The 62261-nt window shown below is 32.8% G+C and overlaps 1 protein-coding gene across 1 annotated transcript; it reads right to left on the reverse strand.

Moving 5' to 3' along the window:
- Positions 1-269: 269 nt before the first annotated feature.
- On the reverse strand, positions 270-45909 carry LOC124370267 (xenotropic and polytropic retrovirus receptor 1). The gene is made up of 11 exons (XM_046828558.1): positions 45705-45909; positions 31483-31605; positions 23287-23440; positions 21803-22026; positions 20650-20911; positions 17712-18082; positions 12564-12717; positions 7397-7597; positions 5183-5352; positions 2314-2447; positions 270-1268 (listed from the first exon to the last, which is right to left on the reverse strand). Exons 2-11 carry the CDS (start codon positions 31549-31551, stop codon positions 1004-1006), a joined length of 2004 nt encoding a protein of 667 aa, XP_046684514.1. The 5' UTR covers positions 31552-31605; positions 45705-45909; the 3' UTR covers positions 270-1003.
- Between the last annotated feature and the right edge of the window lie 16352 nt (positions 45910-62261).

The following is a 62261-nucleotide window of genomic DNA, read 5'->3' on the forward strand; positions in this document are numbered from 1 at the left end:
AAAAATATCAACAATTTTAATAATATACTTAAAATAAACATTGTTATAAAATTGTAAATTAAATTATTATAATTGGAACTAATACTTTAACATATTACAGTTACAATAAAGGCTGGAACAAGTTTGGTGATCCTATACCATTATTGGAGTAGTTTATTGGAATAAAGCTGAAAAATGTTTTTAATTTAGTTGTCTGGTACTTTTCTTAATGGTGAATTCTTTTGTCATTTCACTTAAGCCTTTATTCTGACTCCAATTTTTAATGGCACTTTGGAAAGTAACAATAATCCACAAGCCATTACCAAAATAACCACTCAGGTGAAAGCAGGATTAAAATATTTCACAAACAAAACAAAATTATGTACAAGTTAACAGTTGACTAGTACAATCATTTAATATTGGCTAATACAGAATTGCCATAGAGTCTGGAATATCTAGAACCCATATGACTGTTATTTTAATTATAAGATTTAGAACTATCTTATGAAACTCAAGTAGTAATTAACAGTCATAACAATCATTAATAGTAGATTGTATGGTGAACTGTTTAGCGCATATGTGTCTCATATAGTAGTAACTTCAACCAGAACTAAGTGTATTTATTATATCAGCATCTTTCAAAATTTCCAAACTCAAGGCCACCCTGTATTTAGATCACAGAGAATTGCTGAAGGTTTGTTCTTTTTAATTTATAACGGTATTTATAAATAACAAATATCAACTGAAAATATGCAACTTCTCTGGATTGGACACATTTTTGATGCCCTGTTGTAGGTTTTAAGTATTCAAATTTTTCTTTTCAATATACATTTTTAGGAATGTAAACAAGAAATTGTAATAACTGTTCTTAACAGACGGTTTGCTACCCAGCATCTAATGAAAGCCCTGTAATGTAGTGCTAATTCACACCTAATCTCTTGTTGTGATAGAGTTCATTCTGATTACTCAGTTAGTTCTCCTTCAAGTTGTCTGGCATGTACCAATGTTTCAGATTCTCACTTTTTTATTTTGTCAGAGGTGAAGTGTTCCCCATTTCGCTCACATTATCCTTGGCCAACAACGGTTTCTTGTCTTCTTTCACAGATTTCTTGACGGTCTTGCGTTGCGGTTTTCTGTTGGTGACACCGTTCTCATCATCCATCATGCGGATGATCTGGGTATGGTCGCTGGAGTCAAGTGGAGCCACTGAGATATCTCTCACAGCTCGGAACTTACCGCAGTTGTTCAGGTGTTCGTTCTCCAAGCGGAAGAAATTCCACACAAAACGCCTGCAAGTAGAGTCTACTTTAATCAATAATATAACAATAAAATTATATTTATGATTTATGATATGAAGTTTTATTTCATCCTGAAGGTAAAGCTAGCTTGAGTAAAACACTGCACTGCATGTGGTTAGAGGTTGTGCCTCTCAATAGGCATTTGTGGATTATCTCAATTATAGTCATACAAAATATTTGATAACTCCACATTTGTTTGTTTAAATGCAATGAATTCAGACATCTGTACAACTGAGTCACATGTCATGTTCAATATAAGAATGCTCATTTAGACTAGTGACTAGATCCTGGGTATTCCTAAATCTAAGTTTATCTTTGTATTAGAAAGATACATTTTACGTACATTTAAAATTATTTTTCATTTATTCTTTAAACATTTTAAATTACTATGCAAATAACATGGAGTATATTGAAAAATAATTCTGATCTGACGAGGCAAACAACATATATTGACGCTGAGCTGTCAGTGGAAGTAGCACGGTCATCTGTACTGGCCATATGAGTTACGAGGACAAACTAGGGCAAAAGTAACACGAGCTGTCTGCAACCTTGGTGTGGCCAGTGCTGCTGGCCATTTGAGCACAAATAGTTAATAATCTATTAGATATATATAAAAATCATGGTGTGGAAGATTTTTGAAATGTCCATGAAGTTAAAAACAATACTTAATAATAAAATTGTTTACAAACTGCTTTCAAGGACCTGTCTTGATAAATAGTCGCTTGAGTTTCAAATGAGTTATTTAAGAAAAATAATGGTGAAATAGGAAAGCTCAAAGAATTTTTACTAAAGTCAAATATGGCAGTCAACCATAAAAGATTGACCATATTTAGAGATAATATCAAGATGTGTAGAATATATGTGCTTTAAAATATCTTATATTACAAAATAAGTATTGTAAATAAATATAAGATGTGAAGCTACTTTTAAATTAAACATTTAAATTTAATCAACAAACAAGAAACCTTTCGGATGATAAATGCAAATTTTTTAATTGCAATAATACACAAAATATATAGTATAATGCGCTAGTTACCTAAACACTTCTAAGATGGCGGTAACTGAAGTGACAAGATCATTAGAACATAATTCAGCTTGGACTAGAGCAAAGGAGATGATCCAAGAGAACCTGAGTACCAGATCCTCCACAATGGCAAAATAATAGAACGACTGGAACAAAAAATGATAGTTATAACAGAGTTCAGCTTGGACTAAAACAAAGGACATAATCCAAGTGAACCTGGGTAACAGATCCTCCACAACGACAAAATAATAAAACATCTGGAACAAAGAATGATAGTTATAACAGGGTTCAGCTTGGTGCAGAGCAAAGGAGATGATCCAAGAAAACCTGGAAACCAGATCCTCCATAATGACAAAATGACTGAACCAAGGATGGATCTAGGTGACGGTTAGTAGAGAGCGCTGACCTAGCAGTATCAAAGTTAAAAAAAAATACTTTGCATCATATTATATACTTGAGAAGAAAATTAACACAATTAACTAAATTCAATTTAATACCATATAAGAGTTGTAGTAACAAGTGTTTGGTTAGAGCATTATTTTTTATACGAGGCATGTCTAGAAAGTAAGTGTACCGGTACTCTCACAGCTGTAGGGAATACTTTTTCGACATGTTGGGAACATTGCCGCGTAGCCTGAATCCTCCCCTTCAAAATGAGACCAATCCAAGGTAAGTGTGTTGAAAACTCTTGACGCAGTAGCATCTCTCGCAAAAAATGTTGATCGTATCTCCCGCCAAGTGCGAAATTTGGGCCTCATTCACTACCTCGTTATGAAGGGAAAAGCTCCGGTTGAAATTTAAGGTGAAAACTGTTTAAACTGCCTCTTAGTTTCAGGCGTGTAGTGGGCAACCCAAGTTTCGTCTCCAGTAACAATGGAGTAGAGAAAATGATCATCTTCAAGTTCGTAGTGTTCCGAAAACTCTTTGAAGTTTTGCACTCGATTCAACTTGTGCTGTTCTCTCAGCTGCTTTGGGACCCACCTCGCAGACAATTCCCGATATCTGAGAGTTTCTGTGATTGTTTCGTGTATCAGGGATCTGGAGATTTGCGGAAACATCGCAAAAAGTTCATCTAACGTCAATCTGCGATCGTCACGGACCGCTTTCTCGATTTTTTCCACAAGTTCGTCAGTCACAGTTGAAGGTCTTCCGCTCCTCTGATCGTCTTGCACGGAAGTACGGCCATTTTTTAAACTCGTGACACCACTTGTACACGCTCGAACGATTCATAGCTCCATTACCGTAAACATTTGTTACCTCACTATAAATTCCAACCCGAGCTTTTCTCTTCAGAACGGGGTAGCGAATGACGGCGCGAATTTCGCACTTGGCGGGAGATACGATAGACATTTTTTGCGAGAGATGCTACTGCGTCATGAGTTTTCAACACACTAACCTCGGATTGGTCTCGTTTTGAAGGGGAGGATTCAGGCTACGCGGCAGTGTTCCCAACATGTCGAAAAAGTATTTCCTACAGCTGTGAGAGTAGGTACCAGTACACTTACTTTCTGGACGTGCCTCGTATTTACTAAAATAGTTCCACAATTTGTAAGTGACTTGACAAGTCAAAGCACCATGTCCCTGCCCTATCAAAAACGTGAAAGGCAGTAACGTGAAAAGGAGAGGGACAAAGTACAGTATTCATAAAAGTTCAATATATGGAAATCCATTTTAATATTTAAAGTCTATTTTGATTATATATAATCTGATTCAAAATTTTCTGAAACAATTTCTGGCACAGTCTGAGGCACTGGTCAGACTTTACATTGCTCAGATGAATATTTTTCAGAACTTAAATATTTTTTGTTCAAACATGATTATCAGTCTCACCAGTTGCTACATTGTTGTATTACTCACTAGTGTTGTATAAATTCAAAGAAATCTCATTTTATTTCTAATTGTTGATAAAATAACATCTTTTGTACAATAACAACAATATATGTCTCTTGTATAATTCTGTAACCCCTGTTACACCTCAGAGACTCAAGAACACATGTAAACACAGCTTTTTGGTTGTAGTATAACGTTGGGGACGCCTGCACTGCTGATAGTCTTGGCAGTACAGATACATTCCGCCACAGGTTTTATCTGCCCCCATTCCTTTCTTTTAAGTAACGAAATAAACACTAGGGATTAGGCATCCTAAGGAGGGCGGGATGGAGGGGGAGATCCTTTCTAAGACGAAGTCAATTATATTATTGATATTTATTTCATTTTAAAGGCATTACTCTTTGACTTATATTAGTATCAGAATATTGTTAATTGAACACTTCAGTGAAGAAAACTTTAACCCTTGGAGATGACAGATACACTAAGATTTTGTGTTGTTTTAGATATTTATTAAGAATCCAAGAATTATGTTTATTATGTTGAGGTGTATACTAGTCTTTTCTGAGAAAAATGTTAAAAAATATGATATTGATTAAGTTTATTAGTAATTAATATTTTTTAAATCGTCCCAAAAATTCCCAAAAAGTAACCCTGACAAGCCATAAAGGTCTCTGAATAAAGGAGGGTGACCTTTACCTGGAGACATAGTCCTTAGATTATCTTAAAGACATTTTCGCTCGGTTGTGCCATCAATAGAAAATAAACAAGCTCTTTGTAGAAAGTGTCATTTGTGAGAAATCACAACAAGGTATGAGACATGTTACATGTGTGCTGACTATGGAGTGACTCTGTGTGTGGCACACTGCTTCTCAGACTATCACAGTCTCATAACTACTGAAAGAGTAAAGTTTGTTGTAAATAATAATTTTTGGGCGTAACAAAGACATTTTCATTGATGAAAAACATCAGAGGTGAGTAAATAATGATTTTTTTTTTTATTTTGCTCTTTAGTAATATACACTAAATAATACCAGGAAGACATGTGACTCACAGTACTAGTGTAGACGATCTCCTCGCGCAGAAATGTGTTTTCACCAGCCCGCTTGTCCAGCAGCCCCCAGTCCATCTTGATGTCCCAGGTGTAGGCATACACAGAGTTGACTGCTGACGCCATCAACCACCAGTACAAGTAGGGATTGTCCCACTCTGTCTTGTACTCGTCTGTCCACAGAAATTCGCCACGTAAGTTTAAACAGATAACATTTATATTACAATAAGCTAATAAGTTATAAAGCTGGTAAGTATAGAATCATAAAAGTCATGATAAAAATAGAATCAAGTATATTTTATTGTCATCCCACATAACAAATGTATTGGTAAAGTCATAGTTTGATAAAGTATGTTTAAAAACATAATTATAATAGTAATATATTGCTTAATTAATTGTGATGACCAAATTCCAGTTGTCACTGATCTTTTTATTTTCCTGTCTAAATTTTTAAATACTATATTTTAAATATTTGATTTGAATTATTTGGTTTAAGTTATCAATTTTAAATATTTATATTAAAAAGTATGTTAAAACGTTTTAGTATTTGTTAATGAGTTCATTTTCTTTTAAGGGAGAATTTGTTTGGTAATTTTTTTAACTCAAAATTGTTTTTCTTAACAGTTTTGCTAAATGTTAAACATGTACACTGCTAATACATGTTTCTATTTTAGGTTTATAATTTAATGTGACAGAAATTATTTTTGGAGAACAAGAAAGTCTGTATTATATTAATACCTGAATCAGAATTAATACGAAAGTCTATTACTTGAAAATAACACATATATTTTTATGCGATTTATACTTATTGCTCATTCTTCATTATTATTTATTTTATATACAAAGACAATCACACCACCGGCAGTAGAAGTATTGCATACTTTAAAGATAGTAATCAATAAAAAGGTTTAGGCATCCAGACATATAATTTACGTGACAAGCTGCATAGTTCTATGACATTGACTTCTTAAGCTATGATGCAATAATTGACATGACAGCCAACTCTCAAACAGCTGTATTACAGAATGGGGTAAGCATGAATAAACTATTTTTATTGTATTGAATTAGTTATCCAAGGGATATAAGTTTGTTAGAGTCTTATTTCTATAATGAAGACATCTTGAATTGAAACCGATAATACTAAACATTTTAAGGGCAAACAGTTTGAATCCTTTGCAAATTTTTCTGACATCCCATTAATTGAACCCATGGCCTCTTTGTCAGAAAGCCCTAAACTTATTCCTAGGCTATGACAAAGTAGGAGAATGCCACACCATGTGTCATACAACAGGCTTTGCTGAGGTTGTATGAAAAATTTCAAATCTTTAGCTCACTTAGACAAACACACAATCATAGAGAAAAGAAATGTTTACATCTCCCTGGGGAACAAATGAGAAATTGTTTCAGCCTATTGAGTAATAGGCTTCAATGAAGCTCAGCCAAATTCTATGGTTGGACCTGCACCATCATAGAACTCATTCTTGTCTGTAGAAATAAAGTTTCATGCAAATCTTAAAGTCTAAAGATGATATTTTTCTTGAGATATCTTGTTACATGATACATTCACTTTTTTGTTCACTAAGTTATGTTTCATAGAATTATTCAAATAATAAAAGTGTCGGTGAGCTAGTGAGAGTACTACAAGAGTAGCAAGAGTGTGTTGCAATGAAATTTAATCAATCTTGTTACCAACTTGACCAAACACTGACTTTCAACTATGTTATTTTTTCTTTTTACTTTACGAACGAAATGTCACTGTTAAAATCTCAAATCATTGTACTCAGTTTGTTTTTAAATTTATTTACTTTGTTACTTTCTAATTGCCATCATGATTACCAATAAGACCAAATGTAAAAATATTCGCTAATGCTCAACCAAAACCCATGGAATGAAATGCAGATTCTGGTTTAATACAATAAACTTTCACACTTAGCTTTGGTGAGTATCCACTGAAAGGTGAATAAGTGCACAAAGAAAGTGGTGGAATATTTGCCAGCATTGACCAAGTGCAGGGAGGCTTTCCTCAAGTCTGCAGTAATGAAAATACTGATTAAATACGATAGACTGTGACACCTTTGGTAAGTGTCCGCTGAAGGGTGAAGAAAGCAACAAAGAAAATGGTGGAATATTTGCCAGCATTGACCAATTGCAGGGAGGATTTCGTCAAGCCTACAGTAATGCAGATACTGATTTAATACAATAGACTGTCGCACTTACCTTTGGTAAGTGTCCGCTGAAGGGTGAAGAAAGCAACAAAGAAAGTGGTGGAATATTTGCCAGCATTGACCAAGTGCGGGAAGGCTTCTCTCGAGTCATAGTAACGGCGAAGACATTGAGCAAATCGGATCCATGCAGGGATGCAGTTGACTAGAGCTCGACTCACAAGGAACATCTCTCCTCCTGAACAGTTGTGGATATCTGCAACCAACCACAGCCATTTATTAGTAATGTTTTAAGTCATGACGTACTATTAACCAAATAAATATAAATTTCTATAAAAGAAAGAAATTTGTGTCATTGAAGTTAATTGATATCAAGAAAGGAAAGTGCCTTACACAGAAGTAGAGGGGATAGATATGCGGAAAGTGAACCCAGGTCAATGCAGATTCGCCAATAAGGTGTGGGGAGGCAATATATGAGTCATGTACTGCTGAGCATTTGGTTTAATTATTTAACTAATTTGATTACTGTAAGTTATTACACAATACTAACTAATATTATGTACACTCACCATGATTGTTCGTTTGAGGAATAGAAATAAAAATTTGCTATATTTTGAATTTGGCAAACAAGAACTATAACTATAATTTTTTAGTTTTTAATACAATTTGTAATATTGTTAATTTATTCTGTGCTTCATAAACATTAATTGTAAAATATATACCCTTCTTTGTTTTCATCAACCACCTATACACATAATGTAAAGACAACTAATTATAACTGTAATATTATTTCTTCTTCAACAGGTTTCTTATCATACCAGTATTTATTTTAAATATCCAATTATAATTATTGTTATCAAATTAGCATTTAGACATTTTATTTTTGTTTGGTTGACAAATGCAAGAAAAAAAAACACCTCAGGAGGGTCCAATGGCTTATACCTTTCAGTTGAACCTAAACTGGGTATAGCAAAATCCAATATGTCACTTTCATTAAGGCACCCATAGATGTCAGGAGTGGCACATCACTTTAACTGCAAATGTTGAGATATTGGGGAAAGGGGTCGGATCGACAGGTTTAGTCTACTGTGGAGGATAACTGTTGGAGTGGGTGGTGATACTAAGGCTGTTGAGGTCTAATGAGGAATGATTAGAGGCTCTCTGTATTCTCCAAGTTACGAGTATAGCCATGGAAGAATTGGCTCATTAAGTTATGTTATTGTTCATTCTTCTTGTTTTTTTTTTTATTTCAGCTACTGTAAATACTCTATGCCATAATGTCAAAACAACCCAATATTGAATATGTTACGTGCACATATTAATCATTTTGATCAATTAGGCTAATTGAATGTTATAGCAATATTAAAATAATTTACAGAATAGGCAAAGTCAGATTGAATTCATTGCTGGCGTGATCTATAATAAAAGTGTATTGAAATATTATTGTCATTCATATTTGCAGTACACTACTACTATCGATATACTAGAAATTGCTCATTTCAGTTGTATATATCTATTTTTGTTTAAAGTTTTCATAATAATAAAAATTAGATTTTTATGGAGGAAGAAATCAGAAAATTTGAAGATATATGTATATATATATCTTCAAATTTTCTGATTTTTTCCTCCTTAAAAATCTAATTTTTATTATTATGAAAACTTTAAACAAAAATAGCAAATCGGTCTAGCCATCCTCAATAATGTGCTTACCAACGAATAAAGTTTTATTTATATAAATAAAAGCATATAGATAATACAGTATTGCCTTTAAAACATATTTTAAGCATATCTGCCAGTTATATTCATTTTCTAGCAATCTAATATTTTAAAAATATTGGTATAGGAATCAAATGAAATGAGCAATCAAGAATTGTTGATACATATCAAGGTATTCATGTATTGAGTATTGGAATCAGTATACCTACATCAAACAGCTGATCATATTTAATTTAACACAATATTTTATTAATAACATGTGTTTGCTACAATACATATTTTATGGAAATTTTAGAGACCAGTGTGACAGAGCACTGAGATCGGAGAGAAAACCCCATCCCGAGTGCGCCTCTATGGCATAAAATAAAAATTTACACCAAATTTCATACATCTATCTTTTGTGGTTTTTGATGGGAGTTGATGAATCAGTCAATTTGACTGTCAGCCAGTCAAGTCATCTCTTTTTATAGACATTAAAATGAGAAGTTTTAATTTGTACTTATTTAAGCCCTGTATTACATAATAAATTTATGACTGTTTGTTTGTCATAAAATTTAAGAGAAATAATTAAGAAATATTCTTTGTTTGAAGGTTATTTTTGACGATGGAAGGATTGTGAAGGAAACAGGATTTTTCCGGACATTTGCCATCGTTCAGTGAAACAAGAAATCAGTAACACTACGTTTTGAGATCTGCAATCTGATCTCTTCTTCAGGTAAAGAACTAACCTAATACATAATTACAAACTAGGTTAAAATAAACAAATCTTACCAAAGCGTTGTGGCACGCTTAAGTCAGGAATCAAACCACCATGTTGTTTGTCAACTTCACTAACTCTATAAACATGCACTTAATAATAAACTATACACAACACTAATCATTAAAACTGAACTATGGAATACAGGTCACAATACGTCTTCATTCGTCTACTAACCACCTAGGACTGACCAGAGGGCACTAGCCAATGGTAATCGTCACGGCAGACAAAAACAAGATGGCAGAAATAAAGAGGAAGGGGGACAGGAATGGACCCTTTCGTTATTATTGGTTCATGCGAGATGAACTTCTTAAAAACCATATTGTGACTCCGCATTGGTTTATTACAAATATCTGATCTGTTTGATACTTTTGGTTTTCTCTTTAGCTCATTTTTTAGAATTGGCAACCAAAGCGGCCTAATCTCTACTGATGGTTGACTGATTAGTTGGTCTGCCAATTTAATGTATGTTGCCTCAATTAATTTCCTTTTGAAGACATGTGGTTCCTGATGTATTATGTTGGCTTCATCCCAATTCATATGATGGTCTTCGGACCAACAATGGTGTGCAATTTTTTACTTTTCTGTGAGACCCTTTCTCGTGTTTTCTTTGTGCTCTTTTATCCTTATGTTTAGTGGTCTTTTTGTCTTGCCTATGTATTGCAACTACATTTTATACTATAAACACAGATTTTGGAATCCTGTGTGCCATTTTTTGGTTTTGTTTTTACGAGACTTGGTCTAAGAGAGTTGTGTGTTTTAAACGCGGTTCTAATGTTGTACTTTCTACCTACTTACCTAGTCTTACCTGAAGAAGAGATCAGATTGCAGATCTCGAAACGTAATGTTACTGATTTCTTGTTTCACTGAACGATAAGAAATATTATATTTTATTAAAATATAATATTTTATATATATAAATTCATAAATGTATTATGAATAAATAACTATAACTATAATATATGAATCACAAATTTACAATCAATGAGATTTTGCAAAAATCAGGTGTTAATAAAATTAGAAACTATATATTGTCTTTAAGGTTAAAAATTAAAAAAATTTTGCTGTTGATATTTTTTATGTTCGCTTAAATAATAAATTATTAGAATAATAAAAATGCTAAATAAGCAACAATAAATAAATAACATTAAACATAATAAATATAGCAACAATTATGTTAAATGTACAAAACTGTTACATCTTAGAAAACAAAAAAATAAGTCTTTGACAATGAATAATTTAAAAAAAAGTATCCCATATTTTTCTGTAAAGGAATTGTTTTACAAGATTAAAACAGGTTAGTCTTCTTGTATGACAGTAATTATACAATGTGTCACATGAATGCAGGGCTCTTCTATCTCCTTACCATTAAGCTGACATCTCAAGGTAATATAGTACATTGCCCACTGCTCTTCAAGGTCAACCAGGTAAAACAGATTATTATAACTAATTCAAGGGTGCCTCAGTTCACTGATCTTAGGAGGAAAACTTCACATGGTCAATGGTAGGAAAGCAGTAATTTTGTCCATAACTTATCAGATACATACATATTTGAACTCTTTCCTGTAGTGATAAATTGTGGAATATTTCCCACAAACTTCCTTTGAAAAATAGACATTGTATTTAATTTTTTCAAACAAAAAATTAATTGAACAATAGGATACAACTGTATTTTTATAAGAAGTCAAAATTAACTATTTAAAAATGTTTTATGCAGATATGATATATTTAAGTTATAACCATATAATAAGCAACAAGTGGTGGGAATGTCAACGAAATTACTCTGCTTTTAAGACAAAAAATAAGGTTTTACAAGTACAGTACAACCCCGATAAGTCGGTCCCCGTTAACCCGGAAGTCCGGCTAACCCGGACCGATTTTCAATTAAAAATCAGACAAACATTTCAATAATAAAAACGTAACATTTTTTAGTTGTAAAGTATCCGTGAATCGATGTTGCATCAGTATTTGATGGGACTGTACGACAGTGAGTGTGTGACTCATGGCACACGGCGGCCGAGTGGCGGTCATTGTCCCGGATTCTCGGAAACAATAACAGACGCGTATTTCTCCAACCCCTCTGCCACGCTACCGCCACGCCTGGCCCCTCAGTACCGTTCCTACCTCGCTCCGCTCGCTTGTGCCCGTGTTGTGTGTGTAGTGTACTGTATTGTACACTACCGGCAGGCAGAAACATCGCCGGCTGGATTGCTCATGTTGAAGAGACTGCGGGATCGCACAACACGCAAGCGGCAGACGACATTGGCACAACCAAAGCTGACTGAGTTTTTTACCAGGAAATGAACAGTTATAAATGTACTGTAAGGATTAATAATAATTAAATGTGCATATGTTTGATGTTTTTACAATTATAATGGAGTTTATCTGTAAGTATACCGTATTTTATTAATTTTTACCTAATTCTCCGGCTAACCCAGATTTTCGTTAAACCGGATCGGCCACGGTCCCGATTAATCTGACTTATCGAGGTTCCACTGTAATAATCATTATCAACGTAATTACTTTAAGATTTGTCTGTAATTGCTCCAATTTAAAGCAAACAAAGAGATAGCACATTTTTTTATGTGTAAATCCATAAAAATTAAAAATGCTTTAAACCCATATTTTTATTGAGTCAATCTCTTTCAAATTTTGGTTAGGTAGAATAGGTTATATAACACAAGATATTATGTTGCATATGAATAAACTTAATAAAACAAAAATAAACTTTTCCAGTTGAAAAGATTACCTACAGCTCCAGCCTCGATCCATTCTCCATTAGTGAAGTAGAAACAGACAAGAAAGTGAAGATCAAGCAGGACTGTTACCAGGCTGTTTAGCTGGTCTGCCAGCCAAAAGTCTGCAAACCCAACGTGGAACAGCGGTGCTGACACCATTCTGCCCTGGACAGTACAGAAGTTGAAATATATGAGAAAGTGAAGTTCAAACAGGACTGTTACCAGGCTGTTAAGATTCAAAATAATTAGATTGGTAAGGTGGTAGCACTTATCTCTATTGGTTAGTTTTCATGATATACTATAGCTGATTCCATAATTTTCAGTAGATTATGGTTATAGTAGGGGAGCCCGGGATACTAAATTTCAGTGACTAAAGCGTCATGGGGACCTATGGGATTGTGAAGATTAAGTCCTAAAACGAAAAAAAGTTTATGATAAGTTTTTCATTTTAGTGTGGAGGAAAGTGTACAAATTTTCCAAAATGTAAAAAAAAACAGTCACATGGAAATACTTGGGCGTGTCAGACATTCATAATGTATAAGTGTTATATCTTTCTGATAACCGAGCGATAATAATCTGACGAGTAACTAGTGGAGGGTGGCTATAAAAAGGGGTAGAAAAAAAGTTATTCGGGCATGTCAGATATTCAGAGCGAATGGTTCGGTAAACTCAAAAAAGTGTCCTATTCAAATGACTGACGATTTGGACGTGGTCAAAAGTCATGGCAGATTTTTGAAAATGTACAAAAACAAGCGGCCTTGCAATTTAAAAAAGAAAAAAAATATTTATTGATATAAAAATTAGTAAAAATATATTAAAAATAAGTACCGTAAACCGGGGCTTCTTTGCACCTTGTGAGGTTACTTTGCACCAAAGTTGAAAAAAGATTCAACTCTATCTGTAGGAGAAACTATTAATCATTTCGACCTAGTTTTACAATTTTCCACTAGGCTGCACCACCGTCTATATGATTTGTGTGAACAGACACTTTATCCCGCCATTTTGGATATTTGTGGGAAGAGTTGTCTTTGTATCTTCAGTTTTGTTTGAATTGTTACGTCAAAAAAAGTGCCGTTTTTACGATATTAGACAACGTCAGAGAAAGGTAAGTGTGGTAACATTTATGTGTAGAATTTTATTATCTTACAAATAACAACAGTAACTGAGAGTTTATATCAATACTCATTAGATTTGTCATCCATTTTAAAGTTTAAGGTTACTTTTAAGAGAAAGACGGGGCTACTTTGCACCAGCATAAAAAACTGGTGCAAAGTAGCCCCTTAATATTTAAAAAAATGCTTTGTATTTTCTTTATCTTATTAGTCACATTTATAGTACATAATGTTTATTATTTTACATATATTGTAACTATTTACTTACTTATTTACAAAGATAAATGCATAGGCCTACCAGTAAACAATAGACAATCTAATAATTATTTTGCATTTAAATTTTAAAATAATTTCATATTTAGTATTTTTTGTACCTTATAGAACAATGAGTTTAATAAATATTGACATAATATCCAGTAGAGTGTTCTATTTTTAATATTTTGATTGCACTTTCTTTTAGCCTACTAATAAAAAAATTATTGATAATAGTTAGTAGGTCTGACACTGGTAACTATTCAGAATGGTACAGAATGGTAACTATTCACTGTGGTGTTTCAGAATGGTGCGAGTTTATAAGAGGAAGCTGGGAGCTCGTAAATATGCAGACTACACAAAAGAAAAAATTAGAAGAGTGTCTGGAAGCAATAAGAAATGGAACCTTTACCCAAAGACAAGCTGAGGCACATTTTAACAATTCCTCGAAGGACAATAAACTATAAACTTAAACAGAAACATGACAAATTACAAGGCAAGCAGCCCATATTTACTAGAGAAGAGGAGGAAACATTTGTTTTCTTACATTGAAGCTATGAGTGATTATGGCTTTCCCATTGACATATCATGATCTTAGATTTGTCATTGGTTCATATCTCAGCCGAATTGGCAGAGTTATTAAGGAATTCTACAACAATCTCCCTGGCAGGGATTGGATGAAGAGCTTGTTGATGCGATACCCTAGGCTTAAAGAACGTTTTGCCTCAAATATTAAACGTAGCAGAGCTGCGTTGACGAGGAAATAGTGCGATACTTCATTTCTAATCTAAGAGATGTTGTAAAAGATGTTCCAGCAGAAAAACATATGGAATCTGGACGAAACTAACCTGACTGATGACCCAGGCAAAAAAAGAGTCATTTGTCGGCGTGGGACAAAATATCCAGAAAATGTTTGCAATTTTTCTAAATCTAGCACTTCGGTCATGATATGTGGAAATGCAGTTGGAGAAATTTTACCTCCGTTTGTTGTCTACAAAGCGACTCAGCTGTGGGACACATGGATGGGAAGGAGGACCGAAGAACTGTCGCTACCAAAGCACCAAATCAGGTTGGTTTGATGGAGTGGCGTTCAATGAATGGTTTGAAAGCCTCATGTTACCAAGAATAAAGAAACTGGCAGGGAAAAAAGTACTTATTGCTGATAATTTGTCTGCACACCTCAACATAAGCATTTTCAAGAAGTGCAAAGAAAATGACGTCCATTTCATCTGTTTACCTCCCAACAGTACGCATCTAACTCAGCCATTAGACGTCGCGTTTTTCCGCCCCATGAAGGTAGCTTGGAGAAAAGTCCTGAGTGATTGGAAATTATCTCCTGAGGGTATGAACCATACTGTTGTAACCAAAACACCAATTTCCATCTCTACTTAAAAGAGTCCTTGAACGTCTAGAGCCAAACATAAAAAAAATTAGAAAGTGGCTTCAAAAAAACTGGAATCTATCCCTGTGATGAAGATCCTTTACTGCAGAGAATTGTACACAAACAAGTGGAGCCTTCAGCTGTTTGTTCTGCTTTCCTCATTGCCCTGCAGTCAACACGAGAGGCCTGCAGCACAAAGCCACAAATAACAAGAAAAAAGAAACTTGCTGTGCCAGCAGGAAAAAGTTTATCTCACGAAGAAACAATTTCCATGCAATCACTTGTAACTAGTGATAATGCTAGTGTTAAACACCCACAATCCATGACTGATGACCAAACACCAAGCACGAGTAAGGCAGCCACAAAGACTTGTTTAACTAAAATAAAAAAATCTTGTCGGCCTAAATTTCAACTGGATAGTAGTGATGAGTCCATAGATGACTCATCTGAAATGTGTATTGATGAAAGTTCCTCCGACGATGTACTGGGAGTCCTATAGGAAAAAGAAATTAGAGGAGATCAATGAAGCAGCAAAAGAAGAGGCTTTTCTAACAATAAAATCAGGACTGAGACCCATTAACAAGTCTGATCTACAAGTAGATTCATTTGTTGTTGTTAACTACGAAAACGAATATTACCCAGGTACCATTGTAAGCGTTGATGAAAATGGAGCTTTTGTAAGTGCAATGATGAAGTCTCTAGGCAACTGGAAAGTGGCCTGTTAATAAGGGATGTTTTATTTTATGAGTGGAATGAAATTGCTGGATCTATAAATCCACCCAAAATTTTGAGCAAAAAGAGGAATATTTGCAGTTCCAGAGCTTCAAGACAATTTTGGAAAAATGGACTAATTTTTTTTAAGAAAATGCATTATTAAGTGTGTATTATATGTTATAATTTTTTTTGAACATAGACCTGCAAGTATTTTATTAGGTTTTAAGCTTCAGAATCTCTAAGTTTGTCATTTTTTTCACTGTCAATTTTCCCATGTTAAATACACTTTTGTGACGTATCATGAGTTTTTTTGTTGTTTTTCTCCCTTTCAGGTGAAAAAATTAAATCATATAAGTATTCAGTGGTGCCAACAGATGTTTAAGGGTTTATGAATGGGTCTTATACTTTGCACCAAAAATTTTTTTTCATAAAAAGATAAATAATTTTTCAGGTGGTGCAAAGTAACCCGCTCCTATGGTATACTTTGCACCAAATTAAAAAAATACATAAATATATTTAAATATATAATACAGCAATTTATGAGTGTGGAATGGTTTCCTGGATGTATAAGAATTAATAAAAACCAGTAGTTTGTTAATTTTTTGAAACGTTTATTTTTTATGAGATAATATTTATTTCAACTCCTAAAAGTGGTGCAAAGTAGCCCCGGTTTACGGTACACAAGAATAAGAAAGAGTGAGAAGGAGACAGAGACGCGGAGTGGGAAATATACAGTTCTCAGCAACTGTACGCTCCACACTATATTCATGGTTTTAGCTACCTCACCCTAAGAAAATTGTCAGATTATGTGTTTTCTGTAATCCTTCAATGATTTCCTTCAAAATAAAAAAAGTTTAATCGCGCTAGAGTATTTCAAGGTAACGTATATTTTTACACCTTTGTGACTCGCCTATTTCCTTATACCACGCTTAAATCATCAGATTATCGAAATTTACACTGTTCTACATGTATTTATCTTACCTTGTCTACATCTGACATGCACAAGTTTTTCTGAGGATCGATTTTTTTTACTAGTCTGACGGTCTGCCCTCAACGCAGGCCCCTATATTAAAGGTTTATATATATGGTAGGGGTACATTACAGGGTACAACATTTCTCCCCATATAATTTTCTGACACGCTCTAGTAACACGGAAAATCCCTGCTTGGGCTCCCCTACTATTAGATTTTCATTCATATTTAAGTTTTAAACACAAAATTACAGAATATTGCCTCTCAATTAAATCACACAGTAGTTTCATGATGGTTATTTATATACAACAGATGACAAATAACAAGGGGAGTGATTCAGTGGATGGAGCCATAACCACCTTACTAAGCTGACTGTTAATGTATATTTTATTAATAATTAATTATTACCATAAAGGCTTGTTTTTCAAATTATTTAATGGACATATAATACCAAACAAAGATACCCCTACTCATAAAGATTCTTCTCCTGTGAAATTTCAGCCTCGTTGCATGAGTTGGAATTACAAGTTAAGTTATAGTTATTTTATTAGCAGTGACTTCATAAGTAGGATAATTACTTCAAACATGGACACAACATGGGATCTAAGAATTAAATAAGAAATAATATAATAATATCCTGGGTGATAAAGAAAATGTTCAAGATTTCTCTCCATATAACCATATTAATTAGATTTGATTTGCCTTATCAAATCACTAGTAATGACTTACCATGACCCTGAGGGACCAGAATCTAGCTTCGTGACGGAAAGTGCGAACCGGGTTGATTGTGAATGCCAAGAATATGAAGGCTAGACTGAGAGGGTTCACGTATGGTGGAATGCTCAGGGAGGCACTGTACAGGAAACTGAGCATGCTGAGTGTCCAGACCACTCCCATGATGGCTGCCATCTCCATCAGATGCTGCTCGGACAGATGGTTGCGAGGATCCAACTCGAAGATCAACACGTGGTTCACACCTGATGAACGCCATCCGTACACGTTCACACCGATCAGGAAGAGAAACTCAACAATCAGCAGGGGCCCACGGTACAGCTTGAATGCTGTATTTAGATTGGTTCCACCACCTTCATGAAAAATAGCTGGAAATTTGATTTAAGAATCAATATTATGTAATGATGTTTACAAAGTTGACTCTTGCTCAAATTAATGTAATATGGAACATCACAATCATAGAAAGGAGGAAACACAGAACACAGCACGACCCTACAGCTAGTCTGATACCAACATTTACAAATCTTCATCGCACCAGTGAATTCTGTTGTTAGTGCTGGTCATTAACCTCAATAAATTGTCTAAGTTTGGATTGTCTTTGATTTAAATTAGTAACAAAATAAATGTCTCCACAAACTCAGTTTATAAATACTATATTAGTTTAAAAAGCCTACACTAACATAAATTATAATTGGCTGCAAGTAAGAAAATCAAAATTTTACTCTTCTACACATTTTCAAGAGCGTAACAAGCTCATTCAGTCTTATTTCAAACTTTAAATATTAAGAGAGAATTGAGAATTTCAAGAAAGGAAGAAGGTTGTTGTGAATTAAATTGCGAGGACATCAAGACTAAAGTGAGGCTGTAGCTGCAGAATCCTTTTTATACCACTGAAGAGTATTTTAGAAGATGGGAAACTGATAATTAACTAGACTCTGACCTTTTGTGAACTACAATTTTAAATTACATTTGTAATTTTTTTTCTCTGATATTGTATTGTTGTTATAATTATTTTCAATTGATGGAGATACAATTCTCAAATAAACTGTCTATTGTTTTGTTTTAGAGTGGAATAGTAAACAAGCCCTAGCTTTAAACAAGGTTAAATGGTGGCCTGAGTAATGGAGGTTGATTTATCTTTATTATACTCATTGACATTTGACCTTTATGTTTGAACTTGTGTTTATTTTTATGACATCTTGCTGGAGCTTTTGTTATATAAAGACAGAACATTTCCTAAATATATAATAAAACCAATGTCAGAATTGTAAAGGAAATACAAAACATATGATGAATATTTATGAAATGTTGAAAATCTCATTTATAGTTCACAGAGTTTGCAAAAAAATTACTTATTCTTTCAAATTTTATCAGATAGTTATAGTAAATAGTCTTCAAAATCTCAAAATTGGTTCATATTAGTTAATAATAAAGAATTAATAAAGAAGATATTAAATTTTAATTATATTTATTTAATGTAAGTACTTTTTGATATAATTTTTAAGTTATAATTTTGACCAATAATGTTACACCATGGAAATTGTTTTTGTGGGAGTGGGAGTGATGGTGGGGAGTACTTTCAATGCCAGTGGCATTTTAAATTGATCTAAAAGTTTTAGGAGGAAACAGTCCGTACCCATTTGAATACCTTTGTTGACCTCCACCAGAATGAAATCATGGATGACCTCTCGGTTAGAGAGGCCTTACCCTTACCCCTAGGCTACAGTGAAGATCTAATTTCATTCATACTTGTATATTAGATGTAAATAACTATAGATACAATGTGTAGATGGAATTATATTGATAGAGTATTCCAAGAGTCACAATGCTTTGAGTTTCATTAATTTAACATATTGCATGGTACCTGGTCATTGCCAGTTCTGGAGTTAAGAGTGTTTCGTGATTCAAGTCTATCTTTATTTTCAGCTTACTTCAGTGAATCAAAAAATAAACTGGGATAAGTCAGTTCTAGTTCTTGATCATCACTTTCTCTCGTTACCACTAATTGGTAGAATTGCAGTTGGATCTTTCTAATTAATATTTCTAATTAGAATATCAATAAAGAAATTAAATTTTCAAGTTTACCACAACTAGCTTTTACTGATTTAAAATTTCTATATGTGAGGAATATCTGTGTTATAATACAATAAAAATGGACAAAATATACGATAAACAGCCTAAATGGACTAGGTATCAGTTCATAGTATTTTACAGAACAATATTTATCTTTATTAAAAGGATTTTTTCCACATGTTAGTATAATTATTTGCAAAATAAAACAAATTTTTACATGACAGATCACAGAGTTATAGAATTATTGAAGTTAAAAATGACATCACATAGCTAAGCTATACCAGATTTTAAATGACAAATTTACTCTGATACCTTACTTAATTAGTTGTACACTATTATTTAAACTTGTCTATGGCATATAGACAGGATGGCACACTCTGTACTTGGGTATTACAGACCATTAATATTATTAGAATATATTGAATTATTATTAGAACTAATAATCAGGAACTAAATGAAATTCAAGGTCAAGAATTGGGAGAGATGGATACTGAGCGGTCTAATGCACCGGATTAGAGATAGCGCAGATTCAAATCCTGCCTGTTACTATTGCAATTTTCATCAGTAAAATCAGCCTTATACTGTACCAACCAACTCTACTCCTTTTTGTGTTTGAAAAGATCCTCATACAGGCTAGAGAACCATGGAGAAGGGTAGAATAATGCCAAAAAAGGAGATTTCTTCTCCTTTAAGAAAAAAAAGAATTGGACTGGTGCTAAAACCTGGGATCAACCAATCTTTAACACCTTTACTGCAGCTCTGAGTGGTCCTTAGTAAGCAAGTGCACTAACGTGTCTGCCGCTTTCAGCACGTTAAATTAATCATAATAACTTATACATATCTTTGATTTTGTTGGTTTTACCTGACAGGACAACGGCAATGAACAAGACCACAAAGGAGCCGGAGAAGAGACCGACCTTGAAGGTGGTCCAGGGACTCTGCTGCTCTCCCAGTGGAGGCACTCTGAGTCGCTTCATGGCTCGCTGTCTGTCTCCCCCCTCCAGCTCCTGGGTTACAGTCGCTTCCGTCTCTGTTATTAGACGAGGTATGTCCTTGTTGGTGTAGAAGTGTGCTGCCTCCACATGTTCTGTTCGGTACTTAGCTCCCAGATCCACTGCCAGTAGCTAAACATTGCAATTATGTGTACGTAAATAATAAAATCACTACTCTAGGTCTCATACCATTGATAAATTAAGTCATCAATGTTCTTTCAGTTAAAGTTTACCAGTAATTTTAGTGGCGTTCTTAACAATCACTTGCTTTAACTTTCTATAAGGCAAATTCTGAATATCCAGCTTTTAATGCTAATTCTTTGCTAGAAATGCTAGATGGCCAGCACCATGGCTACCCCTGCACTAGCAATACCAATTACCCAGCATCATGCAGATAATGGGAAGCTGAATACTTACTGACATGTTGTTCTGAATAATTTACACATGAACAATCAATCACTTACTCTATTTCTCTCCTTTATACATAATTGTAAAACAGCTCATAGCAAGCTAGCATAACCAGAGTAACACAATTATGATACAAAAAATTCCTCAACACCTTCTATCTAAGGTATTGTGATAAATATATATTTTTCACTAGCATACAAATTCTGCTTATTTTCAGAGTATTTATTAACATTCTACAAATAATTTAAATAAAAAAATTAAATAATTAAGTTATTATTTTTAGAAGTTTCCTTGAAATAATTATCTATATGTGACAAATGTTCATGTGACAAATTTGATACATAACAGTTTAAAAAATTCTTACATAACTAAGTGTCCGAGCACAGAGTAAATTAGTGCCATTTCAAAAACTAAAACGGTAACATTTATTTTATAACAAAACATTAAAAGTGTTTTACTCACTCAAAATAAACTTGAATGGAAAGAAATGCATATAGATGAATTCTTATGAGATTTTAACATTACACTAATCACACTTTGAACATTCTGATTTACAATTAAGAGTAGTTTTAAGACTAAGAATAAAATGCACTTTTGTATTAAAATGCTAATTACCTTGTCATGTTTTTTCAGTATCTTCCTGAAGCCAGTGTAGTTTAGGTTTTGGTAGTTTTGTAACAATATTAAACTAAGATAAAACTCGCTGAAAGCCAGTTTGAGCTCGTTTAGTTTCCTGGCCGGCACATCAGTCTTGCGTTTTGTTCTGCCTTTCTGCTGAAGAGATAGTGAAAGCTCACTACGCAGGGTCGCAAACTTTCTTGTCGCCTCTGCCAATTTTTCTGTGAACCAAGAGACATTTTCTCAGCTTATGATATTCAATTAAAGAATATAGGAATATTCTGTACTTGTATAAATATCTTGAATTCTATTTTGGAAGCCAAATGAGTTATTACAATGATCTATCAACAAATTTATTTATTTTTATCCTTGTTACAGATTTTGTAATAAAAAATTAATTTTTGTAAATCAAATTATTCTGCTGTAATGAAATGACTATTTTTATGATAAAATTTTTATTATACAGCTCTGAAATGAAGTATCTACAGAAAAAAGTTATGTTTGGATTCCTTAAGAGGTTGCTGAGAGGTTTCTATAGATTGAGAAACATCCTGTATTTGTTATGGTCAATACGACACATTATTTTACATAATTTAACCTTCAACATCTTGTAAAAGGTTGAATCTTACAACTTGTACATATTAATGGTTGTACATTTTTCACCCATCCTCCATCTTCATTATAAAAAATTAAAATTAATCTTATTGTTTATTTTGATACTTAACACATTCACAACAACGGCTTATTTCCGGAATTTTTTTATTTGCCGTCAAATTTTCAATAATATTGGCAAAATTCCATAATAGTTTTTTTATGTTAAACCTCTTAAGTGTAACGATAAATATCACAATTCTGCACAAAAAGGATGATTTCATTATTTTATTCAATGTTTCTCCATATATCCCAAGGTGTACTTAAAATATTACGCAATTGTGTGCCCAACAGGATATTCGATGGTCTACGATAAAGTGGGAACACATTTAACAAACCACCAAGACAGGCAAGCAATAAAAACGCAATAAGGAAATGCATAACAACGTGTACCCCATCAGATGCACAACGCACTTTACCGTGTACCCGATTGGGTACACAACAACAGTTGTAAGAGACCGCATGTACCCGATGGGGTACACATCACAGTTAACATGTTAATAAATAAGTAAATAATAATTAATACCAGTGAGTATAGCAGTGTATTATACAGTTGTCAGGATATTAAAATAATTGTAAATGAAATAAAATTTAGTTTAAAACTTTAGACTAACATATAAGATGATTAAGTAATTGGAATATTGATAATGTTACTAATTTGGAAGTGATTTAATGTAAATGTGATAAATATTTAAGAAAGTATTACAATTAAATTGCAATATCGTTCTAAAAAATTAAACCAATGGTTAATATATTTAGTATTCTATTCGATGCTGTAATTTTTTTTGTTTATTTAAAAAAATATAAATGAGACGGAATATATAACTAACCTGAGTAGAAAGTGTTGATCTTGAGCAACTCTTTGTCACAATAACTAAAGAACATTTCGTCAAATTTGGTGAAATGCCTGGATACTTCATCTGGCTCCACAGCCTCGGCTGACGGTGCTTCCTCCACTGCCACATACAGCATAGCTTTCATCTCCTGTACGTATACAAATGGGTGATATATAAATTATGCTTTGGGTCTGGTAAACAATGGACTCACAGTCCTGTTTGTTTTATTTTATCTAGCATATTCTAAAATATGACATTATCAGAGCTTGTTCATTTAATCCACTCTGATTTAAATCTTTTATTTAATGATAAGATTTATACAACAACAGTTTATTACAACATTATGTGCCTTCCCAAGTGTACTTTAACTGTGTAAATGGGAATGTGTACAGGAATGTAGTAATTAGCAATATCAAAGTACTTTAAATGAAGGAGTATTTAAGGGGAGTGAAGAGAAGTTGTAAGTGAAAGATCAATTTGGACTAAACTTTGTTAAAGCAACATAAAATATTCTGCGCTCAAACTCTAAGGCTTTCTGGAGTTATGTGAAGAATATGACCAACAGTGCAGAAGCTTCTCCGTCTGCTATGTCTTATGATGGTAAATCCTCAACGGATGGCAATACTATAGCTGATATATTTGCAGACAATTTCTCTTCTGTTTTTGTTCAAGACGATGTCCCCCTACCTTCATTTGACTTTTATTATGTCGATGTCTTCTCTTCATGCTCAGTCGCTCTTGGCGAAGTTCATAGTGCTCTTCTCAGCCCTGATGTAAACAAAGGGCCTGGACCTGATTCCATCACTCCAGCTGCTGCTAAATATTGTGCTGATCTGCTATCACCACCACTAACTACACTGTTTAATCGATCTCTTAGTACTGGCATTTTTCCCAGAGCCCTAAAGAGGAGCCATATTGTACCAATCTACAAGAAGGGGCCAAAAGAATCAGTCACAGACTATCGTCCTATTGCAATATTATCTGTATTTGAGAAACTTGTCCTCAACCTTATTCAATTCAAAATAAAAGTTCACCTCAACATTCACCAGCACGGCTTCACATCTGGCAGATCTCCTGTGACAAACCTTGTCCTCTTTCAAGATTACATAATTGACGCACTAACGCTCAGGCGACAAGTTGATACTATAGAGCTGAATTTCACCAAGGCGTTTGATCGAGTGTCCCACACCATTCTGATAAGGAAGCTGGAAGCATATGGGTTCAAAGGAACCTTTCTCCGTTGGCTTGAGAGTTACCTTCAACACAGAATCCTTCAAGTGTGATAAAGATCACACATCTCAAAAGAATTTGTTGCTGCGTCTGGTGTACCTCAGGGGTCTCACCTAGGCCCTTCATTATTTAACCTGTATATAAATGATGTCACATCTCGTCTTCGCTGCAAACATCTTCTCTTTGCAGACGATTTGAAGCTTTACATGAAGATTTGCACTGCTGAAGATGCTGTACTCCTTCAGAATGATCTCACACAAGTAGATGTATGGTCTCAATGACTCTCAACCTTGACAAGTCCAGCTGCATCACTTTCAACCGCAATAAGTCTCCAGTCTTCCACACCTACTCAATCAGAGGTCATGCACTTCATAGAAGCTTATCTGTCAAGGATCTTGGTGTGACTTTATCATCTAATCTATCTTGGGAACTTCACATCAGGAATATATGCAATAAGGCTGCTCGCAACTTGGGCTTGATACTGAGACTCACCAAGCCCTTTAACGACATTCACTCATTGAAGATTTTGTACTATGCACATGTCAGACCCCATCTCGAGTACTGCAGCGTCGTTTGGTCACCGTACCAGCACTACCTTGTGGATGATATTGAGAAGATACAGAGACGTTTCTTGCGACTAGTTGGGGTTCGTCTTGGTTATAGATACACAGAGGTCCCCATATAAGATATTGCTACTTTCCTGAACATACCATCACTCAGTTCTAGACGCTGTATTCAGGATGTGATGTTTCTCTACCGTTTGATCAACGCTGAGTTGGACTGCCCTGAACTTCTAGAAAAAATCAACTTCAAGGCATTGTTTGGAACCAGAGCCATGAATTCTTTCACCAAGGTCGCAGCTTCCTCCTCTTATGCAGCAAATGGCCCAATGCTGAGGATTGGAAAGCGGCTAGGAAACAACATTCCATCCACCCTCGACATCTTTATCGCATCCAAATCTGCAATCAAAAGCTGGCTTGCATCACTGTAGCTGTTATTATTATTGGCTTGTCCTTACACCTACCCTGTCTGTGTTGTGTCTCAGTCTTTTATTTTTTTATCACAGTTAACTTGTTTGTCAAGACTGTTACCTACGTCGTAGTTCATTTCTTGTTTTGTATTGTTCTTGTTAACCATCTTTCTTTGTTATTGTTATATATTTATCTACTTATTGTTACACATTAATTTTTATCTATTTATACTTTCTTGTTATGCATCTTACAATTCATATCTATTTGTTTCATTATGTATCTATTGTTTTGTTTACTGGTTGCATATTCTATTGTTTTTGTTTTTGTCTACTAATTAGTTTCTTTGGTCAATTGTTATGCATGTAGATAAAATTGAAACTTACTTGTTGATATGGTTATGCCGTTGAAATAATAATAAAAAATAAAAAAATAAATAAAATATTCCAGTTCAAGATGAACAACAGATTTTAATTGTTGGGATTTATGGATCCAAATAATATTTTAATAAGGTTATATATTGATTTCAGCTTCTGACCAACAACAGACAAAAAAGGAGTAAGAAGGAAACATAATTTTGGCATCTAAAAATATTTGAGATTTTGTTGTAAATTATGGTTTTAAATATTGTATATATATATACCACAGTGAAGCTGTAGTTGAGAATCAAAGATGTGATGAAACTGCTTGACATCACAACTGAGTTAGCATTTACCTGGCAGTAATATAGTAACCATTGCTCACATCAACAATCTTGCTGTCAACCAGTGGTAAGATTTCACAAATATATGGAGTGCTGCACCGTAAACAAACACAAGACCACTAGGATGCTCGTCTTTACTTTGTTCACTGACAAGACTTAACCATCTGTCTTTTTATCATCCAGAAGACTCCCTCATTGTTACATTGTGCTGAGAAGGTATCAAAATTATACTTGAATTACATCAGCAGAATTTGCTTTACAAACCAGAAGATTAGGAAGATTCACTTGAAAACAGAAATAATCTTCAGTTGACTATGTCTTTCATGGAGTGTCTGCCAAGCTTTGACTGCTGTATCCACTGTATTGACCCATTCATCTGCTAATACCATGTAGGTAACATCTCGTCAAGACATTTCCAATTGATTCTCTGTGGTCGATTTCCAAACTCTTCCTCACAATCATTTTCAGAAAATATGAAGGCTCTAGCCACTTTATAACCTCAGAGTAGAGTTCACAAAATCTCTTTGCTTCTTAGAAGAATAAGAGTAGACAGGAGTACCAACATTGGAGTCTCAGGATTCTTAATAATCTCATAAAAAACTTTATAAACTCAAAATTATTTTCAAAATTTTAAGTTTTGCATTAAAATATATGACCTTCCTCAAAGAAAATTAAATAATGGCTCTCCTGACTAAAGAAATTTACTCTGATGTTTTACTTCTGAACCTAGTTTTATGCTCGAGAATCTTTGATCAAACCAATGTTTTATTTATTTACTGAATTGTTCACCAAACACAACAATGAGGAAGCTGTAACAACATTGATCAAATCACTGCGGTTCTGATCAGGCATATTTAAATAATGCAATCTAATGCATTTTTAAGTGGAATATTCTACCATTATAATTTTGCAAACATCATTATTACTTGCTTATATAGATTTTCTTAATAGTTACTTAATTTTCAAAATTTAATTTTTTTTTACCAGTCCAGTCTTAAATAATTGAAATTCGTCACTAGTAACTTCACATCAATTACAGTACCGATCTTTTGACTGACCGAGCTGCTGTATGATATTCTAATTTCCTTTAGTCTAAATAGATTCATGAATATATCAACACGAATTACCATCAGACTAAAGTTCTGCTAAATATCCTAAATACAAATATACTAAATGTGCCAGACTCCTGTAGTGAGCACAGCCTTCTCCAAAAACTTGTCATAACATGTCAGAAAAGTCCGTTGCTGTGAATAACAAATGAGAATTCAAATTTTAAATCGTCACCTTTTTAGAACTACTAATTAGTTATAACCGTTTATGGACTCGTTTGAGGAAGTATAAAAAATTTGTTGTGTTCACAGATTTCATATACTTTTACCTATTCGCTCTTTAAAAGTTTTTCAAACAATTAAATCAGCTACAATGATACTGGTATTACTCAGGATATTTTCAACAATAGATAAAGATGCAAGAAATGAGTCCCGGAGTCCCAATCCTGCCAGTGTCCAGATTGCTTTCTTTTGGAGGATGAAAATTCTTTGCAAGTTTATATTAGAACTACCCTAGATTATCAGTCCACATCTTAATTTGTCAAATAGAGCAAAGTACACAGTTCTTGTCACTTTTTCACCACTAATTTGTTTGTCATCGCAACACAAATAGGGCTGAGTTGTTTTTTTAACATAGATGGTCCATTTGGTATTGCCTTCCAAGATAAAGCATCATCTATGTATACTCCCAGATACTTGACTTTCTCAACTCTCATTACTTCTAGTAGCCCTGTGATTTCTTCTTTTTTCCTACCTATGAACAGCTGTTGACTTTTCTTTTCATTTAATATCAATTCATTACTTTGGCAGTACTGTGAAGCTATACATATTGCAATGTAAGATGCTACTTCTAAATCTTCAGGTAATTTGTTTTTTATTTAATGGAGTGCAATGTGATATGTCTACAGAAGTGTTGTGCAATAGATAGTCACTGATGTAATGTGGGAATTCACTGACAAATATAATGTACAAGATTGGTCCCAACACTGATCCTTGTGGAAATCTTCTCTTTATGCTTAGTGCTTTGAATGTGGTTTTATTGATTATTCCATTATTATTTGAGTTTATTTCTACTACCTGTGTTTTGAAGTTAAGAAGCTTTTGAACCACTGAGTTGACAGGTCTCAAACTCCTATGTTTTCAAGTTTTTTCATTAGCATTTCATGATTGATGGAATCAAATGCTTTACTTTAGTCCAAAAATATTGCAGTGGTGGTGCTTTCTTCTTTAATGGCTTGGATAAGGTATTCTACTATATTTATGATCACAGTTGTTTTTTATCTCCCAGCCGTGAAGCCATGCTGTTCTTTAGGTACGAGGTTGTTTCTTGTCATATGAGTCATAATTCTGGTCATTAATACTTTTTCAATTACTTTGGCAAAAGTAGGTAGAAGTGATATTGACCTGTAGTTGTTTTCTTGTGTTACGTCTCCTTGTTTCTTATTTGTACTTAGGGTAAACTTTGGCTTTTTTAAATTTTGAGGGAAATCCCTTCAGCAAAAGATTTATTATTGATGATTACAAGTGGAGGTGTAAGTTCTGTGTGCATAATTTTAAGAGCTTTGATGAGATTTCAAAGTATAGATCTTGAGTTCAAAGTATTAATAGCTATTTCCATTTGATCAAGTTTTGTTTTAATATCAGACATTTAAACTTTGAAGTAAATGGAACTGTCTCTACTTGCTTGATTATTTTGAGTAGAAGAGGAAGTTTGAGTTGTTGTGTGTTTCAGAATGCTTGTTTTCAAGTCTTGATTTTCAGTTTTCTTATTAAGCATTAAAACAGTTTTTTTCTAATTCCGCTGAGATTTTTACATAACTATCAATGAGTAGTGTGAGTGTTGAGTAATGTTCTTCATAAATAGTTTGTGCTTCTAAGTAAAGTTACTTCTCTTTAGTGAGCTGTCATTGAATATCTGAGTTTAGCTATAGCTGGTTTTCTATTTTATCAATGTGCGCCTTTACTAAGTTTTCCATTTCCTCCAATAATTCCTCCATAATGCTAACTTTGGTTTTTAGCCTGAGCGCTTCCTCTTTTAAATACTTGTTTTCTTCTACTAGTGCTGATCCTATTTTGGCAACCTAATTTCTCCTCTTGACTATCTGAGTCCTCTAAAAAGTTATTTTCAATAAGACTATTTTGAAGATCTTGAATGGTGTCAGAGATATTGAGTTTGTTGATTGAGAATCAATCAGCTGGTCAACAAAAATGGGGTTAGAGAGGGAAGAATTCAGGTTGTACACATGTATTTATATTTGCTTTTGTTGCTGTCCATTTAGTGGATCGGAAGTGTAATATAATACCTATATAATTAATTAAATAGGTACTTTAAATTAATCAGTGTTCAGTATATAAAAGAGAGATTACATATGAAATTGATAATTCTTTGTCAATGATGAAGATGATTTATGTGATTTATATGCATTGTCTGATACATATGTTATCTTTAAACTAACAGTATACCTTTTTGTCATTTAATTATTTATTAACAGTTCTGATACATTTAAAACAGTTTTTAGCCAAATGTATTGTTCTGAACTACATAAATACATATTTGTGTAACATAAATACAAATCTATATTACATCTATATTATCCCCAGTTTTACACACAATTCTGTGTTAAAAAACAGGGAGCCCATGTGTATATTCCATTTAAATGACATTCTGAACACTCCAGAGATAGTTGCTGAGATATATTCCAATCTCTTGATCCATTTTAGGTTTAATTTTAAAGATGGGACCCTGGAAGTTGGAGAGTGAAACAAGAAATTTCACTCGAATTTCTCTCCAACACACCACGATATTTTATTGAATAGCTCCAGCAATTTCAATAACACTACTGAGCTATTATAGGCCAGTGTGAATGAATTTTAAAGTCTGTCTTTACCTTTTCAATTAACACATTTATGATGGGGCTGTAGTTTAGAAACAGAAGTAAGTATATTTTAGGTATATATTATGCCAGTGTTCGTAGGTAACAGCTTCAGATGTTAAGCAAAATTGCTAATGGCTACTATTTTAGGCTTTGCACATTTAAGAGCCCTTCTGGTTTGAGTGAATTATATTTCTGATGCCAATGATGAGTTTGCCTTGTTTCCCTGATCAAGAAAATATATATACAAACACAGGTCTGACAATCTACGTACTGTCAAAAGACAACTAAGATGGGTTTTATAACAGTATTTAAATTTATAGTAATTGTTATTAATATTTTTTTATATCTGAATTTCAAGCACTGCAAACTTAATATTTGCTAAAACGTACAGTTAAAAATGTATTTTCTCTAATGTATATAATTTTTTATTTAGATAACTCTGCGCTAAACAGTGATTCCAGACAAAATTTATATAAGAAGTTTTGTTATTATCAAGCTTACTTTTTGCTTTCGAGACTATAAATGTGAACAAATTTATAATAATAGTTAAATTAATTAAAAATGTGTTTGTCCTGTCATTAAAGAGTCTACACAGAACAGTAGATTACAATTCAATTAATAACATTTGTTTGGTGTCATATATTTCTTATAGGATTTTCGCAACTTTAGAGATCAGTGAGGTATACCTTGGAGGGATTTTCGAAATAGGAATAGGCCTATATGTTAACCAGAGACCCTAAGAATGTCCATGTAAAATTTCAGTACAATCGGCACAGTAGTTTACGTGGTTGTGTAAGACACAAGACCACACAGACAGACACCATTAGATTTTTATAAAATGTTATAATCTAGATAGATTTTAAATTGATTAATAGATTGTAGTCTATTGTAATAAGTTTAATATTAATACTTAATACCAGATAGTTGTGTGATACATCTGATCTATAAAGGAAATATATCTTTTAACTATTTAGGTCTTAGAATACAATTTTGGGTGAAAGCTATAATAAATAAAATATATATTTTCTTAAGCATAAAATTTCTAATACTTTGTTGTATAATAAGTTTATAATTAACACAAGAAAGATCCATCACAGTACAGGTAAAGATTTTTTGTTCCTCTATTATAGAGAGTTGCCATTTGAATAAAAAAAAATGTAGAAGACTTTCTAGTTACAAAGTTACTGTTACTGTTACCAATAGGAAAATCTATAAACAATTATTATCTGAGAAATAATTTGTTTCTATATAGTATGCTACAGTTGTTATTAAACTAAAAATATATAGTATTGTTAGTATAGTATAGAGATTGTTTGTTCCTCTATGGATGTAGTTTTCTTGGCAATAGTGATAATAGAAGTTACCTCATAGTTGATGTATTGTTTGCGCCACTCTGGTGTAATGTGGGCAGATAGGTGTTCAGCAAACTTCATCCTGTCAGCTGTTCACAGAAGATATCTCAATCAGCTGTTCAACATCTCCACCAGCTGTAGACAGATTGATATATTAACCTTGACCTTGTATTGTTTACTGTTTTGTTCTGTTGTGGTTCAATCACTTGCAGTTTATCTTTTTGGCTCCCTTGCCTTGTATTATTATTATTATTATAGGTAAACAATTCACTGGTATAAATACAGTAATTACAGATATAGAGCTATGAATATTACATATCCCTCATTCATATTTTGCTAATTTGATTTCTTAGTTTTTCATTAACACTCATTGTAATCTGTGGCGATCCTGCTTATCGTTCTTGCTTATTTCTCCTATTGAAGACTTCTTTTAAACTAATAATATTTCACATTTTAACACTTAAAAATTAAATTTATACAGTTGTTACCTCTTCCATTATATTTTAAATGTTAAATACTCACTCCGTTGTTTATTTATGCAAGAGCAACTCAAGTCTGCACACAGGCACCATAGCCCATGCAGGCTTATTTCCCGAGGACAATGCTTTTCTTTATAGTGCTTATTCTTTTTCATTGTTTCAAGTAACCTTCTGCACTTAAAAAATTGTCTATTATACAGTTTAGTAGTTAAGATTGCAATATTGTGTGTATATATATATATATATATATATATATATATATATATATATATATATATATATATATATATATATATACATATATTTATTTATTTGAGTAATAAATCAATTCATTCATTCACTTTCACTGCTGCTCTTGTAATACTTATTGAGTGATAATAAGTATTAATTTTAATAAGACAACAAGTGCACTAAGGTGTCTGTTGCAGTCAACATTTTAAACTACTAAGCAATAACTGTATAGCTATAATACATGTAGTTATAATACATTTACACCTTCACTGGGGTTCTATAAATGACTTGCCTCACTATGTGGGAGAATTTTGCCTACCTCTCATGTACGCGGACGATACAACCCTGCTACTTAAAGGACAAACCGCAGACGACCTGGCAGTATCATCCTATGTTGCCCTCAACATGGCATACCAATATTGCAATGGGAATGATCTGGTCGCAAACTCGACTAAAACCAGCCAGATAGCATTTGGAAGAAGAGCGACCGAAGTTCAAATCATCCCAGATGTACGCTTGGAGACACATGTTAAGTTCTTAGGCTTGACTATAGATGAAAACATCTCTTGGACCCCACACATAGACAACCTAAGTAAAAAACTAAATACTAGCCTATACATGATAAAATAAATAATATCTCTTAGCAACTTAGAAACAGCTAAAACAGCTTATTTTTCTCTATTTGAATCACACGTAAGATATGGTCTTTCTGTATGGGGTGGTACATCAAAACTCAACCTAAAAAGAATCCTGACACTCCAAAAGAAATGTATTAGGGCCCTTGCCGGCCTACACCACCTGGATAGCTGCAGAGATGCATTCAGAGCACAGAAAATCATGACTGTTGTCTCACTCTACATCCAAGAGGTAGTGATGTACGTAGATGGAAAAGATCTGCCAAGGAACAAGGACACTCACCATCACAACACCAGAAACGGTGAGCTTTACATCCTGCCAGCACACCACCTAACGCTATTTGAAACTAAACCATCCTACATCGGCAGAAAACTTCACAATTCACTGCCTCAAGAAATGCACACCAAGAGAGGGAACTTGCTGAGATCGGCACTAAAAGCATGGCTCCTGGACCGACCATTTTACAAACTCGAAGAATTCTACAGTGAAACTCTCATCTAAAACTGCTTGAAGACTCAAAACTCACATTATTGTAAAAGACACTATTTGTAATCTCAATGATTGTAAATAAAGATGATTCTGATTCTATATTGAGTGATTATAAATAGTTTAATTAAACATCAAATGTACTAGGGAGTCTGTTGCAGTCAATGTATTAATGCACTTCAACCATTTCAAGACTTTAACTTAGACAATTAGTGATAATTAAAATAACGGGTTAAATCAAAACAACTTTTAAACAATTAATTAGATAATTTCTGACACTCTATGGTTAACTATATGAAAATAATCTGACAATTATTATTATTACAGAAGAATAAAATTTACAATTTACATTGAAAAAATGTATAAAAAAAATAGTTGAAAATGGTTTAAATCAGGAAATATTATATTACATGACTAACAGAAAATTATGAAAAAATTTGTTAAATTGCAAGAAAATGTAATATTGATAGCCCTTTCAAGAATAAATTATTTACCATACACCTTGGTTTTCAATATTTTATTACAGACTAGTTATGAAATTCTACTGAATATGATTTTATGGGTTATGCGCTAGATGTAATTAACATAACTTAAATTATTAATACCAAACTGCAGTGTAGGCCTTGGGTGCTAGTAATCTAATTAAATAATCTCAAATGAGAATTGTAAAATTACAATTACAGAATCTGTATCTCATGGGAAATTATACTTTTAAGTGATTGAAGACTACGAAATATTGAAATTTAATATTTGGAGTCCTTTAACAAAAGCAAGAATCAAGGAATTCACAATATGTAGGACTTGGTAAGGATAAAGATTAATGTTATTTAAACAGACTTCCCAAAGCAACAAGTGCAGAAGAAAAATTAATTTTTTGAATGTATTGAGAACTACATTAAAACATAATATTAATCGACAATTAAAGTACTGATAGACTTTATGTAAAATTAATTTTTATTTAACAGCTTAACATGCTAAAACCATCACATCACATACTTGAAACACAAAGAGTCAGTAACAGATCTGTGAAAAGGATAAAACTTTCCTACACAATTTTAAAAAATTTGCCTTTAACCCAGTGCAAATTCATTCACTTTAACCTCGCTCCAAATGTGCTATAACTGAAATTATTGAATCTTTTTTATGAAAGCATGAAAGCTACTAAGAGCATACATCCCAGAATTAAAAAAGTTTTTATTTCCTTGTCAATTTCGCTCTTAGTTTCATAAGATCTTTAGTGTTTAAATTTAAGTTAGGAGACTGGCTATTAATAATTCATTTATTGAAAACAAATAATAATCTAATAAAAATTAGTAAAATAAATTACATGGGAACACCCATTACAAAAGTCTACCATGTAAATTAATATTCAAATTATTAATTTAATTCATGTCTGTAAGAATAAATTAGCAGTTGCCCACAGCTTTGCATGTGATTTCCTAATGAATAACAGATCCGTCCTAGGCATATACTTTATAAATTGCATAATAAACACTCCTGAATATAAGTGATCACTGGAAGATGTTCCAATCTCCTGATCCATTTCAAAATAATTGAACTTAAGTTTAAAGAGCAATAATTTGTGGCCCTAAAGTTAGAGAGTGAAACTGGTTTATGAGTACCATAGACATACACAAATTCTGTATAAAATTCCATAATATTTTAATGACAAGCTTCAACAATGCCAGTTACATTTGAACTATTTTGTATCTGAGTGGAGAAATACTAAGTCCACAGTAATATTAGTGAGAGCACTTTTGAAGTAATATGTCTATATCCTATTATAATAATGAATCAGGAGTAGATATATTTAGGATATATTATATTATTTCAATGTTCATTGTTAAGAGGTTCAAAAGTAAAAAATTTGGTACTGGCTGTTACTTATGTTTTAGCACATAAAGAAGCATTTCTGGTTTGGATGAATTATATCTCACACACACACCAGGATAGAGTTTGCTTTGTTTCCACGATAAAACAATTATTTATATGCTCTGTCTGAGAATCCTAATGTAGTTAAAAATTATATATATCTTTGGTTTTTGTAAACTTCTTCCAGTTTAAATTATTCTCAATGCCCTAGTAGTGTTTGCTTTGTTTTCAAAATCAAGAAAATATATCTTGTATATTTATAGGATGTGCTTTAGAAGTGATTTCTCAACTTCTCAATGTCGTAGAAAGATGACTAAGTCCTCTCCAGACAAAAATCTTGTACTTCTGGCCACTTTAATCTACTTTTATTCGAAGATACTTCCGGTGCCTTACTAGCACTTGTATTGTTGCCCCAATTAAGATAATATACATTGGCTTGAAAAACTTCTTCAGTGAAAAAGCACCCTCTTCCGGTGTAGTTGATGAAACAACAGACAAATGAAAGATTTGACTAAAGACCAACCACCAATAGGGGTTGAAATGTGACAGCATCCCTTAGAAGAACTATATTTTTGGTTTTGCAACTTCTCAACAAATTTTCATGAATATCAACCATCCATAGGGATTTAAATGGGGTTGCAACCTTTAGAAGAACTATATTTATATTTTTACAACTCCCAATCTTCCAGTGAGATGAAATTTGACTTACACTTACCTCATGACGATAGAAAATCAAAATAAATTTCTTAAATATCAAACACCCCCAAGGGTTAAAGTGAGGTTGCAATCCCTAGAAGAAGTATTATGTTGTATTTTTTAACTTCCCGATGTCCTTCAACAATGAAATTTGACACACATGAGATAACAAACATTTTTTTTTCATGAAAATCAACCACCTATAAGGGGGTTTAAAACCCCTAAAGGAGCTATATTTTTTATTTGTACAACTTGGAAATGTCCTAAAAGGATTCAATTTGACACACATGTTCCTTATCACCTACTTAGAAAAACAAAATCATTCTCATTAAGATCAACCACCCATAGGGTTTAAATGGGGTTGAAACTCAAAGAAAATGTATAATTTTGTTTTTAAACATCCAGCTGTCCTAAAAAGGTGAAATTTTACACATGTGTATTATGGAAAACTAACGTTATCCGAAATAATTTAAACTGGAAGTAGTTGTTTTATGACAGAAATAGATTTTTTTAGATAAATTTGATATATATATATATATATATATATATATATATATATATATATATATATCTTCTAAATCCGAGCTACAATATGAACACTACCATGGTACCTGAAGTAGATTGATTTCGTTCAATATAGTCACTTTTTGACCGAAGTAGACTTTTCAGACCACCGTCCTTGACCGGCAAACTCTACTATAGCTGTAAATGTGTTTAGAAGTAAACTTTTTGGTACAAACACACACACACACACACACACACACACTACATACAGAAGATCACAATGCCTGGAAATAGAGAACTTTTGACTAAAGTAGGCTTCTCAGACTGAGTATATATATGTATATTATCGATCCTAGAAACAAGGAAAACTAGAAATGAGTCTACAAATCTTAACTCTGAAATAAGAGCCAGTGGAAATTTGGTTCACCTTTAAAACCTCTTAGTAATGAACACTGAATTAATACATACCATATACATATATCTACTTCTGATTCAAAGTTATTATAGGACTTCGTCATACTACATCATACATGATTCCACTAAGATTTCTTTATATTTCTATATTCATTCATTCTAGTCATAAATATTTCAAGACTAAAACTGTTGGAGCTATTCATTCAAATATTGGTGAATGTTGCAGAGAACATTATGTATTTCATTGGTCTCATAAATATGGTTTCATTCTCTGAATTCAGGGCCTCAAAACATTGCTTTTTAAACTAAAATATTAGTAATTCTAAAATTTATAAGTAGATTAGAATATCTTTCAGTGACAATCAATAATAATGAGTGTTTCAAACGTTATTATGAAATAAATGCCTAAAATGTACCGTTATTCAATAGGGAAGCCATGTATAACTGCTAGTTCAATTATAAATGCTACTTCACATAATTATTATACTTGAAAACTTTGGTTATGTTAATGAATATGTTTGATTTTTGGCAATCAAGCAAGTAATGATTCAGTTAAAAATCATATGATCTGTTCTTGCAGTCTAAGAAGTGACAATAAACCATTAAGCCCTGAGATAACAACTATCATGTGGTTTTATTCTTGTGACTGTGGTTTTTAATGCTTTGAATGTAAACAACAATCTTTATTAATCCATAATTTCTTCCTCAATTAACCTAGTTTAGTCATACTAACTGTATTTGAAAGGATTATTGACATTTGCCACCGTTATGTTAAAAAACTGTCCCTTCAGGGTATGTCACACACATGTGAACTGCACCCTTGTAATTTGTACCTAGTTCTTATCATTAATAACAATACAAGTGGATGTCACAGGAGGAATATGAACTGAATTCTTGTAATAGGTATCTAGCTCTTATTACTAATAACTACAAAATTGGGTATGTCACAGGAGGGATATGAACTGAATTCTTGTAATAGGTATCTAGCTCTTATTACTAATAACTACAAAAGTGGTTATGTCACAGGAGGGATATGAACTGAATTCTCTTGTAATAGGTATCTAGCACTCTTATTACTAATAACTACAAAAGTGGTTATGTCACAGGGAGGGATATGAACTGAATTCTTGTAATAGGTATCTAGCTCTTATTACTAATAACTACACAAAGTGGGTATGTCACAGGAGGGATATGAACTGAATTCTTGTGATAGGTATCTAGCTCTTATTACTAAATAACTACAAAATTGGGTATGTCACAGGAGGGATATGAACTGAATTCTTGTAATAGGTATCTAGCTCTTATTACTAATAACTACAAAATTGGGTATGTCACAGGAGGGATATGAACTGAATTCTTGTAATAGGTATCTAGCTCTTATTACTAATAACTACAAAAGTGGTTATGTCACAGGAGGGATATGAACTGAATTCTTGTAATAGGTATCTAGCTCTTATTATAATAACTACAAAAGTGGTTTATGTCACAGGAGGGATATGAACTGAATTCTTGTAATAGGTATCTAGCTCTTATTACTAATAACTACAAAATTGGGTATGTCACAGGAGGGATATGAACTGAATTCTTGTAATAGGTATCTAGCTCTTATTACTAATAACTACAAAAATTGGGTATGTCACAGGAGGGATATGAACTGAATTCTTGTAATAGGTATCTAGCTCTTATTACTAATAACTACAAAAGTGGTTATGTCACAGGAGGATATGAACTGAATTCTTGTAATAGGTATCTAGCTCTTATTACTAATAACTACAAAAGTGGTTATGTCACAGGAGGGATATGAACTGAATTCTTGTGATAGGTATCTAGCTCTTATTACTAATAACTACAAAAGTGGGTATGTCACAGGAGGGATATGAACTGAATTCTTGTGATAGGTATCTAGCTCTTATTACTAATAACTACAAAATTGGGTATGTCACAGGAGGGATATGAACTGAATTCTTGTAATAGGTATCTAGCTCTTATTACTATAACTACAAAATTGGGTATGTCACAGGAGGGATATGAACTGAATTCTTGTAATAGGTATCTAGCTCTTATTACTAATAACTACAAAAGTGGTTATGTCACAGGAGGGATATGAACTGAATTCTTGTAATAGTTTGTACTTATTACTAAATAACTACAAAAGTGGTTATGTCACACAGGAGGGATATGAACTGAATTCTTGTAAATAGGTATCTAGCTCTTATTACTAATAACTACAAAAGTGGGTATGTCACAGGAGGGATATGAAACTGAATTCTTGTAATAGGTATCTAGCTCTTATTACTAATAACTACAAAAGTGGGTATGTCACAGGAGGGATATGAACTGAATTCTTGTAATAGGTATCTAGCTCTTATTACTAATAACTACAAAAGTGGTTATGTCACAGGAGGGATATGAACTGAATTCTTGTAATAGGTATCTAGCTCTTATTACTAATAACTACAAAAGTGGTTATGTCACAGGAGGGATATGAACTGAATTCTTGTAATAGGTATCTAGCTCTTATTACTAATAACTACAAAAGTGGGTATGTCACAGGAGGGATATGAACTGAATTCTTGTAATAGGTATCTAGCTCTTATTACTAATAACTACAAAAGTGGGTATGTCACAGGAGGGATATGAACTGAATTCTTGTAATAGGTATCTAGCTCTTATTACTAATAACTACAAAAGTGGGTATGTCACAGGAGGGATATGAACTGTATCCTCGTAATGGGTATCTAGCTCTTGTCATTAAAAACCATACAAATTATTACAAAACTTTTATTTAAAATATTGTAATCATTATTATTCAAAATTATGAATAACTTAAGAATAACAAGTTCCATACATAAGATCTTACGTTTTTTGAGATTTTTGTACTGAAATAAAATGCAAGAGTAATGAAAAGATGGGATTGCAAAAGACTAGAGATGGAGAAAAACTGAGTTATTATACATTAATGGAAGAGAATGAAGAGGAAAATAAATCATGATCTATGTAGATAAGTGATAAAAGTGCAGATCTATAGGTTTTGAGGATAAAAATTTGAAAACAGGTGTATCTCAGTTTCTTATATCGGCTGGTGCACTGTTGCATATCTTTTTAGTGAAGTTAGGGTATTCTTTTCTAGTAGGACTCACACTACAGCGAAGTTCATCCAGATTTATTGGGTGTAATAAGTCAATGATGTTCAGCAGTTGAGTGGATAGGATACTATTATAGCACTAGTCAAAGTAAAAGAATGTCTTATTTTAAAAGGCAAAGTTACGGCTAAAAGCCCTCTGTAACTCAGCCTGGAGACAACCGCTTAAAGGTGACTTCCAAAACACCAGCAATGGCTGGGCTGGAGAGCTGCTTACAAGGTCAGGATCACACAGCGGTCACCCATCCAAGCAGAAGCTACGCTCGATGTTGCTATACACCAACCAAAATTTACTTGTATGTATGAAAGGGAGAAGATGTGTTGATAAAAGCATATATGCCACTGATTTACTGTGGGGTCAAATACACAATAAAAATCATATTACCTCTTGTTACCATTCCCTTATGCACAGGGAAGACGGGGATAAGTGAAAATCTTTAATTTATTATTTAACAAAAAAATTGTAGCTACTCAATGAAAAGCCCACAGAAAAGCCTGAAGATTAGGATATGAATTTGCAAGTATTTAAAATCTGGCCAAAGGGAATTATCTGATTTTTTATGTGTAGTATTAGTATAAGTACCTAGTATTTAATTCTCTTCAGTAGTAATATTCATTTAAATTTACAAATTCACATCCTTATCTTCAGCCACAGAGCCTGATATACAAATTGTCAAAAACTGCTAATTGTAATGTCTGTATCCTGTATAATTCTTCATGTATGAGCGGAAGTTTTCTCCATTTTTCTCATCTCCAACAAAGGTATCTTAACACTTTCACTGCTGGTCTATACTGAGTGACCTCGACCAAGTCACTCCACCTCGGTGTCATAAAGCATCTGCTGCAGTCAACGTTTTAAATAGCTGTGACTCTAAAATGTTTAAAAAGCAACAAAAAGTCGATTGCAGTACTTTAAATTATTCTTGAATTAGCTATTATAAGTGTTTAAAAATACTACTTTTAAAATAGGTACTGTTATGTAAAGAACTTACATAATTTTTTATAGTTTTTATTTTATTCTGTGTGTTAAAAATTACAATTAAGCTGTTTATAAAAATAAGAAAATATGCTGAAAACATATCAATAACAATATTAGTTATTTCAATATCTAAGTAATTTAAAAGATCTTTCAATTAGGTACATTAGTGTCTAAAAAGCAACTCTATGTCTAAAATTCACATTCTTTTGAACTTTTAAAACTCAATAGTGAGTAACTATAACATCTAAATTTTCCGGATCACACCATGTTGAAACTTTGATAATACAATTAAATTTGTTACATATTTAATTGTTAAGTATCCACGCAGTTTCTGTTGGAAATTTTATATATTAGTTTTGATAAGTTGATGATTCCAAGAATTGAGATCCATTTGGAGTGTTTGACTGTTATAGTTAACAATTGAAAAATTATGGTAGTAAAATATTGTATTAACACTGTATGTTAATGGAAAGTTTTAATTTTCTGACTTTGCACAATCAATGATATATCTGTCTCAATACCATTAATTGACACTAATTCTTGAACCTTTTCTAGGATAACTGAATGAGATTTTGTCAAAATATGCCACTGAAAGCGAATTATTGTATCCGATAACCTTTTAAGTAACGCTCTTGCACACAGTTCTACCTGATTCAATGTGCTTCTTCCGAAAGATCATATGAGAACAAAACTGTTATTGAATAAAAACTAAAGTAGAAATAACTAAACTGGATTTCAATAGAAAATTTATACACAATTGAAAGCATACAATTAAATTTAAAGTAAAGATTTTTCAGTTCTAGTAAACTAGTAGAATTATCACTTGTTTTGTTTGCTTAGCTGATGTTATTCTATCCAGATTTTGAGTGTTAACAGACAATTGATTTGCAGACGGGTGGTAAACTCTCAAATTGGCAAAAACCAGCAACAATGACCAGTGAACCAACTGTTGACCCAGTCAGATATGACGTAATTAGTTAATGGACCGTGATGAGATATTTTCCTGTTTACATCATCTACCAACACTGCTTTGATCAAACTAATTGAGTGATGCCGCTGTTGAATTGGAAATCATTCACTAGCCAATAAAATAAAATAATAGTGACTTACATGTGTGTTAATGATGGAACATTAATATTTATGAGAGTTAAGTGGCGCTTCACATAGCAAATTGAGTTATCACAGCAGCTTGAAAATTGTCATCCATACTCCATTGCAGAAATAACTTACTTAGAGAGTTAACATTATTTTGTTGATGAAAATACTAATCATCAAACTTCTGTATATTTAAAAAATAATGATTCAAATGTAAAGTTAACATTTTTTTTATTTTGATACTAGAAGACAAATTTAAATTGTAGAACTTTGGCCTTTAGTTCCATAATTCTATTCCAAAGATTATTTAGATATCCATATGACTTAAAATAGTTACTCAAAGGAAAAAATTAAATCTTAATGTTTAACACTTAAATTAAGGAAGTCATATTTTAAATATAAATAATAAACCATGACGAAAATATTGTTAATAATGAATTTTGGGTTTAATTGGGTTTACCAATTATTTTATGAGTAAATTGTACTTAAGTATTATTTATAAACAAGGTAAGAGTACGCCACACCACTTGTCGCATAACAGGCATCGCTGAGGCTGCATGAAAAATTTAAAGTCTATAACTCATTCCATTCTTGAGATGTCCTGTCTGCAGAACAGACAACGATAAAGAAAGAAATTTTTACATCCCCGGCAGACAAAAGAGAAATCCTGCGGCTACTGAGTGATAGTCTTCAATGATGATCAGCCAAATTCCAGATATAGACATGCACTTTCATAGAACTCAGTCTTTATTATGTAGAAATGAAGTTTCATGCAAAATTTAAAGTCTACAGATAAAATCTTTTGTTGAGATATCTTTTGAATAGTTAGACTACATGTATTACTATGTCACTTGTTAAAATGTCTTATGACTCTGCACTCAGTTTGTTTACATATTTTTTTATTATGTGATTTTCTTGTTAAAATAAAATTATGATTACCCTTTAGGTAAATGTAAATATATTAGCTAACGTTCAGACAAATAGCATGGAGTAAGCTGCACCATCATCAAACTCGATGGTAGCCTACCTACCTAAAATGAATCTTCATGCAAAATTTGAGGTGTATATGACAGTTTGTTCTCAAGAGATTGTCCGGACAAACAGACAGACAGAAATGACATTTTTTCAGCCACTTGAGAGATAAACTTCCTAAACATTCAACCAGTAAATAATGTAAACTCATATCTAACTGGTTGAAATTTAAGAAAAGACATTTGCTAATTTAAAATGTTTGCAAATTAATTGTTTTTGCAACTTGTACTATAGTAATATCTGAAATGTTTAACTTTTTTTCTATTTTAAACTTTCATTAATTCAAGTAAAATACAGACACCCTGATTTAGAGAATAATAAATAAAACCGATAAAAATTTAAACATTAGCTTGAAATTTGAAGCAAAATGTTTGATAAATTTATTTCAAACTCCTAAGGACAAGAGGACAAAGTTGATAGATAAAATTAATTTGGTTACATTTCAGACTTAAAACAAAGTTTAATACAATTAACTTTCAGCTATCAATTATTCCAATTTCCACACTTGTGAAATCGGTGGTGCAATCAATTTTTGGTTGGGAAAATACTTTATTTTATTTTAAACTCATATCCTATTTAATATAACTTCCCTGAAGTGAGATAAAGTGAACATTTTTGTTGATAACTGCACACTCAATTACAGGAATATGAAGTAGAAATTCAAGCAATTTTGTAGTAAAAAAAATAATGGCTAAGCTTATTAAAATTGTGAAATTTGTATAATGTGTACATGCTTTACAGCTTCACATATGTGATGTGTTTTTATTGATGTATGGCTTAGAAAAATTAAATATGTTGTAACTAAAAAACACATAATTCATTCCGAAAGTCTTTTATGTACAAAAGTATAGTGTATAAACAGTGAGTAAATAGTGTAAAAAGTTTACTTCATTATCTTCCACCATTCTTCTTTGGGCCTGATTATGAGATGTCCCAAAATTCTACTACAAATTCTTACCACTCCTCATGAAATAATTAAATGTTTACATATGTTTAAATTGTTCAGAAAATTTAAAGCAACGGCACATAAATATTTTTAAGAAGTAAATAATATTTCAAGCACAATTATTGCAAAAGTGTATGTATGAATCCTTGAAATCAATAAAATCAATGTTCTGCAGTACAAGTTGATGGTAAGCAATAAAAAAACAACCAAGTTTATTTATATGCAATGTATATAAAGGGAGATCTAAACTTGGTGTAATTTGGCATTCATGCCTTTATATTGGAGTTTTAATGGTTAGTTCTCAGAAAATAATACACCTATTACATTCAGTAACAGAGAAACACAATCGGATTCCTGCTTTTTCAATTCATGACATGTTTGATAATGTTGAGTTATCTGGCTTAGATGTCTCCAAGCTTTTAGCATTCTATATGAGGTTAGTTGAACACAAAAGCCACATTTAATGCCATGGCAAAAACTATATATATATGTACCATATATACTTATATTTGTACCATACAAATAACATTTGAATAATTTTTGCAGCTTGTAAGTGGGTTTGCTCTTTTAAAAATTAATTTTTAATTTTTCTACAAGTTCTAGAACTTTGAGACCATCAGAATCCATTCCTTGATCGTAAACAACCCATTGACAGATGGAAGTGGTAAATTACAAGCAACTTATGAGCAGATTGGAGATTTTTACTAAATTTTTCTGTGATATTCTCACTAAACATGTGCTTTTGAGTGTCAGAACACTCACTTCCTTACTTTAATCCCTTTATAGAGTGTATTATTGGATGCAACTGGTTTGGATGTATCTACAGAATAAAAAAAAAATTATAAAATAGTCTTGAAAATACATTTTATTTTACACTTGATCATAACAAAAATATTTTGCTACTTTAAGCAACTTACAAGACAAAGAGATACAAATCTCTAAATAATAGTCAGAAAAAACTATTGACTAATTTAAAAACTATAATAATAAAATTAGTCAAAAAAAAACACACACGCACACACGCACACACGCACACACACGCACACACACACACACACACACACACACACATATATATATATACATATATATAAATTATATTTCTTCAACTATGAAGCTAAGTAGAGGATATACAAATTTTTTATATATTTTGTAAAGAAATAAGTAAATTTATCTCAACTAATAAAATATTTAAACCTTAATGCTAAGTCAAGAATAGATGTTATATACTTCTGAATTTTTGCGATTTGCTTTTTTATATTTTAAACTGAAATTTAATCAAAAAATACATTTCAATCATGTAAGAAAAACATGTCTTAAATGGGGGCTGGGTCAAGTATTATCTCAGTAGGGGACTCCATTAACCCCAATATACTAGAAAGTTCAATGTTTTTTATCCTCTTTTCTCCATTTTGTCATGTACCCTTAAATTTGATTACCAAAATCCACCCATGGTACTTTTAAATAAAAAGTTTCATATAACTACAATTATGCATAATAATATTATTCAGGTGCATTAAATTAAGCAGGGAAAATGGTTTGATTAAAATACATACATTACATTATAAAGTTAAATACAATTATTTGCGTAATGTTTAAGAAATAGATTGAATTTCACTGTTATCTGTTGTAAACTTGTGATTACAGGAACGAAAGGCTGCATTCCACATGTAGTATAATTTCACATGTTCTATCAAAACAGAGAAAATCATCTACACTTACCACTGAACAAGTAAAGATAGTTCTCAGTGATTCACAATTAAAAACTGGAAAATTCTGCTTCATTGTACAAACCACTTATTCATTAAACTCGAGTGCATAAACAGTTTCATTTCTACACTTGGACACTACTTAGCAACCTGACACCTCGAAGGCAACTGACCGACTGAATTGGCGAATTGTTGTCTATAGTAGAGCGCTCTACCGGCCGAGCGGCCAACTACTGATAGTCATTTACATAACCTCATTTAGTGATAAGATAAAACAAGTTATCCTTGTCGTCTAAATGATCCCACTTCAGTGTTTAATAACGTGTTCACCAAGAGGGTCTCAGAATGTAATAGCTTCGTGACAAGAGTCCACACGATAGTGTTATCTCTGGAAGTGTTAATAGATCAAGTCTGTACGAAGACGGAAACGTCAATATTAACATTACAGCGAGCGGAAATTGACTAGCTACTCTGTCACAAAATTGAAGTTGACGATATTAAAGAAGTACAACATTTTTATGTTGAGAAACTTGACGACTCCGATACTTTAAAACTGCACATTAAACGATAAACGAGACTGTATATTGGCAGAGGTACGACTGCCTAGGACGTGGAATGACGGACTGAAAAACATTGAGAAAAAGGAAAACAACAACTTTTGATTACATGCCATCAAAACATTGAAAGATTTACAGTATAATTGATTGTCCAGAGATCAGTTACATTGTATTTTTGGGGATAATTTTGAATGGCGTGTAAATATAATTTATCCAAATTTTTACATTTTCAACAATTCAATATTCAGACGCTTAAACATGTAATGCCTAATGAAAGGCACACTTGAGTTGGAGCTAAATTTAAAGCAAGTTTTGATAAACATTGTTATTCAATATTGACACTGATACACTTAATCAAACAGGACTGATGTCTGAACCTAGTATGGTATACGTTATCAGTACGACTGGCATTCACAATACAGGCAGCGTCTATCATTCGTCTTGCAATTTACTATTGATCGTGTATAGTTGCACATAACGGGAAAAGTTTGGAACGCATTTATTTTATGTTATATTTAACTCACATTTCGCGCTTACATGTCGTGTGACACCTCTCATTGTGTTAGTGTGGAGTTGGCATTGTGCCTAATCGCTAACTTTTGCCTTGTGATGCCGCCCGTTTATTTACGGAACACAAACTACTCGTAATATGACGTCGAATAGTGTTTTCAAACGATTAGGGTTACTTAAAAAATAAGCAGAATGACGAAATCGAAATGTAATGACGTAACGTCGCAATCTTATTTTGAGTGTTCGACATAAGTGATGACGTTGTCAAATGAATTGCAACTAGAATAGACGTAAACATTGTTTTGATGCAAACTAACCGAAATACGCTACATCCACGTGGCGTAACACACACACACACACACACACACACACACACACACACACACACACACACACACACACACACACACACACACACACACACACACACACACACACACACACACACACACACACACACACAACACACACACACACACACACACACACACACACACACACACACACACACACACACACACACACACACACACACACACACACACACACACACACACACACACACACATATATACTAACTTTTTACCACCAATTTAGGCTTGTGCTGCCACACCTAAGTGCGTACCTCGTATATATATATATATATATATATATATATATATATATATATATATATATATATATATATATATATATATATATATAGGTGTGGCAGCACAAGCCTAAATTGGTGGTAAAAAGTTAGTATTTTTATTAAACACTTGAGTTAGAGATACAAATAAGTTTGGATGAACGTCTCTAGTATTCAGTATTGACACTGACACTGAGCTTATCGATAGTGTAATAAGACTGAAGACAAAGCGAAGTGCCCCGGCTTGTGTGACGTGACTTGTATGAATCAGACTACATGCAGTCAGCTGTGCCGGGCCCTTCCCGACACCGTCCACCATCCTCACGCTATGGATACATTGCACGCTGATTTCGGTTCTAGCTACGATTCCAAAACTCGACACGAGAATTGATTATATTGGAGGGAGTAGTGAAAAAGCAAAATAGAGAGAACATTTTATTAATCCAGCAGCGAGCCCGATGAATAGTTCGTCCTGGATTAAAATTCCAAATTGATGAATCTTTCTCTCTCTTTATGGTGAATGGTTAGCGACAAAGTACCTTAATATGGCTTTTTCAACTTGAAAAGTGTCCAATGTGTCCAATTATTAGTTTCTTTTATTAATCATATATATATTGTTGTTTTTATTCCATCTTGAAATGATTCTTTGCCCGAAATCGTGTTGAAATGACTATTGAATTATTTTCAGGCTAAATTTGCTACATGTGCCATAATTTTTAATTCGCTATACGAACTATACGCTTTATTATAATTATATATTATAGACGTATTATATATTTATAATATATTATAAATATTATAAGCTAATGTGCTTTAATAAACTATTCCTTTTCATATTAAAACTAAATAAAATCCTCTTTCAGTAAAAAAGTTGATTTCTTTCTTCGATGTCTAAAAATTTTTAAAACATGAAAAATCGTCATATAATATACACCTTTACTGTTATATGTTATCAAAAATATCACTAATTCTAAACCAATTAAAAATTATTTCAACTTCAACTGTATACTTAAATTCTAATACATCACTTATATAATACGTCCTCCGTAAATATGTATTGATGTGATCATATAATTTATCCACTCTTTATTAACTCAAACACAAAGTATGAAAATATTACATGTAGTCATTTTACGTAACTGCTTACAAACTCATTGTGAAGGAAAACAATAATAATTTTCCACTAAGTATTATTAGTAGCCACGAATCAGAAACATCAGTGTGTAAAAAGAACCATTAGCAGGTTAGGATTGGTTGTTATAATCAGCTGGTAACAAGCAGATAAATTAGGAACGGGAGCCTGTCAAGCGAGTGTACAGGTAATCCTATTATATATACAGCCGCATGTGAAACTGACTGACTGATATATGTATACAAAATTCTAACCTACTTCTAGAAGTGCTAGAAACTTGAAATTTTGCACGCAGGTACCTTTTGCCGTATAACCAACAGGAAAAGTCTGAAAACCGGGAATTTTTTACTTTTAAACCCCTCAAAAAAAATTCCCGAAAAATCGCGCATTCTTTACCCTTGCAAGCCTTTCTTGTAAGCCCGATAGCGGGCGAACCGTTTGGAGCTAGCTTCGATCTGACGAAAAATCGTTAGTCAGGAATGAAGTGAACAAACAAAAAAGGTCCAGTGACTTTTTTGCTCTATCTTCCATGGTTAAGCGACAAAACCGCTCGAACATTTTGACATTCCAGAGATTTTTTTTGATAAAAATAATGTTTCGAGCCCGAATAGCGGCCGAACCGTTGGTCGTAGCTCAAATCTGATTGACCCATCAAATTAGCAAATTACGTGATCTACAGAAATGGTCTAGTGACTTTTTGCCCTATCTCCATCGGTATGACCGCAAATACGCGATTATGTGCAAAATTTATGTAATTTTTACGTGAAAACTTTTGTTTTTGGGGTCGATAGCGGCGAAACAATTGGTCGGAGGTCAAAATAAAACAAAGGTTAGATTTAGTAAATAATATGATCTACAAAAAAGGTTCAGTTACTTTTTACTATATCTCCATTATTTTGACCGCAAAACGCGATTAAGTGAAAATATTTGGAAATTTTCGCCTACAAATTTTCATTCCAGCCTTGATAGCGGCTAAACGGTTGGTCGTAGCTCAAAACACGTCATTTAACAACTTTTAGTAAACGACGTGTTTCTATAAAAAAAAGTCCAGTAACTTTTTGCCTTATCCTAAGTGGTCTGGCCTAAAAAAACCTGTTTAAAAGGAAATGTTTTATTTATTTTTTAGATGAACATTTTGTTTTCTGGAGGCAGTAGCAGCCGAACCATTGGTCATAACTTAAATCCTAAATGTTCAATAACTAGACAGAATTTTACCAATCACCAAATCTCTTAACCCCCCTTTGGGAAGTTCCCAGGATGACCAGATAAACCCCCTGATGTCTTAACCCTTGGTAACGTTAACCCCTCCCCCCCTGGGAATTCCTTGTAGTGACCTCATGTCCGAATTTTACCTATCAATAAACCACTCTTATCCCTTAATTAGGCAAACACCCTAGTTTTACATCCTTTAATAAGCCTGGAAAACTCTATAAATGGTAAAATATTTGTCGTGGGATTGGCAATTTTTTGAGTTTTAAATTTATGTGCGATAAATATTTGTGTAATTCATTCCAGATTCAGACTGCACTTGCTTTGCTAGGTTAACGAGTGAATACAACCCCACATTAGAAATTAGCTGAGCGTTAGCTAGCGTCAGTAGTAGATATGGACAGAGTGAAGTTTTGTTTTGTTCACAGACACAACACCCCTCAAAAATAGACCCCAGTGTGTCATTTACCCCCGGTAACATTAACCCCCCCCCGGGAATTTACTGGTAAGACCAGATAACCTCCTGAGTAAAATAAACCCCCTGATGTCTTAACCCCCCTGGTAACATTAAACCCCCCCAGGGAATTTCCTGCCATGACCTCATGTCCGAATTTTACCAGTCACCAAATCTCTTAACCCCCCCCCCCTGGGAAGATCCTGGGTATGACCAGATAACCCCCTGGAGACTTATCCCCCGGTAACGTTAACCCCCCCTGGGAATTTGTTTCATATGACCAGACAATATTCCTGACGAAATTAAACCCCCTCTTGTCTTAACCTCCTTAAACATTAATCACCCACCCAGGAATTTCTCGCCTTGACTAGATAGTCTCCTGGTGTGATATTAAACCCCCTGTTCGACTTAAAATACTGCCTTGAGGTCGGTTTTTTATTATGTTTATACTAAACAATTCAAGATAGCTGACCCGTGCAGACTTTTCTCCCGAGCTCATTTCTGGCTAAACCATAGGTCGTAGATCAGATCTGAGGGCACAATCGAAAGACAAAATTAAATTTCCAACAAGAAAGGTCCAGTCCACTTTTTGTCGTAATCTCTAACGGTTTAACCGCAAAATGCCCTCAAAGTCAAAAGTTTTTTACGAATCCGGAAAAAAATCTATGAAAAAGGTCAATTTTTAAATCCCTTGTCATTTACTTAATGTCCCGGACTTAACCAGTCACCGAATTCCGCTTATCCCGAATTTTGCAAGCGTTTACTTTGGGGGCCTGGGGGCGTAGCCCCCCAGCGAGCCGAAGGCGAGTGTACATATAACGCGTGGGCGTGGTTATAGCAATGTGGTGATTTGATAAAAATTAATTACACTTGCTATTTTTACGCTGCGTTAATCATCATATTCACAAGGTTATTAGCTTGTCAGTTTGTGTATATTAATGTATATACAAGTATAATAATTTAGTCTTTGTGGTTCTTATATTTATATTTAAACAGTAAAATAATAGTAATACAGGGTTGAATTGAATTTGTTTTTTTGTCATGGAATTAACTTATTTGTTTTTTTAACACTCGAATTACAAAGTAAGAGATTGGGTAATTAGTTTTACCGATCATGGAACAGGAAGTTCTAAATACAATTTGTTAATAAAACGTATACGTATGTAAGAGTAGTACATCCATATCTTCCTTTTAGGCAAAGGTACGCCACCGCTGTGTGAGAGAGATGAACTGGCAGTGTTAAAGTGTATACTACACAATCACGGTGAGTGCAGGAATGTTTTATAATGATTCATTCTACCCGAAGACGGTGGTCCCTAAATAATTACTACTTACTACAGACACTCCCACCGCAACCCCTACCATCATTTGTTAACATGACACACATAACTTACTTTATTATTTTTAATACATTGAAATAATGTGTCAAGGTGTTATCTTCATGGAAAATAAAGGGAATGAGTCTAAATTCGGCATAACAGTAACACATTAAAGTCGTGGAATGATGACAAAGCGTGGAAAATCTCTTGGACTGTGACCAATTTGGGAGCGAAACTGGGAAAAAACATTCCACGTGGGCTAGTGAACTCCAGAATTCTCCAAATTCATATCACAGCTGGTCACCGTAGACTTGCTCTTTTCCCCAGTGACCACTGATATGGCGGAAGAGGTTGGCGTGTATTCAGGGGCTTATTACATATAACCCGTCGTTTGTACCTGTATAATGCAAGAGTGTAATATGAACCGATCATTTAATTATATGTTCAATAATCTATTCTATACTCGAAAGCGAGCTATCTCAAAATCCAGTGGAAAATTGTTTAAACTTTTAAAGAAAGAGGTTTCAACCATCAGAAATTGATTGATGCGATCCCTTACCCCAGAAAACTCTTATTTAATATATAATATAAATAATCTAATACATTTTGGTAGTATCTTGGTATCTAGATTGGCCTCCAACTTCCCTGTTCTGATTATACTGATAGACTGTGTACTAGACCAAGTAGACTAACTTCCCATTTCTGTAGACTACAATGTCCTCGTTCCGGAAAAATATATCAAATGTGTTTGTTTTGCACTTTTTCAATCAGTTAACACCTTTGAGCAGTTTTTGTTAACTATAAGTTTGATGTAATAGTTGTGCTTTATGTAAGGATTTCTAAAAGTATGATGCAGAATCCTCAGCACCAAGTCTCCCAGTGAATACCACATTTTCTCCTTAATGAAGTTCAAGGCTTAAGTTTTGACTCACATTATTTATTTATACTTATATCTAATTTAGTTATTTATTTTCAACACATGTTTTCTAAAAATATTTTTAGTCTGAGTGTGCTTAGCACGGATTAGTAGTGCTAGTGAATGTGTACTTATTTTATTTATTCATGCTGTGAACAAAATATGCTCCATCAGTTTTGACCATACCATATGCTTTGTATACTTTCGCGTAATAATAGTTCTTAAGTCATTCAACTCTCTTGCGAGCGTGAATGACGACGCTTGAAAGCTTCTCTTTAATTATTATATAATGAAAGGAAAGGATTCTTTCAAATACCAAAGCATATCTTGAAAATTATATAAACACTTAATAGACTAAACACGTATATTTTGTATAAGACTTTATTAATTAACTTTAAATTGTATCTTTTAGATTACGTTTTGTATATGCGTTACATAATAATTATTCTCTTCAACATGTTCCTAAACACTAAATAAAAACACTAGTTACACTAATGTGGACTATCAAATATAACGATTAATACCAGTAATTATAAAAAAAACCTTTGAAGTAATCTTTGAGCTTGTAAGATGCCAAACGTTTTAGTGTTTCTCGCGGAAACGTGTTGAAATGTTTGCATACTCTCAGATCAAAAGAGACACCCTAGTTTGAAAGTTAACCACAAGTTAACAAGCAGAGTTGAAATAACGGGAGTTACATTAAATTTAGCTAGGCGCAGTCATGTTTTACAAATAAAAGATGTAGTTAACCTTTTCTTAACTTGTAGCCTACGTAGTGCAGGTGCAGAGAGTATTGATCACACCATCTCTCACACATATTTACTCGCTAGAAAGCACAATACAGCACTCAATGCAGCAAGCGTGCCTGTCCCACTTCCACCATGCTGAGCGAGATTCTTGATTGCTTTCTCAGCCCGCGGTCTTGGCTCAGGAATCCGATCGCGCAACTTGAATCTCAAACATCCTTCACCTATGCGACATCTCGGCAATAAAGTACAGTAGACGGCGTTTATAAAATGTAGTCAACTGTAGTTCACAGCTACAGTTTCCATTATTGGTGACGTCACAGGATCCTGTGGCGTCCTCAGTAGTCTTTGGATAAAAAAATGAAGTTGACATTGTAACATCTTTTCCGGCGCCTGCCAACATGGTTTGGTTGCATAACAGCTAATGCCATATCACCTAAACTGTATGATATATTGTGTGAATTGGCCTTATCAGACGATGGATTTTTAGTGCTGTGGCGTAACCAAGGAGGAGATATCGGTAAGTATCCCCCGACATTGTGTAAGAAAAGGTTTTAACAATAATGAAAAGTCTATAGGCCACACATGTCAGCTTCAAAATAGTAGTCTACGTTACAAACTATAACACAAGTAATATTAATGAATAGGTGACTATTTCGTTCCTTATGTATGGGTAGAGCCATTACTAAATAACCCAATAATGTAAATCGGGCCCAGATTGCTTGGAAGTCTATAAAAATGGTCAGGCATCCGCTACGGTAGTTTTAATTCGCGCTAATCGCAATGCTATCACAAAGGTTTTTACAAAAGAGCAAACAAAGAACGTTGCGTTGAGGTACAGAGGAGGGGAGAGAACCACATTTCACTTGTACAAGTTGTACATAAAACATAAATAGTAAAATATGACGTCAAAATATAGTTAATTTACTTTTAAAATAATTTAACAAATTTTTGGAAAAGATTCATTTGCAATTTTATTTCTTATTTTTAGCATATTTTTTTAACAATCATTATTAACTTACCATGTGGGCTTAAATTAGTTACGGTATTTAATTTTAAATAAAACTGTGGTTTCAATTAGTGTTTAAGCTATGGTTCTTCTGACTTGTTCCGTCTATGACAACTAGTAAATAAATTCTAAGAGTCTACGAGTTATTTGATCAAGGCCGTATGAACTTACAACAGATTTTCTTTAAACAATTCTGAGTTGTATTTATTTTAGTATTTATAAGAAACGTTTTTTAACTAGTACACGACACTGTCTATGTGGAATGAAAATCAGACACACATGCGGATAAACATGTACATAGAAGAATACTTAATTTTGCCAGAACCCTTAGTAATGGCCCTTAGAAAAATGTACAAAATGGCAAGTTTATAGCTCAATTAATTCTATAGATGTTACCGAGTTACAGGCTTTCCCCTCAGCCAAATCCCATGGAGGAACATGTATCGTCATAGAACCGTAGCTTTTCTATAAAAAAATAAATCGATACAACGGAATATTGAAGAACCCGAGAAACGTAAAACAAGTCATACCGACCACTCCAACAAAAAACCTCATTACAAGTTTTACCATGCCACGTGTTAAAATTTTAAATAAATGTTCTCTCTCTCTCTCCCTCCCTGTTTACAAATTTGTTCATTCTACGATATTCTTATTGCCATTATGGTTACGAATAACTAATGTGACATGTACCATCTTCGAACTAATTGTGTATAGACATTAAGATTTTTGCCTAATTTTAAATACGAGTAGGCTATATGAGTGAAGTAACGTGCGGACAGACACGGCCGAGTGATAGGCCTTGCTAACGCTCAGGCAACAATATATAACAACACACCCTTTTTCAGATTTACTTTAAACACTACTTGGGTGTATCTGCGTGTGGAATTGGTAATTATTGTACTCCTCCTAACCATCCAATGGAGAAATGTAAATATGCAGGTACAACAAATCATGATATAACAAAATCCCGTTTATAAATAATGATTTTCGGACCCTTTAGGTGGAAACTCGCTTTTGACGGAAAAACACACTTTGATTAAAAACTCAGGTCGATGTAGATTTCGAGATAAAATTTACGAACATGAGTTCTAAATTCAAAACCAAATTTGAATACCTTCGATGTTTAGAGAAACTGTGGAAACAATTTATTAATGAAGTATCTATCCGTGACGCAAGCCTAATACCGAGTTCGTAATCAAATCGTTAGTATGATTCAGTTGTTTACCGTTTTAGACACGTCGTTTAATAGTTCCTTCGTGATCTATCGCTTATCGATAGAACAGGGCCGTACTCAACGGAGGGTAAGGGGATAAACTCCCAGTTCTGAAACGTTTGAATCATAGGATATAAATATAATAATCTTCAATCAAGCAACAGAAAACACTAAGCCCGAACTGCCGATGCCGCTTCGCCGCCCGGGTCCATACGAGTACACGAGCATCCCAGGACGGTCTCGCCCCTCTCATCTATCAAGGTTTTAGGGGAAAAACCAGACATGTGAGAAAAGGTCTTCAAATAATACAAACATTTACTTTGTTATCTATAACTTCCTCGCTGACGAAACTTAACTTACCAAAAATCTAGAAATATTTAACCAGACTAATTTTGAAGGGCAGTTAAGTATTACTGTTATATTATATAACGTTCATTGTCATGTTAAGGTACTGTTAACATCCACAGCCTTTTCCTTTTAATATACAAAATTGTAATTTCATCTTAATTATATTAAAACTCATTGTAATTGATACAATGTTCACAGCAAATTTCTCCAGTTTGGTGGTAGAGAGTTTGTTGCCTCATACAAATATGGCGGTGGTGGCAACAACTCCGATAATGCAGGTTAAATAGGCATGTCCCTTGTGTTCGAGAAGTAAGAAGTGCATGCGGTACAAGCGCAGTCCACCACTGCCGTCAATAACTCGACTCAGGTGAGATTAGTAGTTTCGCAATACTGAGCGACGGCATCCTCTTATCACCTATGCTATGAATAACTGCAAAAATACACATATGACTAATTCCAAATAGAGTGGGATCGAGTACTATGGTATAGGAAATCTTTTTATTTCTTTTAACTTACATAACTATCCCAAAAACTTTGGACCCAAATCTAAAAAAATACTCTTATATTGTAGATGTATAAGGTTAATTGTATGTCCAAGAAGTTACTATAAAATTGTAGGTTTAAATAAGTCTAATTAATAGTAGGCAACACACAGGAAATAAGTGTAAAGTGAAAAATAGTTTTATACAGATTTGTTATTGACTGTGATGTATTGTTACCAGTCTAATAATGAGTAGCTAACATGACAAAGCTCAATGGGTTTGTATTATATATAGATATATAAAGAAGATATCATTTATATGAACAATATATGTTTTAACTGTATACCCTTAGTTTTGGCATATGTTTAAGAGAATAACCCTTCCTGTAAATGTTTTATACATGATAATAATTTTGTAGAATCTTAAAGTTTAAAAAAAAACCACCATTTAGGACCTTATTGATGAAAAATGTTATTATCTTCCCTGTGGTCTCTTTATAAGTATAGCATATGTTCATATTCAACAGTTCATATTATTTCTAGTTTTAATGATTAGGATATACATTTAAAGGATCTTTTTATTAATATCAGTGAGTTAATTATTTCCTGAAGTTTGGCATCTATCTTAGCATCCCCCTACATATAAACAGCCATATAACAGTAATATAATTGTGCTATGCCAGCAAGGATTTGGACTCAGTACGAGTAGCAATGAGTCGTGACCTTGATGCGATACAGTGGTGGTTCACTGTGAATCATATGCAACTAAGCGTTGAAAAAACAAAATACATAAATTTTTCTTTAAAAAAAGAAGTAAATTTTTCAGTACCGATTTTATATAGGTGTGCAGATTGTATTAGTCAACAAATTCATTGTAAAAAAAGTAAATGTTCTGTTTTGGGTAAAACCAGTGAAATAAAGTATTTAGGTGTATATGTTGATAGTGAAATGAATTGGAAGATACATATAAGTAAATTAAATAGTAAAATAAATAAAATCCTAAGGTTTTTCTATTTTTTAAAAAGTATGTGTAGTGAGAGAGTTTTGCGTACAGTTTATTTTTCAATGGTGCAGAGCAGAATAGAGTATGGGATAGTATTTTGGGGCAATACATATATTTCTTACTTGAACTCAATATATCTACGGCAGAAGCATTTGGTAAGAATAATCTCAAATAAAACTAAATATGAACCTTCTCGTCCATTGTTCTTAGACCTAAAAATTTTTCCTCTGAGATATTTATATGTATTCAAAGTCTTAAAACTTTTTTACTGTAGAAGTGGAAATATTCCAGCCAATGTAAATACCTATAAATTGAGATTAAGAAATGCAAATAAATTTACAATACCTAAGCCAACAATATCTTTTTACACTAGAACATATAATTTTATCGCACCAAAGATTTTTAACCAAATACCTGATTATATTAAATATTCATACAACAAAAATATTTTTTTGAATAGACTAAAATCATGGCTCTTTCATTTGGAAGATATTGAGTTTTTGTTTAATATTATACAATAGCTTACTTATTCAGATGATCAGTGTTTATCAGTAATGTATGGTTAATATTTGTACGTAAATATTTATTTATTGTTAATACAGTTGTGAAGTCAATATTTTTGTTTTTATTATGTATCTGTAGTCTATGTTCTGCTTCCTTGTGGATGGTGGTACGGGAAGTCAGGTGTTGTTATTTTCTCTTCTTGCAAGTTGCATTTGTTTATTTTGTTAACTGTGGATAAATTTTTTGCTAAGGCACAACATGTTTGTTTTTTTGAGACCATCTTTGTCAATTTTCTTAAAAAATAATTTTTTCTGAGTGCTATTGTTTTTTTTGTAAGTACTGTAAAGGAACCTCTGAACAGGCTTGCCTTAGAGGCCCTAGATTTTCTTAAATTTCCTTCTTGTGTCAATATTTACCTACTGTAATATGTACATACTGTATATTGTAATAGTTAAGGCTGTTTTCAATGCAAAACTACTAAGTTAAGTAATAAAATAATGGTCAGCCTGACAAGAGAATTATTAAATGTTGAGATAAAAGTGTACATTTTGTTAACTGTTGAAATTTAAGAAAATAAAATTCTTTATTCTTTATTCTTTCTGTCACAAGGATAACTACAAGTTTAACTATGATAATGTTTATCTGATTCAAATCAAACTTAATATTGAGTTAAACACTTATTAAATATTTGATATATCCTTTTAAGGTTGTGACCATTCCTAAGAAGGTGACCATTCAAAGTTTAAAATTGTTACAATTACATCTTTACTATTGAGCTTTGTAACGCAAAACTGTAGTGTTTTATGATTCTCATAATATTCACAACTCATAATTCTTTTGATACTGTAAGGTTTTGAGGTGATGGTTATACAAAATTTTAATAAATACAATATGTATCTATAACATACATATCAATAGCATTACAGTAAGTTATCAGCAGTATGAGTAAACATAATACTTGCCACATTTCCAAATTGATGCTTACTCTTGTATGCATACTACAAGTCTTAAATAAATTTATCACCCTTGATTACAACATTTCACATAATAATTAATGTTATTCTTTTAATAATATGTAGGTATTTCTGTTATCTTTATTGTTTTAATTTTTAGTCAACATTTTAAATGCTAAATGTTTACAATTGTGTAAAAAATGTAAACAGGTTTCTAATTTTGCTCAAGCAATTTATATTTCAACTTCTTTTATATCTTTTAACATTACATCTACGATCGTTTTGTTCTACGTTTATTAAGGGTAGAATTATATGTTACATATTTGTATAATAGAGTAACATTAACTATTCAATTCAATATTTTAAATTTGCGAACATTTAGATTATTTTTTATTCTATATTTTATTCAATATTGTATTCTAGGTTATGACCTAACATAGACAAAAATTGAAACATTTGAAAAATCTGAACTTTTTGGAAGTTACTTTTGTGCTCTAAAAACCCATACTCCAAAAGACAGGTATTTTGTGGTACCTCATATCTTATCTGAATAATTTGTGAGATTTTAAAGTTGAGACTTCCAAATATTTAAAACGCACATTAATGCTATTAAATAGTCATCACAGCAAAGACTTTGTAATTTACAATCAACACTGTTAACTGATTCACAATGATTTTCGTTGGATTTGTATGTTGTTCAGTCAGAACTTCTGAAACTGCAACTGACTTTGCTTGTTTATTGTATCCTAATATATATTTCAAACCTTATCAGCAAATACCGTTGTGTTTGGCAAGAGAAATGTTATGGCACCATCTGTGAAGCCTTTGAACTCAGCACTCTTCTATCGAGAGCCAACATAAACTACAGAAACTTCTGATGGAGATGATGTAATAGTCTCGACCAAACAGACTAATGGCACCTCTGTGGTCAGAGTATGGTCCATATTGACGAAACATTAAATTTATAAAGTTACACCAAATTAAGAATTGAAGTAAAATTATCTACTTGAGCTCTGATATATGTAGTTAAGACTTGTTACTTCTATGTTGCATGTTTGTTAGGATTGGCAGAATTAATATTACAATAATCAAGTCAAGTACTTTCCAGCTCACCATTGTGGGAAGTTATATGACTGGAATTGTCATGTTGACCTACTGTAACTGAGTTGTTAAAGGCTTCATAAAAATCCAATTAGTTTTTTTTTAATACTGAAAATTGACTAATAAAAATATTGTTGATTAGAAAGTAAAGTTATTTTTTCGATTTGTAGACATCAAAGTAGTATGGTTTAAAATATTTACCACAAATTTTCAGATTTTAAACAAATTCATAGTCAAAAGCTATATCTAAAAAAACTTACCAACTATAAGTTTTCTAGTTTATATTAACCCTTGGACACCAACATCGGATTGATCAGCCATTTAGGAAAAACTCACTTTTAATTTTATTTACAAGCTATTTAAGTTTGTTTCAATTGGATTGGTTTGGTTTTGAAGTAAATAAGGACTACCTTTATCAATTTTAAAGTGTTAGTTACACTAATGACCTTGAAACAGCTATTTGTTTTAGTTATTCTACTCTCCTTTTTTACAATTCCTTTTTAGAATTTCTTGTCAATATATTTTTCAAAAAACTTCTGTAATTTTATAATGAATAAAATTAAGTAACCCCTTTATCAATTAAAAATATTTCAAACGCATTAAAGTTTACTTTTTGGTCTAAAGTAATTTTTCATTGTTTTTGGTTACAATCTTTTTTTGTAGTAATAACCAAATACGTAATATACATAATGCACTTTAAATTTACACTAATTAATAGCCAACCAAAAAATATTGTTCAATTTACAAAAAAACTAAGAGCAGTACACAACGAAACATAAACTATTGTAAAAGCGAACAGATAGGCATTGGCAGTTGCAGGTAGTACCTCCCTCTTGGGTGCTGATAATCACGGGTTAAGCAACAGCCTTGGGCATTGGTGACCAAAGGGTTAAAACACTTATCATGATAATTCTAATACTAGTAAATTATTTTGAGTTGTGAATTTTACACCAGTGATAACCCTTGGTGGGGGTTGCAGTTGTGAGAAGCATTGTTCTGATGAAGCTGTCAAGATTTTGTGGTTCAAAAATCAGGATATTCATGCTGCACTGCATCACATAGATCTTCCAAGTAGTGTTCTTTAGTGATGTGCTCTAAAGAATCTACTTATGATGTACTACTCCATTACAGAACAAAAATTCAGCATGCAACTTTACATGATTTTTATGGATAGGACAATGTTGCGTGTTTTTGTACTTTGGTTTCTGTATCATACTCACATACCCACAATTTTCCTGTTATGAAAAAATTAGGGCCAATTCTGAACATTTCATATGTTAGTAATTTCAAGCCGCAACAAATTTTTTGTGCTGGCAAATTCTTTGAAATATTTTACAACAACTCTGTGCACAACCAAATCTGTTAAATAGGTTGTTAAAATAGAATAAACTGAGCCACTACTGATGCTTACCTCTGTAGCTAGTTTAAGGTTAGTAACAAATCGATATTCCATCATATGATTCACAAAATCGCAAACTTCGATAACTGCATTTTGTCTTGATGCTGATATTCCAGAATGAAGTTCACTGTCCATTGAAGTGCGCCTATCTTTAAACCTTTTTTACTACTCCTTCATCTGTGTCACACTCAAAGTGTCTGAATATCTGAAAGCATGTACAATTTTTTAAGGTTTCAACTTGGAATACCAAGGGAATCAAGTTTTTGACAAAATCTGATTTAATATTACTGTTCTACGCATTCCATTATACTGCATAAAACAAAAATGCGGTGAACACTCAGAATAGGGTTTGACATTTAAATACCTGCAGCCAACTGACGAAATGCTGAGTTAGATAGGTTTTGCATATGTAATATAGTTTACTGGATCTGTATGCCAGCACCTTCACTCCAGTAATTTTCTTGCACAGAAGAAAATAAGATCAGATACGTTTTGATTGAAACTTTTTCATTTTATTCTTTAATAAATCCCCATAAACAACTAAAAAAGTGAAAATCAATCTGATTGGTATTTATTTTACAATATCTTTAATCTGAAATCCTAGCATTTTGAAGTAATTTGACATTGTATGGTATTATTATAATATCTTTTTCTTTGTATAAAAATAAAAATTATGTGATATTTGGTTTGTTCTCAGAGGTTTTTAATGGTACAGTAAATATATATTTTTCTTAATTAGTTTTTAATTTTACAAAGTTTTTGAACTGTATAGAGTAGTATATTTGACATACAAAATAATTTTGAAAATATGTTCCATGGTTACTTTATTAGTAGGTTGTTTCCAAATCTTTGCAAATTGACAAAAAGGAACCAAATGGTTTTTGCACTTGACTTTAGGAAATAGTAACCCAGGGTTAATATAGAGTAGAATTGCAATTGAAACTCTGGGCTATCTTATATGTATAAGTACTATCTTTGTGTAATTATGAAAGACTAATTTTAAAAAAATATCTCCACAAATTCTTCTTATTTAACACATCAAAAACATTTTCTAAAGTGCAACAAATCACAATTTGTATCTAAAT

Source organism: Homalodisca vitripennis, chromosome 1, assembly GCF_021130785.1.
Source record: "Homalodisca vitripennis isolate AUS2020 chromosome 1, UT_GWSS_2.1, whole genome shotgun sequence".
In the NCBI taxonomy this organism is placed as follows: domain Eukaryota; kingdom Metazoa; phylum Arthropoda; class Insecta; order Hemiptera; family Cicadellidae; genus Homalodisca; species Homalodisca vitripennis.

Excerpts from the sequence above, each read along its gene's own strand:
- LOC124370267 (XM_046828558.1), bottom strand. The coding sequence starts at position 31,551 with ATGAAGTTTGCTGAACACCTATCTGCCCACATTACACCAGAGTGGCGC. Across the intron at positions 20,912-21,802 it reads TACTGAAAAAACATGACAAG|CTACTGGCAGTGGATCTGGG; the intron begins GTAATTAGCATT and ends TGCAATGTTTAG. Across the intron at positions 2,448-5,182 it reads AGATCGTCTACACTAGTACT|TCGTTCTATTATTTTGCCAT; the intron begins GTGAGTCACATG and ends TTTTTGTTCCAG.